Source organism: Dasypus novemcinctus, chromosome 13 (genome assembly GCF_030445035.2).
Source record: "Dasypus novemcinctus isolate mDasNov1 chromosome 13, mDasNov1.1.hap2, whole genome shotgun sequence".
NCBI lineage: Eukaryota > Metazoa > Chordata > Mammalia > Cingulata > Dasypodidae > Dasypus > Dasypus novemcinctus.
In genome coordinates, this window is record NC_080685.1 from 28,528,594 (window position 1) to 28,600,682 (window position 72,089).

Consider the following 72,089-nt stretch of genomic DNA (forward strand, 5'->3'; position numbering starts at 1 on the left):
CATGAGCTCTTTCAAAACTGTAGCCCACCTGGGCTCGACCCTCCTGGTCACAAGGTCTGAGCTCAGTCTGCTCTCAAGAGCATGCGCCCAACTTCTCCCGGAAGCTGATACTGTTGCCCATCCTCCCCGCCAGTTTGGAACAGGAGTAACAGTAACCATGACAACACCCTTAGGAACAAGGTTGACAATCTCAACTCACTTTAATGGACCAATTGTTATTTACTTAGCGTGAGTTCTAAGATCCTGTCACATATTAAAATTCATTTATTTCTAACAGCAACCCTCTGTAAGAAACAAAGATTAATTTAGTTTTCACATAAAGGAAGAAAACATTGATTAATGTAACCTGGCAGCCTACTGCCTCAGTCTCCCACTCCTGGGTTAAACAGCAACAAAGGAAACCAGCTTAAGCCAGTCCTATAGGCAATAAAAAAGATGCCCAAGAAAGAGCTAAGCCAATACCAATTCAGCACTAAATTCCTTTCCTTATTTGACAACGGGGAGCAGGTAAAAACTAAAATGGTTGGAATGTGATGGGGGAAATGGTTAATCACAAACTTTTGCACAGGAAAGTTGGGTCTTCTTGGATAGGCTGTAACCTCTGAAGTATCCAATCTATGGAGAAACAGAGGAAGGGCTTGCGTGCTAGGCTTAGGGGTATAAATTGTGTCATTTTTCTTTGTTCAGCATGCCAGCCATGTTTTCTGGTTGTATGTCCCTTCTTGCAAGATTGAGAATAAATTCTTTTCTTCTCCACAATTGAGTGAGCCTTATTTTCTTCCAAGAAGACTTCTTTCTAACAGCTTTGGGGGCTCATCCGGGATCCTGAGGCTTCAGAGAGCCTGGGGTGGACGACAGGGAGGCACACCCCCCTGTTTAAACAGTCTTGGACTCCACCAGCGGGGGCCTCATCTCTGGCAGCCAGGTGTCCCAAGAACAGATGCTTAGATGTGTTGATCGTGGATGAGAAAAAGGGAAGTGAAAATCTGCCTCTTGTTGACCAGGTGACTCCATGCATGGACCAAGGTAAGAACAAAGACTATTAAGTATTACCTTGGTGATCGGGAATTCTGATGAGTCTGAGGTTCACTGTATGTGCATGAGATGCATGACATACAGTGTGAAGTAAGTGCAGAGTCCCAATTCAGATTTCCCTTCTCCTGTGAGGGAAAGGGCTGGAAATGGACAAAGCAAAAGATTCAAAAGAAAGAGACCCAGACAAGATTCATAATGGGAAACAGAGGCAGTCAGTTGACTGGGAAAAAGGGAAGGGGGTATCTGCAGGATCCCCCAGAGACATTCCTCCAGATAATCCACTAGGGAGGGTGTTAAGGCATTGGACCGATAGTAATCGGACCAAGGGAAAAGACAAGCAGAAAATGATTAGATACTGCTGTTGTAACTGGATCAAGGAAAGTATTTTACTGCCTGATGTATTCCGGCCAAAATACAGGGCAGATGAAGATTGGCTTTGTGCTGACCTTGTACTATATGTTAATGGAAAAACACCCTTCTCCAAAGAACAGTCTGACTATGCCATGTGCTGGTTAAAGGGAAAGGGGGCCACTTTCTATCCTGCGGCGGCTTGCTCGGTCGGTAGAGGTGGGGTCTGGCTGCGGACGAGGGGTCGGTCCAGCTCTGGACGAGGGGTCGGTCCCGCTTGGGACGAGGGGTCGGTCCCACTTGGGATGAGGGGTCGGTCCGGCAGCAGACGAGGGATCGGTCTCACAAGGGGTTGCGCGGTTCGGCTGACGGGGTCGCCCGGCGAAGCCGGCGACGAAGGGGGTCGCCCGGAGAAGCAGGCGACGAAGGGGGTCGCCCGGAGAAGCCGGCGATGAAGGGGTCACCCGGAGAAGCCGGCGACGAACTGGGGACAAGGGAGGCCAGGCCCTTGTCGGGGGCTCTCAGGACTGGAGGGCGCACGGCAGAAAAACTACCGCGGAGACAAGGTAAACACGCAAGTCCCTTTATTGAGGGAGAGGCAACAGTTTTATAGGGGCTGGGGAAGGCTGATTGGTCGAAGCCACGCCCTGTTCTGATTGGTTGCCGGCGAAAGGTCAGTGGGCGGTACTGGACGGGGGAGGGGTGGTGGTTAGGGATTGGCTGTCGCTGTTGCTGGGGGAAGGGGCAGGGTTTAGGGATTGGTGGCTGCTGTTGCTGGGGTGGAGGGCAGACTTGAGTTTCCCGCCCACACCTGGCTGTTGCTGCTGTCGGGGGGAGGGAAAAGGGCAGACTGGATTTTTCCGCCCATGCCTGGCTGTTGCTGCTGTCGGGGGAGGGGAAAAGGGCAGACTGGAATTTTCCGCCCTGCGCCTGCGCAGGGAGAAAGAAGAAGAAGGGTGCCGCCCCACAGGCATCGTGTGGCGCCATCCGGAAGGAGGGGCGGCCGCAGAAGCATGGCTGCCGAGAAGGGGAGACCCGAGGGCACTCTGCGCCCATGCCGAGCTTCCTTCAGGGGTGGCGGTGAGTCCGACCAGCCACCCTATTATGGGGGCAGTGGCTTGGCCTGCCGCGGCTGCTCCCCCGCCAGGCCAGCAAACCACACTTCAGCCCGAGGGGTGACCGCACTATCCTATTAAAGCTGAAAATCCAAGCCCCAAGACTAAGCTTGCAGAAACTAAGGCTGCAGAAACAAAAGTTGTAGAAACTAAACCCTGGGACCCCCTGTCTAATCTCCCTCCTCCTTATGTTCCCCTCCCCTCCCAGGAGAAGGGCCATTAGACTTGGAGGGCCCAATAGAATCCATTGTAAACCCTGGGGAATCAGAGAATCAAGCCGGGCCAACAGCCCCACTGGTTACAACCCACCAACAGCTAAGGAAAGAACTGGAACAGTGTAAGAAAGATATACAAAATTTTCCATTCCCCGGAGCATCTGAGGAAAAGAGAGTGAAAGAACAAACCTCCACTGAGCCTTTGTATCCGCTGAGAGAAGTACCAATGGAGCCAGGGGAAATTGGCTATGTAAATGCCCCACTGACAAGTACTGAAGTAAGGAACTTCAAAAAGGAGATGAAGTCTCTAATGGAAGATCCAGTGGGGCTGGCTGAACAAGTAGATCAACTCCTAGGTCCTAGTTTATACACCTGACCTAACTTATGTCCATACTGAATATCCTCTTTATGGGAGAAGAAATAGGAATGGTGTGGAGGGCAGCTATGAAGGAGTGGAAAAGGCAGCATCCACTCGGACAGGGGGTAATGGCATCAGAACAGAAGTTCCCAAACATAGACCCTAATTGGGATAATAATCACCTGGGGGACAGAGCACAAATGAAAGATCTTAGAGACCTCATTATACAGGGGATCAAATTGGCTGTACCCAAATCTCAAAACTTGAGTAAGGCCTTTGAAGTAGCCCAGGAGAAGGATGAAACTCCCTCTGCTTACCTGCAACGATTGAGGGAACAAGTGAGGAAATAATTCAAGGATGGACCCTGATGATCCTGTGGCTCAGGGAATGTTAAACGTCAGCTATGTGAAAGGGTCTTGACTTGACATTCAGAAGAGGATTCAGAAAATAGAAGGATGGATGGATAAGCCATTGGAAGAGTTATTAAGAGAGTCCCAGAAAGTGTTTGTAAGGAGAGAGGAGGAAAACAGAAACAGAAAGCAAAGGTTATGATTAGCACAGTTGATCAAATGATTAGAAAAAGACTGGAGATGGGTCAGGGAGACAATAGGCAGAGGTGAGATAAAGATGCAAAATGGGCTTATTTAGATAAGGGGACTTGGAGAATGCTAGTCTCTGCAGGGTGCTATCACTGTGGGAGGCCTGGTCATTTCAAAAGAGAATGCTGGAGTTTAAAGAGAGTCAGGTAATTCCCCTCAGGAATTTTGAGGATTAGAGGGGTCTGAGGCACCTTACTTCTAAAGCCCACCAGGAGCCTTTAGTAAATCTAAGGGTGGGCCCATATCAGGAAGAAATTACATTTCTAGTGGACACTGGTGCAGCCCGTTCCTCTGAGACTCATCTCCCCAGAGGAAGCAAATTCTCTGGAAGTTCCCTTACAGGCTCAGCGGTAAAAGGAGAAGGATTTGAGGTCCCCATTCTTTCTCCCACTAATATTTGTTGGGCAGACAATCGAATTGTAAATCCTTTGTTGTACATCCCAGAAGCCGGGAGTAACTTGTTGGCAAGGGACTTAATAGTATTCATGGGTTTGGATTTTGAAGTAAGGGATGGGCAGATAGAAGTAGTCTTAGCCATGCTCACTGAAGAAGATGAAAAAGGTATCAGAGAGGAAGTGTGGGTAAGAGAAGGGAATAGAGGGAGTTTGCAGGTACGCCCTATTAAAATCAAATTGAAAAAGGAAGGGGAAATTATTTGTCAAAGACAATATCCCATTCCCCTTAAGGGGAGGCAGGGACTTCAACCCATCATTGAAGGCCTCCTTTGAGATGGACTCTTGGAGCCCTGCATGTTTCCCTTCAATTCTCCTATCTTGCCTGTTCAGAAATCAGACGGTAGTTGGAGGTTGGTACAGGATCTAAGGGCCATTAATCAAATCATTCAGGTTTGACACCCAGTAGTCCCAAATCCATACACTCTCCTTAGTAAGATCCCCTGCCATCATAAATGGTTTAGTGTAATAGATCTAAAAGATGACTTTTGGGCCTGTCCCCTTGACCCAGAGAGTAGAGACTTGTTTGCCTTTGAGTGGGAGGATCCCTCTACAGGAAGAAAACAGCAGTATAGGTACACAGTTTTACCCCAAAGCTTCACAGAATCCCCCAATCTCTTTGGGCAGGAACTGGAAAAAGTATAGGAGAAATTTGCAGTCCTGCCTGAAATTTCCCTTTTACAATATGTAGATGATATGCTATTATCAGGTGAAGAAAGGCAGATAGTGGTCAGAACTACAAAGAGCTTATTGAATTTCCTGGGGGATCAAGGGCTAAGAGTGTCAAAAAGTAAGCTACAATTTGTAGAAAAGGAAGTCAAATACCTGGGTCATCTCATTAGTGAGGGAAGGAGGAAGATAAGTCCAGAAAGAATTCAGGCCATTACTGAATTACCTCTTCCCAGACAAAAAGAGAACTAAGAAGATTTTTGGGATTGGTGAGATATTGTAAATTATGGATAGATTCTTATGCATCCCAAACCAAAGGGTTATACCAAAAACTGTTGGAGGAGGAGCCTGACAAGTTAGAATGGGAGCTGGAGGAAGTAAAGGCCTTAGAGGGGCTCAAGCAGGCATTGGTGCAAGCCCCTGTTCTAGCCCTCCCCTCCCTGGAGAAATCTTTCCATCTGCTTGTGACAATAGATAAGGGGACAGCATTGGGAGTCCTAACCCAGATCTGGGGAGGCCAAAGGAAGCCTGTGGCCTCCCTTTCCAGAATCCTGGACCCTGTCTCCAGGGGATTGCCAGGGTGTGTTCAGGCCATGGCAGCAACTGCTCTCTTAGTAGAAGAAAGCAGGAAACTGACCTTTGGAGGGGCCTTAGTTGTTAGCACCCCTTATCAGGTCAGGACTATTTTGTATCAGAAAGTAGGAAAATGTTTAACAGATTCCCAAATTCTGAAATATGAGGTGATTCTAATGGAAAAAGATGATTTAATACTGACAATTGATCACAGTCTGAACCCAGCTTCTTTCCTTTGGAAAGCTCCCAACCAAGTAGAAACTCCTGAACATGGTTGCTTAGACTTAATTGAATACCAAACCTGAGTTCGGCCTGACCTAGGGGATCTTCCCTTACATTTGGGGGAAAAATTGTTTATAGATGGGTCTTCTAGGGTCCTGGAAGGAAAGCATAATGGCTATGCTGTTGTTGATGGACTAACTTGTGAGGTGAAAAAAGCTGGCCGACTGTCCAATGATTGGTTAGCTCAAACTTGTGAGCTGTGTGCATTAAATCAAGCCCTTAAATTGTTAGAGAAAAAAGATGGTATAGTCTACACAGATTCTAAATATGCCTTTGGTGTGGTCCACATCTTTGGAAAAATTTGGGAAGAAAGGGGATTGATCAATAGCAGAGGGAAGGAATTAGTCCATGTGGAACTGGTAAAACAAGTGTTAGCCAGTCTGCTCTTACCAAGGAAAATATCTGTGGTACATATAAATGGGCATCAAAAGTGTCACACTTTTGAAGCAAAAGGCAACAGATTGGTGGATGAAAAGGCCAAAGAGGCTTCCCTCTGTTCCCCTCTGGAACTAATTGTCCTGATACCCTCCATCCCCAAAGAAATTGGAATCCCTGTATTCTCTGAAAAGGAAGTAAAAGAACTAGAACAACTGGGGGCAACCTTAGATAGTCAAGGGAAGTGGCTCCTCCCAGATGGCTGGCAGATGATGAATAAACAAATAATGAGGGAAGTACTAGAGGTCTTGCACCAAGGGAGTCACTGGGGAGTACAGGCCACGTGTGACCTGGTTCTCAAGCATTTGGGGTGTATGGGCCTTTATACTATAGCCAAACAAATAAGTCAATGGTGCATAATCTGTCAGAAAGTTAATAAGAAAGTTTTAAGAAAGCAAGTGCCGGGGGGGGGGGGGGCAGCCTGGCCTCAGACCATTCCAGAGCATTCAGGTTGATTATACTGAAATGCCCCCTGTAGGCTGACTAAAGTATGTTCTGGTTATTGTGGATCACCTGACAGGGTGGGTAGAAGCATACCCTCTTGCTTCAGCTACAGCATCAGGGATTTCAAAAATTATCCTTGAACAAATCATTCCCCGATATGGGTTAGTAGAAAACATAGATTCAGACAATAGTAGTCACTTTACATCCAGAGTGTTACAAAATATTATGCAGGGTCTAGGTGTCACATGGAACTTCAATACACCATGGCACCCACCATCCTCAGGAAAAGTGGAAAGAATGAACCAAACCTTAAAAAATATCTAAGTTGGTCTTAGAAACCAAATTACCATGGGTTAAATGTTTACCTAAAGCTCTGTTAAGAACCTGAACTGCCCCTAGGAGGGAACTGGGAATTTCTCCTTATGAAATGCTTTTTGCCTGCCCTTCCCTGGGAAGTCTGAAGAACTCCCCTCCTTTGAGTTGAAGGATCTCTTTCTTCAAAATTATATACTGGCCCTGTCTTCTACTTTGTCATCCCTCAGACATCGGAGTTTGCTGGCTCAGACTCTGCCTCTTGAATTTGCAGTCCACCAAAACCAACCTGGCAGCTGGGTCCTAATCAAGTCATGGAAAGAGTCCAAACCCCAACCGACCTGGGAAGGACCTTATCAAGTCTTGCTGACAACTGAAACAGCAGTCCAAATGACAGGAAAAGGCTGGACTCATTACACTCGAGTAAAGGGACCAGTACCTGAACTGGATGATAAGTACCCAACAACTTCATCTGAGTCTTGGAAAATAATTTCAGCCCCAGATCCCTTAAAGATTACACTGAAAAAAACAATAACTCGGGGGGGGGGCGGAGCGGGTTGAGCTCTGTATTGTCCTTGTCAACAATGGCCCTAGTCCTATCAGAATACCAAAGGAGAAATTCAGATCTTAAGTTACAGGTGAAAATAATCTTACTAGCCATGATGTTTCAAACCCGAGAAGCAACTAGTCCCATCAAATTAGTTATAAATGTGACTGAAGGTCTGGAGTCCCAGACTGTGCAGTTTGATGTCTGCCAAGTAATAGACTGTGGGAATTTAGAGCACCAGCGATGGCTGAGTGGGGAAAATAAATACCTATGCCCAGAGCCAGTGGGGAATGGTTACAGTCGCGCCCCTCCTTGCCCTTCCTGGGATGATGTATGGTGGACTACCCAGTATAAGGGATGAAATGTGAATATGGGATGGGTCTCACCAAGTTCAAGGCCATTAAAGAGTAAGATAACCTTTTATAAAGGTAATACCCCATCAGACTGCAAAAGTCTTCAGTGCAATCCAGTAGTAATAACTATTAAGAAAGCAGACAAATTAGAAACTAGGAGCAGTGGCAGGGACCAATTGGTCGATAAAGTATATGGAATGGGAGCAGATGTTACAGGTAAAGATCCTCTGGGGAGGTTCCGTATCCGAGTCCTTCCTCCCCCTGTAGATATGACATCAACAACACCCTCTCCAGCTAACCCTTCAAAAATACCACAGGAACACCCACCAAAGGCCAGTTCCCCAATTCAAAATGATCGCAAAGCAGTTAGGATACTTAAGGCAGAAGATTTAAAGCAAACCATAGAAATAGAGGCAGGATATGGGGACATAAATGCCTGGGTAGAATGGATCAAATATACAGTCCAAAGTCTAAACAAAAGCAACTGTTATGCTTGTGCAACAGGCTGGCCCACAGCTCATATTGTACCCTTTCCCCTTGGTATGGAAAAGCATGAAAAGGAGTTTAAGTGCATGATACTCCTCTTTCAAAGTGCTACTCCTGGTGAAAATTGTAGTACATTGTCCTCTCTCTTCCTACCAGTCAAAAACGGAAACATCAAGGCCATACCTGCCTCCAGTCTGGGCCCAGGAATCACTCTGCTTGTCTCTGTAGACAGGGGAAAGGATTCCAGGACCTTGGAACTATGGTCTCGTGTACACAAGTGTGGAATGTAAGCAGCGATCGTATTGACAATTTCTCCAGTTTGGTCAGACCTCAAGCAGACCTGTGGTAGTACTGTGGAAAGGGTGTTCTCTGACCAATACTGCCTGAGAGGTGGGGTGGAACCTGTGCTCTGGTCCAATTGGCTATCCCATTCACCTTGGCATTTGAAAAAGAAGCGAGAATATCATCCCAGGGAGGGAGAGAGAAAAGAAGTTTACTTGGTTCTTTTGATGAGTGGATCTATTTAGGAGTTCCCTGAGGAATCCCAGATGAGTTTAAGGCTAGAAATCAGGTAGCAGCTGGGTGAGTCATTCTTGTTCTGGTGGGTCACCATTAATAAAAATGTAGACTGGATTAATTATATCTATTATAACCAACAGAGATTTATTAATTACACCAGGAATGCAGTTAAAGGAATTGCAGAACAATTAGATGCTATTAGCAGAATGGCATGGGAAAATAGAATGACCTTAGATATGATGCTAGCTCAGAAAGGGGGAGTGTGTGTCATGATTGGAGGTAGTTGCTGTACTTTCATCGCCAATAACACTGCCCCTGATGAAACTATCACTAAAGCTTTACGAGGTCTAACAGCCCCACCTGAGGAATTAGCAGAGAATTCTGGCATTAGTAATTCACTCACAGGATGACTTGAAAATTGGTTTGGAAAATGGAAAGGGGTTGCACTGTCCATCTTAACTTCCCTCATTATCTCAACTGGGGTGCTTACCACAGTCGGATGCTGTATCATTCCATGTGCCGGAGGGCTAGTTCAAAGACTCATTGAAACTGCCCTAACCAAACAAATGCCCATATGGTGTAGGCAAAACAATCTGCACCCCCTTAAAGAAGGAGATTCTTATGATGAAGAGTGTGAGATAGCACTTATAAAATTTGAAGAATGGAAATGTTAAACTAAAAAGAATTTAAAAGAAAGAGGGGCAATTGTAAGAAACAAAGATTAGTTTAGTGTTCACATAAAGGAAAAAAATATTGATTAATGTAACCTGGCAGCCTACTGCCTCAGTCTCCCACTCCCAGGTTAAACAGCAACAAAGGAAACCAGCTTAAGCCAGTCCTATAGGTAAGAAAAGATGCCCAAGAAAGAGCTAAGTCAGTACCAATTCAGCACTAAATTCCATTCCTTATTTGACAACGGGGAGCAGGTAAAAACTAAAATGGTTGGAATGTGATGGGGGAAGCGATTAATCACAAACTTTTGCGCAGGAAAGTTAGATCTTCTTGGATAGGCTGTAACTTCTGAAGTATCCAATCTATGGAGGAACAGAGGAATGGTTTGCGTGCTAGGCTTAGGGGTATAAATTGTGTCGTGTTTTTTTTTTTGTTCAGTGCGCCAGCCATGTTTTCTGGTTGTGCGCCCCTTCTTGCAAGACTGAGAATAAATTCTTTTCTTCTCCACAATTGGGTGAGCCTTATTTTCTTCCAGAAGATTTCCTTCTAACACCTCTGTGGTGGATATTACTATAATGCCCACTTTAGATGGTTAAGGGAAGAATTTCTCTAATTTAAGGGCTCAGAAGAGTCAAACTACATGATTCAGAATTTGCCTTGAATTGGCACTTGCCAGCTGAGCACTCTGCTTTTACTTAGATTTTATGTGTAAGATCAGTAAATGAAGATAATTTTGGTAAAACAATAATCCAGACCATGCCACTTTATTTTTGAGGAGGTCTTGATGGGGTGTTGACGGAGATGGGGTCTACAGTCCCCTTCCAAAGCCTATCTGGGATGGGCTAACAGTCCCTGAGGACTGGAAATGGGCATTTGACTGCTCAGCTTCGGAAGAATCATAAGAAAGTCCAAGAAATCAAAGGATAGTTTTTCTTCATGAGGCCATTTCTCAGCATCTCCCTTTGGCTATGGAGGGGCATTTAAACTCACCCTTGCAGTTGTAAGGTGAGTGGAGGCATATTGCAGTAACTTCCCGCAGTGTTCCTCTGGGAAGCCTGCGCCTCAGCCTATTGCAGAGGAAGGACTAAGTGGGCAGGAGGTGCTGATAGAATAATTTCCAGATTCTTCTCCAGGAGCCCCACTCCTCACTGTGTACGTCAGGAAGGGGCACTGAGTCTCCTGGGCAATGGGAAGAACTAATCCTCCATTACTGAGGGCAAATGACGATTGGACAGTCTTCGGAAGACAAAACAAGTGTATAAATGTGAGGCTACGAAAAACAGCCTTGTCATAAATGAGAACACCCTCTAAAAACAAAATCACAGTAAGAATACCAAAAGAATTTATACGAGAAAAAAGAAGTCCATGTTTCTGGCTTCTTCCACTTATCCCTTCCCTCCTTTTTCCTTCCCTTGTTTCCAAATCAGGACCAGAGGAAACAGGAACCAGCTCTCTTCCAGGATACAACATCTCTCCCTGTCTGAAAGAATGGAACTTCCCTCTGGGCAGGGAAGGCTGCGGAGCTCCAAGGCTCTGAGTCTCGCTCAGCCCCGCGCCCAGCAGAGCCAGCCAGGGCAGGCACAGGGAGCAGGCACTGAGCAGCTCTTGTGGACATAGCCGTGGGCTGGGCCTGGAGGAGCTCTGGGTCCTGCCCTCAGGGAGGATGGGGAGATGGATCCTTGAGCCATAGCGCCCACTGCACACATGCTCCCCAAGCCAGCTCCCAACCTGGACTGGGAGGGCACAGGAATGAAGAGAAGACTGCCAGGTGCAGGGGACTATCTAGGAAGGCTTCCCCAAGGAGAGCATGATGGAATAGAATTGAAAGGTGAGCCAGGACTTAGGTCCACTCATAAAATTAGTCATTCATTTATTCAACAAGTAGCTATAGCACCTATTACATTCCAGACATGGCTGAGGTCCTGAGGATATAGAGGTGAATAAATCCAGTCCTTCCCGCAAGGCACTCCCCATCCAGGAGAGAACAGACACATATGTAAATAATTGCAGCCCTTTAAATAAGATCTGTGTCCACACATGTCCATGTGATATGTGAGCATGTGGGAGGGCACTGGGGGCATTTCCTCCAAGAGGTGACTTGGCTGTGGGTCATGTGTGAGGGTTGGGGGCTGCCAGGCAGACAACAGGGGAGGGATCCAAGGTAGAGAGAGCAGTACAGAGGGAAAGAGAAGTTAAAACGAGGACCAGAAGAGGAGCGTTGGGAGCAGAAGAGGATTAGATCACAGCACCCTCAGAAAGGAGGGGCAGAGTGAGGCTGGCAGGGAAAAGGGGACCCAGCAGATGCTGAGCCAGAGCAGAGGGCCAGGAGTGAGGAGGCCGGCATCTAGGGGAGGGGAGCAGTGTCAGAAGCAGCAGAGGCCTCCCTCAGTGTTTGAAATGAGGCCAGGTTCTGATGATGTTGTACAAAGCCTGCCCTGGTGACAGGGTGCTGCTCACATCACTGTGTCCCACCAGGAGATAGTTGGATATCAGGTACCCCTCATTCTCAGCACACTGGATCAGGTTCTGGGCAGCCTCCAGCGCTGCAGCATTTGGTGGCTTTTCTGCAAAAGACATTTACCCCATCAGTCATTAGGTTCTGGGGGCTCTTTGCTTAAGGCAGGGACAAGCTTCAAGATTCCAGTCTCTCTCTTCCTCCCACCACCACCAAGCCAGCAAATTCACATTATTTCTGGCAACCAGGCACAAAGAGAATACGAGGTCATCATGTTCTCTGATTCCTCTTTGCCAAAGCTTCTTCCAGAAAGTTAAAATCTGCTCTGGAAGAGAACTGCAGCATTGCACATCAATTCTCAATGGACACTCACAAAGCAGTTATAGCATCTCTGGGCTGACCACCACACTGTCGTAATAGGAGGTGGTGCTCCCCAATGTTGTTGCCATGGTTACCAAGGAAGAGGATGCATTTGATGAATGAGTCATAAGAGCACCAATGTTTGCAAAATCATACTTCATGCTTGCCTTGGTTGTGGCTAGAAAAGCACATGGGCCTGGCTATGGAGGTGGGTGGATTTGGGGTAAATATTCTATCTGGGAGGAACTCCTGGTTACACTCATCCTGTAATGAGAGTCAACTTTAATGCTAAAATATTCCAGACACCTCTTTAATAATGTGCCACAGACAGTGGCAGGCCCCACCATGTTGCCTCCACTTCCCTACTTTCCCAACATTCCAGGTAACATTGCATTACTTAGAACCCTTCTGCCCATGCTCACCCCTTACCTATGAAATTGCCCATGAAAGCAATTCCTAGGGCAATATCATTGTATCCATAGGTGTGAGAGCCTTGGACATGCCAGCCAACCCCTTCATATACACCTCCATCTTGACCCACCAGAAAGCTAAAATTGGGAAAAACAAAACAAAACTCAGCATAGAAAGTCATTATGGAAATCAGAATTTGCTTCATTCACCCATTCAATTTTCATTCATTCTTTCATCCATTCATTGAACTTGCACACAGAAAACAAAAACTACAGTCACTGAATCCAGAAAATAAAGACGGTGACAAACAATGATAATAGTAACTTCAGGCTACTGCAACATGGTCTTTGTCCCCATTGCACCACTGACCTGACCCTTCAAAGGGGACAGGTAACTTCCTTGACATTGAGCATGATGGATACCTTCTTTACTTCTGAGTCACACAGACCCTATTGACTTCTCTCTTCTTGAAATGGTCTCTTCTCTTGGCTTCCACAAGTCACACTCTCCTGATTTTCCTTTTTTCTGGCTGCTTCTCTTTAGGTTCCACTGCCGCCGCATGTTCCTGGACCTGGACCCCCTCCTCAATTGGGGTGCTTTTCAGGGCTCTGATTTAGGCCCTTTTCTCTTCCTGCTAGACCCATTCTCCTTGGACAACCCGTCCTTTCCTATAGTTTTAATTGCTTTCTATAAAAGTCAAAATGTCCAAACCAACCATCTACATTCCTAATTCCCCCAGGGAGAAAATTGGGCATCATCTTGAATATTTCCCTTTCCCCCACCCAGTCCCATCCAATCATTAACCATGGCTTGTCAACTGGATCTCTAATGTAGCTTTTAAATTCTCCCACTTCTCTCTATGCCAACTGCCACTACCCTGGTAGAAGTCACCATCACTTGTTGTCTGAATTACTGAAATAGCTTCCTGCCCATGCTTGGCCTCCTTCCAATCCATTCTTGAAATAGCAGTGTGGCCCCACAAAGATGTCCAGTTCTTAATCCTGAAAGCTGTGAGCATGTTAGGATGCACGGCGAGGGGGGAATTAAAGTTGCAGATGGAGTTCAGGTCCATCAGCTCACCTCAAAATAAGGAGATTATCCTGGATTATCTGGGCAGGTTCAATGTAATTGCAAGGGTCCTTATAAGAGGAAGAGAAAAGCAAAAAAAAAGAGCCAGAGGAGCGGTCTCTGCATAGACCCACTGTGGCTGGCTTTGAAGATGGAGGAATGTGATCCTGAGCCAAGGAATGCAGGCAGCCTCTAGGAGCTGGAAAAGATGAGGAAATGGACTCACCCCTAGAGCCTCAACCTTGAAGTTTAGCCCAGTGAAGCCCATTTTGGCCCTCAGAACTCCAGAACTGTAAGATAATAAGTTTGTGTTGTTTTAAGCTGCTACATCTATGGTAATCTGTTGTAGCAGCAATAGGAAACTAATACAAAGGGTTTTTAAAAAAATACAAATTCTGTAGTCTCAAAAGACCTTCTAATTAGACTCTCCCCTTTCAAATGGCATCTGTCTCTCAGGATGCATTACAAGGCCCTTCATGATATGGCTCCTAACTGCCTTTCCAGCCTTACCTCTCACTATTCTTCTCTTTAAGTAGTGGCTTTTTAGGTATGAGTTAAAATTTCCTCAAAGTTATGTGCTCTGCCTAGACCCCAGGCCTGTGCCTTTAACTATACACTGGTCCCTTTAACTATAACATTCTTCCCCTTTCTTTGCTGACAAACTCTTATGCCTTCTTCATGTCCTAAGCTAGTTGTCCCAATGGAAGCCTTCTCTGACACCAATCACTTTTGCCCAAAGCCTTGATCAGAGGCTCATCCTATGTGCATCCTATACTTCCATCACATTGTCATTAATGATTAATTATCTTCCTCTCACAACTCCACAAGGGCAGAAACCATAACTACATTATCTAATACTGGGTACATAATAGATATCATAAGTGTTGATTAAAAGATTAAACAATGATTTGTGAGTATTTTCTCCTGATTACTATCCACATCAGGATTAAAGATGACACATCACGCAGGTCGAGTGGGAGGGGAGGCCCCATAACAGGTTTCAAAGTCAAGGAAAATGGATCTAACCACTTAAGACTGAATTTTTTCATTATCCCTTAAGCTTCATTTCTTCTCCTTTAAGCTTCTGCCATTTTCCAATAAGAATTTCCAAATCTACAGTCAAATCTCTATTTTCTATGCCAGATAACCATAGCAATGCTGTGAAAAATCCTTCAAAGTGCAGCAACAATGTCCTCCTGTTTGCAAGTGCTGCTTTTAAAATGGAGTCCAGGAGGAGAGGGTCAGTGAGCCCAGAGGGACACATAATCAAAAGCAAATGCAGACAGTGGTCCCTCTGCAACCAACCAAAATCATAAAGCTATCTGAAGAGATTTGAATAATGGCAACAAATGAAAGTGTCAGCATCTTTAGTTCAGCATCCTTGGCTGCAAAGTATGTCTATTCACTTATTCTTGAGAGTCCTCTGCAAGAACCATTTAAAAATGCTTGGAATTGTATGCTGAGTAAATATACCATGTTCCAGATTGCAACATGGGGATTCCTTATAGTTCACGAAGCCCTGTATTTCTTGTTCTTTTTACCTGGATTTTTGTTTCAATTTATACCTTATATGAAAAAGTTCAAAATTCAAAAAAAAATAGCAGAAACATGGGAAGGCCAATGGAAATGTTTTAAAGTGCTTCTTTTTAATCATGTTTGTATCCAGCTGCCTTTGATTTGTGGAACCTATTATTTTACAGAGTATTTCAGTATTCTTTGTGATTGGGAAAGAATGCCAAAATGGTATATGCTTTTGGCAAGATGTTTTTGTTGTGTGTAATTGAGGACATCTTGGCACTATTTCCTGCATAGGCTCTTGTACCACAAAAGAATATATAAATATTTTCATAAAATTCATCATGAATTTCAGGTTCCAATTGGGATGGAAGTGGAATATGTACATCCTCTGGAAATGCTAACTCTTGGGCCTGGATTTTTCATTGGAATCATGCATTTATGTGATCATGTAATTCTTCTTTGGGCATGGGTAACCATGCATTTGATAAAAACTATTGATGTCCATAGTGGTTATGATATTCCTCTCAACCCTTTAAATCTCATCCATTTCTATGTTGGTTCTCAGCATCATGATTTCCATCACATGAACTTCATCAGAAACTATGCTTCGACATTTACATGGTGGGACAGAATTTTTGGAACAGACTCTCAATTGATAGCCTACACTGAAAAATGAAGAAGTTTGAGAAAAAGACTAAGCATTTTTCATAGACCTTCCTGAACATATGCATTTTCCTGAATTGAAACTAATAGCTAATATTGCTTTTGGGAATCAGAAATAAGCATGTGTCATGGCTGTTAAGTGATAAAAAAAATATTAACACCTTTAGTTATCTTTCTAGTGAGAACTTTTTTCTACTTAAGGTCTGTATATGTAGAAAAAATAAATATATATTTAAGTACAATTATTTTTTAGGCAGTTTTAAAGGTCACATTACTGGAAAAAGTATTAATTTATCTCTTTTCTGCTGTTAATATCATAGGCCTGAAATTGGAATTGGTCTTTAAATCTTTTAAATACATAGAGTACATTTCAAAGTGTTCTTAGTAGTGGTGGCATTAGCCTCATGTTGAACTTCAAACATTTTTTAGAGTATGCTTAACGATCAAAATATCATAGGTTGGACCATACAAGTTGATGAAGGAACTGAGGTTGCTGAGTCAGAAACAACCAACGCTGTGCACTTCCACTTTTGTCTCGGGAGTTGACCAATTTCAGGCGATTCTCCCTTTCCTTGAGGAGTCCCTTTTGATTGCAAAGCACCATTGGCATAGTAATTAAAGCATGGCAGGGCACTCCTTGTGCGCATCAGCACTGCACATGGGCCAGCTCCACATGGGTCAAGGAGGCCCGGGGTTTGAACCACGAACCTCCCATGTGGTAGACAGATGCCCTAACCACTGGGCCAAGTCCGCTGCCCCTAAATCTGTGTCTTGAAACTTTGTAAACTGACTTGCTGTATTTGTACTTTGAACTTTTGAGGTAAATGTGATTTTTGTCTGGGAAAAAAAAGCAAATCCACTCAAGAATTTGTAAGTCATTGTGATTAAGACAGATGAATAATTGCAATTTATCATACTCCAATCCTGGATCTTTTCTATAAAAATTCCAACCAAAGGCATCTTCCAAGTACTTTCTGCCATTCCATTAGTTTCATGGATTTCCTTATTATAGACTTGGCATTAAAGGAACCAAAAGAGAATATTTTTATCTAGCTCGTTGCCATAAACAGATAAAGTCTGTTCCCCCTGTTAGACATCAGGCAGTTGAGGCTCAGAGAAGTTAAGAGTTCCTGGATTTATAACATGAAGTAAATATTACCAAAAGTATAACAGGATACTAAGAGAAGAGAGAGCAAATTTGAGGTTGGACCAGACTAAGATAGAGGGTGTGCAGGGTCTCAGTCTTTGGTTGGTTGGAAGAGATTGCAAGAAAAAGGCACAACCCTTTGGTCGCCTTCCTAAGGGTCTCACAGTCTTGCTTTATCACCAATGCTTCCCACAGCCTTCTTTTTCGTCTTCCCCACCACTTGTGGAAGGATAATGAACCCTTCACTGTGCTCAGAAAGATACTCAACCCAGACTCTTGCAAGGATAGAACATGATGCCGTATGTAAAGGCCCTGATGCAAAAGTACTTAGCAAATACCTGTTACCTCCTTCAGCCTTCCTTTCTCCAGCTTAGTTTCTGCCCCTGAAGAAAAAGTGGTTCATGTTTCCACCAATTCCACTTACTGATATCCAATGTCACAGAAGTTCTGTGTGTCCATGTGAAAGGACTGTAGATCTCGGACATGAATCTGGCAGTCCATGGATACATTGCAGCTTATCCCAGCAGTGTGGATGATAATGGCATATCTGGCTGGGAGGTTCATTTTAGGGCAGTGTGTCTCTCTGGCTCCCCAAGCAGACCGCGTGATGATGTTGGGACAAGCTGTAGTGAGGTGAACAAACAAGGAAATGGGAATTCACCTTTGGCCACATGTAGACAATCTCACAGCTGCAGGCAGGGCTGTCCCTTAGTCTCTCCCCAGCCTCCAGCACCCACTGGCACTTCCTAATGTGAGCTCGGCTGTGGGATTCTAGGATCATCCAGCTGAGGACTGGATAGTTCAGGTGACTGGCACCAAGTGGCAGGGGCAAAAACCCACAGGTTCTGATAACCACTATAGAAACCATTGCATGGGCAGAAGGAAAGAGACATACTGGCACACTCATTTTATTCAAAGGACAAGGTATACCTACATGTTTGAATACTCATTCCAAATACGTGCAGGTGTGTGTTCTTATGTCATAGAGGCAATAGGCAGAACTCAGCTGACTCCTGACTCTGAACCAATTGCATGTATATGGAAACAATGTGAAGTCTATAAAGAACTCTACAAATGTTAAGGAATTACCATTATTGGAGATGGTACCTGTTTAAAAGCAGGAAACCCTTTATTTAGAGATTTACAATATTTTCAAAAAGCTAATTTAAAAAATCAGTACATTCAAGAAAAGAATCACTTTAGCAGAGAGATTTGAATCACTGGAGATGGTTATTAATTTTACTGGTTTTAAGTTGCTTCATGTTCACTCAAAATTAGTGCATGATTTTTATTACCCAACCTCTTAGAATATTCACTCTGACTTCAATGTAATCTGTAAACACTTTTTCTCAGGGTGTGGTTATATTGCAGATTGACTGATTTTTGCATTTAGAACGGGGAATGTGTGTGTGAGTGTGTACTCACATATTATATATAAATATGTATATATGTGTTCCCAATCCAATTTTCATACTTTATATATCTCCAAAGGCTTTACAACTTTTGGCATCATATATGCTTTACTTGTTAATTAACTCATTTTCTATCTTTCCTTACTGGAATGTAAGCTTGTGAAGATAGAGAGCTTTGTTGATTTTATTCATGGAGGTATCTCCAGTACCTAGAAGAGGCCTGGCACTTAGGCACCATTCAATAAATATTAGTTGAGTGGGTAAAAATGTGTATAAAAATATATTTATGTTAAAGATAATGCCAAGGCTATATCCTTCTAGCGGGATGGAGAGGAGGCCAGGAAGTTACCTTCTCAAATCTTTCCAGATCTCAAAGTTATGATAGGTATGAGATAGGTTCTCGCCTGAAAGAAACCATGAAAGCCCAAAAGGAAGTGGTAATGAGAAGGAGAACAAAGTGGGATTGAGGGTATTACTTTTCCTTGGGTATCACTGGCTATTGAGGAACCAGACAGATCTCACCTTTCAAAAGAAGTGGCTGAATGTACCTCGGTGACAGATGAATCTTCTGGATGGCAGAGGAGATCAGGCCTTCTGCAGCTGACATGGCAGCAGGACTGGGATCACTACCTAAAAGAGGATGGCATGGAACACAGAGTTGTCAGTAAGCAAATCTGGCCTAGTACAGACACCTGGAGAGAGAATAGGATGTTATGCCTGACCCTGACTAACTGATGGATGGGAAGAGAAGAAACTAGTCCAGCAGCCAATAGTACGAGGGCTTCGTAGGGCACAGAGCCTACAAAGCAAGGAACTACTTGGACAGAGTTCATGGCAGCCAAGGTTGATAACCTCTTACAAGTGCCAAACTAAGTCTTTATTTATCCACTGCATCTCTAGATGGAAGGGCTGGCAAACAATAAAGGCTACATGCAAAGGGAGGCCCACCTAAACAAGTGGGCATGGCATGGAGAAGACAATGGTGTTGTTTACTAAGTAGCTCCCATAGATGTAGGTATGTGGGAAGCTCTTTTAATCCATTAACTTATTTAACTCTCACAGAAAACCTCTGAGATAAAAATACTATTACTAGTTCCAATTGACAAATGAGGATAGAGAGTATGGCAATCATTTTATCTATTAGCTTTCAACGCCTGCTTCTGTGCTTTTCCATGTTTTGCGGGGGGCTGAAAGCCTGCAAACTACACTTCCCCACCTCCCCAGCCTTCTGGCTTCTGGTTGGGTTCTACCAATGGAAGACTCTGGAAGAAGGCAGAAGCTATGCTTTTCTGCTTCTGGTGGCTGCAGCTGCAATGTCACACAACTATGAGTGATGGCAATAACCAGCAGCTCAAGCAGCATCAGTGGTGGTTTTGGCAACATCACAGGAGTGGGGACCAGAAAGGAGCAGGCAGGCAAAAAGAATGGGATGTCCTAGAAGTCAAGGGAGAAAAGAAACTTCGTGAAGCAATTATCAGAGAAGATAAGTATAATGGGCTGAAAAGGCAAGAATGTTAAGATGAGGTAGTAGAGGAAGAATAAAGACAAATCCCTGGCAAAAAGTCAGCAGGGCATGATCATTACCTAACATATTGCCAAAGAAAGCGATGCCCAGGGAGACATTGTTGTAGCCTTGGGTATGCATGCCTTGGACCTTCCAGCCGACACCTTCGTACACCCTGCCGTCATTCCCAACCAGGAAGCTGCAGGGCAAAGCGAGAAGGTTTCAGTGACTGGCCCCACAGCTCATCCCTGTCCCAAGAAATCCCTCACCCCTCCTCAGAGGGGAGAACAGCTCCAAAGGCTCTTAAACACTGTGCTTCAGTAACACCATAGTGGGGAAACATTGATCTGAAGTAGATCTCCAAGAAAAGTAGGAATTTACTTTAGGTTTTGTTGTTACTTAGCTTACATGTGTTTCTCGGCACCTGACTCGGAAAATACTCATTTGGTTCAAAATGGAAATCGAATGTGTGACTTTCAAGGACCTGGGAACATTCATTAGTTCAACATTTTTCAAGAGCTTTAACATTAATTCAACATGTTTTTTTAAATTATAGTATCAAGTACTTGAACATGCTTTAAAGCAATCCACCAGAATTTAGAAATTCCTTTAATATTAATTTTTTCTTCAGCTTTCCCTTAAGAACTTCCTTAGTCTCTTCTCTATTGCAGGAAATCTGTTTGGAGTCTTCATTTTCTTCAGTTTTTTTTTTTTTTATTAAAATTTATCTTTTCTTTTACTCTACCTCTTCCTTTATGTTTGCTTCCTTATAACTTCCTTGTCCTCTACTTTCCAACAGAGTCTTCACCATTGATGTCTTCACAACTCTTGCCATAATCAGTTTTTAACAGATTGTGAGTTTTCGCAGCAAACTGAAGATAGAGTGAACAATTCCCTGGGGTCACTCAAAGACCATGAATTGAGTCCGGGCCCTGACATAGGAGCCTCAGTAAGTCCACCATTTCCTTGGCTTTGCCGCCAGTACTTTGGGCAGGCTCCTCTGTGGCTTCTGCAGCAGCCTTTGGCTGATTCGGTGTGAAGAGTTCCTTACAATTACAAGCAGCCACAGTGTACAACGTTGTCACTCAATATTCAGAGACCTGACTTAGAGACACAGTGGCTGAAGCAACTTGGAAATCCTGCCGCTGAAGAGACAATAGCAAGTGGCAGAAGCAGGGCTGAGGTAAGGAATTCCCAGAGGCAGGACAGGGAAGCCCTGTCCCCCACCCCCAAGGCACTGGTAGCTACAACAAGGGCCTCCAGCTGCTCGCACAGTTTTGTGGTGTTTTTTTTTTTTTAAATAAAGCCATGGATTCTCTTGCCAAAATGGAAATAGAAACCATTTATAATTGTCTTTAGAATTTGGGGATAAATTCCATTCCATTCTGTGTGTGTGTGTGTGTGTGTGTGTGTGTCTATCTGTGTGTATCCTCCTTATATCCTATATATTTTCATCGTTCCTGAAGGAAGAAGAGATTCTGGGCCTCCAACAACAATCTTCAGAGTAGATACTCAGACTCAACGACCCAGTGGAAGGACCCTCTGATGCTCACACTTGTTTACACGTGGCGGTCTCCTCCCCCTCCAATCTCAGTCAAGACGGCCCTTAAGATAACCAGTGGGAAACTACCTCACAGGGTGAAAGCTTTGTTCATGCAGGGAAGTGAACGAGCGTGGAACTAACAGGCATCCTGGAAACAGCTCTGGGTCCACCACTGCCTAGCTGTGGGACTCTGAGCAAATGCACTACCTTTCTCAGACCATGGCTCTCTCCCCTGTGTAACGGGGGTATAATATGTCTATCTCCCGCCCATTCTCCATGTAGATGGAGGACCTAATTGGGAGGTGTTTGTGAAGACCTTTGTAAACTGTGCCTTCCTTGCTTCTTTTCAGGAGCTTGCAAGGTCCAAGAGCACATCTGAATAAATGACTCAGAGCTGTCCTTCCTAATGACCTCCTGAGGATTTTTGGTTTTGTTTCTTTCTTATTCTTTAACATTTTATATTCATTAGAAAAGTTAAAGCCATAAAAATGGGAGAAACAGAAAAACACCCTAAGAGGAGTGAGTACCCGACCAGCCCCTTACTTGTATGCCACATCGCACCGGCCTTCTGTGTAAACAGAATGGGACCGCAGGTCCCGCAGCCTCTGCTTGCAAACGTTCTCCTCCCGGCACTCCATCCCGGTGAGCTGCTCTGTGATGATGTAGACCACAGGCAGGGTCAGCTGGGCCCTGCAGGTGAGCGGTCCTGCCCCCCACTCCTTGCGGGAGACAATGGTGGGAGCAACTGCAGGAGGACAGAGGATGGCATGCAGCAGGTCTTACCACTTCCTCCCCCGCCAGCTGTCCATGCTGCCCTGGGCCTTCTCTCCCCAGGGCCCCTGCCTCTCCACTGAGGAGGCAGAGGCCCAGAAGGAGGCCTTCACCACCCACACCCTCCCCTTCTCATTTCCACAATCCCTTTTTTGGCTAAACGATCCCCGACATGGACTCTGCAGTCAGCCTGGGAATCGAGATGCCTTGTCCCCAGACTATTTCTCCAGAGGACAAATCCTATCCTCAAGCCCTCTCTGGCCTGCTTTATGCTTCCTTCCTTTAGAGCGTATGTCCAGCTGACCTGCCACACCGACCCCCAGGTGCTCTGAGCAGCATCTCTTGAAGCACCTTAGCACAAATGCCTTAGTAATAATTTTTCTTGTTGGCATTTGTCCCTGGGTCTCTGACTGTGTCCTTTGTCCTGCCCTACCCTCGGAACAGGAACTCTCTGAGGGAAGCAGCTCTGCTGTCTTCCTGAAGCTAGGGGTTCCCAAGGTCCAGAGCCCCAGAAAGCTCCATGAATACAGGATGCATGTCTCTCTCATCTAGATTAAAAAATCACAAAGGCCAGGGCTGTGAGATCCCACACAGGACTGCAGCCTCCCTGAGGGCAGGGCTGCCTTTTTCCCTGAGATCACGGGTGTCTCCACTCTCAGACTAGGGGACATGTCTTTTCACCCTTACTCTCTCACCTTCTTGGAATCCAACTTTGGCTAAGGACTCAGAACAATCCAGAAGAAGAGTTAGCCAATGTACCTCTCAGGATTCCACCCACTCACTCCCAGCCAAGCCATAATGAAGTCCTGAGAAACATTTCTGGCCACCTAAGAAACACCAGCCTGTGCCCAAACTGCCTCACCATTGTGACTCTTTTGAGAGAGCTGGGAGCTGCTGACAGGCAGATCCAGAAGCATCTCTGACAAGTCCCTGGCTTGGGTTTCATTCCAGGAGACCTGTGGGAAATCTGCAAAGGAACATCCATCCTTCTAAGTGCTGGTCCTCAGAGAACACCCATCCCAGCATTCGCCAGGTCTCTGGTTGGACATCCCTTCCCCAAAACCCATGGCTTCTCTGCTCCCCAAGTCCCCTAACTTCCTCTCGGACGCAACACAGAGAACCACAGAAGGCTCTGGCCTCCACCTCCTCTGTTTCCCTCTCCTCCCATCCTCCCCCATCCTCTGCCTATTCCAGGTGCATTACAGTCTCACCTGCCCTCTGATCTGAGGAGCTCTACCTTTCCTGAATCACCGGTGTACCTATTAATAGACATTCTCAATGGGTACCCTTCAGAGTGTCACATGCCAAGATGATCATTGTCACTTTGAGCACTTACACGTATTAAGCACCTGTTGATGCCAAGCAAGTTTCTTGAAATAGAGCAATAAGGAAATCTGTGACTGCCCTTGCAAAGCCAACACTAGAAACTTTATACAGTTATTGAGGACTACTCATCACTGGCATGACCTCATCTCCTGCTGCTCCTGAGGTCATGGGACTAATGAACAGCAGCAGCACCATCTTCCCCAGGCCAGCGCTACTGTTTACAAAGCACTTTCAAGGGTGCTAACATATTCGTGGTTGAGAACAATTTTATGAGATAAGCAAAACAAAATAACAACCCCCTCTCTCTAGATAGAAATGGAGGCTCAGAGACATTGTCATTTGTGTAAGATGACACAGGTTTTAAGCAGTGGAGCTGGATTGCAACCCAAGGTCTGACCACTACACCCTGCAGCCTCTCCAGGATGGTCAGATGGCCTCGGACAAGACACTGCCATGACCTGACCTGTTTCTCAGACTATGACACAAGATCACCAAGGGTCTCTGCCATGGTTCTGTGAGCCTGTTCCATCACGTGAAATGAGCAAAACCAAGTACATGACCGTGACATTGAGCCCGAGTGTGCTGGGCAGACCAGGGAGACTGCTGAGGACTGGAACCCAACTCAGGGGAGGGGGCCTGAGCTGGGCTGTGAAGGGCAAACACAGCTTGGGGATGAGGAACGGTGAGACTGGAGAGGAAGATTTAAAATTAAATTCCTAAGAACTTTGAAGACTGAAGGAACAGCCGCCAGTGGGGCAGGACAGAGGCACTGCAGAGGGAGCCACGAGCAGGGACAGGGCAGGAGACAGAAGACAAGGTGATGGGCAAGTCACTTCACCTGTCGGGGCCTTGGTTTCCCCACTTGCAAAATGAAGGCCAAACTACCATGTGTCCCTGATATGTGAGTTCTCCAACACCAACCCTAGGAAATTCAGTGGAATTAGGTGTCTAAGTAGCAGAGGGCAGAGAAAAGTTTGTATTATGTTATCTTTCAAAACAATGTCTATACATGGAAAACAACTCAAGAAACAGGTCCAGTATTTAAGAATATTTTAAAAAGCCAATTCAACAGCATTCATTAATTGAGCATTTACTATGTGCCCAATCCTACATAAGGAACTATAAGAAATAGATGGTGAGGAGAAAATACATCCCCGCTCTCAAGGAATTTGCTCTTATTTACAAATGTAGGCCCAGGTACAGGGCTTAACTTTGATTGGTATTTCTACTAATGATAATGATAATTACATGTAGCTACAATTTTCCTAGCACTTCTTATCCAGGCACTGAGCTAAACACCTCACACTGGCTGCCTAGTTCAATCCTCAAGAACAATACTAGGAGGGGAGGGGGAGGGAGGAATAGAGTAGATGGAAGAGGGGTATTTAGCGGGCAATGGAAATTGTTCTGCACAATCTTGCAGTGATGGATACAGGCCATGTTGAATCTCATCAAAAATTTATAAAAGCATATGGTCTGTGTAAACCCTTGACCATGGTTGGTGGCTATGTTTCAATATTTGTATATCAGTTGTAACAAATGTACCATCCTCATATAAAAAGGTTATTGATGTGGGGCATTTTCGGGACTTGGAGTTGTCCTAAATGATATTGCAGGGACAGATGCTGGACGTTATATATCCTGCCATAACCCACTGAAAGTACTGGGGGAGAGTGTAAACTACTATGTAAACTATTATCCATGTGGTGCAGCAGTGTTCCAAAATGTATTCACCAAATGCAATGAATGTGCCACAATGATGAAAGAAGTTGTTGATGTGGGAGGAGTGAGGGGGCTGGGGAGTGGAAGTATATGGGAACCTCTTATATTTTTTTAATGTAACGTCTTTTGTGATCTGTGTATCTTCAAAAAGCTACAATTTAAAAAATTGGTGGGGGTAGGGGGTGGGGAGTGGAGTATATGAGAACCTCTTATTTTTTTTAATGTAACATTTTGTGTGGTCTATTAATGTTAAAATAGATAATTAAAAAATAAAATAAAATAAATATTTTAAAAAGGTTATTGAAATGGTAGAGGGTAAAAGGGGAAAGATGTTGGGTCTCTGGGAGTCCCCTGTGTTCTGTATGTGAATTTACTGTGATCTAAAACTTCTTTGAAGACAAAATGAAAAAAAAGTAAGACACTGGGAAAATAAATGGAATAAAATGTCACTGTACATACAAGACAACAGATCTTACCATGATGAAAGGCAAATTGTCCAAAAAAATTTAATATTTTTCATTATTTTTTAATATCCCAATTTTTTATTTTATTTTAGTTTTAGTTTTTCTAAATTATTATGTATTTTATTTCTTATGTTTAAACTTACCATTGTCATTTCATTTTCCTATTAATTCTTTTTGGCATTCTTGGCTTCATTTTGAAGTTTAGACCACAGAAGTGTTACAACTGTGGCAGGGGAGGATCATTGGTGTGGGTTGTCAGTGATGGGGGATACATGGGAGGAAGTTCACCTGGGCATACATGTAAGGTATATAAATGTGTCCAAATGTTCATAGGGCATTGTCACTGTGGGTGGAAATTCACACAATAACTGAAAAAATATTGAATTCTCATCCTGGGGAGTTCTGCCACATTCTCTAATGGAACAGCAACAATCCCTGAAGTGCAGGGCAATAACTAGTGAAGAAGGACGGTCCATTGATGGGCCCTAAATATTGACAATTATGCTTATGAGCTTTTGCTCTTGAAATTGCAATTTAGCCTAGTGCTGTAGGGTGTCTATGAGTTACCTCCTGAGATCCTCCTTGTTGCTCAAATGTGGCCTCTCTCTAAGCCAAACTCAGCATATAAATGCATTACCTTCCCCCCAGCATGGGACATGACTCCCAGGGATGAACTTTCCTGGCCAGGGATTCCTACCAAGTACCAACTAGCAATGCAACTGGAAAAAGACCTTAAATAAAAGGGTCAAAAGGTAAAGACAAATGAGTTTATATGGCTAAGAGACTTCAATTGAGTCAGGAGGTCATCCTTGAAGTAACACTTAGGCACATCTCAGCAGGATCTATCTCATAGACTGCCAAAGTAGATATTACCCCCAAAGAGTGGGGTTTCTGAAGGCTCTGGAGACACCCAGGTCCTACAGTTATGACAGACAGCTCTGGAGTCTGGTGCCTGCCAGTGGGCCCTACTTTGGAATTGTGCTCTCTAGTGTGACAGAGTTGGACTCAGTTGTGGCTTTGCTACACATGCCTTTTCTGTCCCTCCTATTTGAATCTATAGTTGGTGCTGGAGTTTGTAGGTGTATGTTCAAAAGATTTGAATCTCTGGGCTATCCACATGCCAACTGGGCTCTGAGCTTAGCAGAGTTGCAACACTTACTCTCTAGTTCATTGGACTCACCCAGGACAACTAACAAGGAGGTGAGGATGGATGACCACTATACCAAGGAACTGAGAGAGTCTACACCCACAAGCGAGAGAATTCCATCCATCAACCACATGGGATTGAAACTGCCTCTCAATTAGAGATGAAGTGAGCATCACCATCCCAGAATCCTCAGGATTCGGGAATAAAATATGGACTAGAGTGGACTTACTGGTATTCTACTATAGACTTATTGTGATTCTGACAATGGAAGAAATTATATCATTGATGTGGAGACAGTGGCCACTGGAGATGCTGAAGACAGGGAGAGGGAAAAAGAGGTGTAATATGAGAGCATTTTTGGAACTTGGAATTGTCCTGAATGTCATTGCAATGGCAGATACAGGCTATCATATAACCTGCCATAACCTACAGAATTGAGTGGGAGAGAGTGTAAACTACAATGTAAACTCTAATCCATGCTTAGTCACAATGCTACAAAGGTGTTCATCAATTGCAATGAATATACACACTAATGAAAGAAGTTGTTAATGTGGGGAAGGGTGGGAGGTGTGGGGTGTAGGGGATAAAGGAATCTCTTATATTTTTTGTGTGTAACATTTTGTGTAATCTAAGTATCTTTAAAAAAAAATGAAAATACATTTTTTTAAAAAGTAAGTAAACAGCACAGTGTTTTCACAGTTCACCAGATGAATCCTGCCTTTAACATTGTTTTAGTCAATATCATAACACAGATACGAATACAGCATGTATTTTTGTTTTACAAAGTGAAAAAAAAGAACAATACTAGGAAATGAGCAATGTTATCCTCACATTCTGGAGGCAAACAAGATAAAGAAATTTAATAGCTCACCGAGAATCATAGCAGATGGCAAGGGAAGGATTTGAACCCAGATATCTAACGTTCAAAACAGTGCTCCAAATAGCAAAGCCACCCTAGCCTCTAACAAAAGGTGGGCACTGGGGGAATTTCTGTTACCAGTTTGAGGACAGTTTTCTGTTGCTCACCAAAAGTATTTTTGATATACAATGAAAGAAAACTCACCCCGGGCCCCAAGACCCAGAGCAGAGAAGACAAGAAGCCACGGCAGCATCTTCACACCACATCAGGACACCAACAAGGAGAGTGTGGATGGCGGACCTGGAGAGACACTGATGGTTAACACAAGTGCGCTCGCTCTTCCATTGGGGCACCCACCCCACTGCAAGGCTCATACTTATCAGCAGGAAACGGGGCCTCAGAGAGTTGAAGTCACTTGCCGAAGTGACCCAACTAGGAGGGGTAGAGCAGGCTTCACACCCAGGTCTGTCTGACTCCAGAGCCTCTGCCTGGAACTGCTCCACAACCTGCTTGAGTTTCTAATGGGGGAGATTCTCGGCGAGGGCCCAAGAAGCTGAATTCAAGGATGTCTATGGTCCTTTCAATTCCAAGAATCTTTGCTGCAAATGAAATGTTTCTTCATGCTCAGTCAAAACAAAATATCAGCTCACTGCGATATCAACCAAATTATCAGCCACCACACACCCACCCCCTCTATAATCCCACTGAGGAACTATGGGGAGGGGGGGATGGAGAATAAAATGGGGCAGACAGTCCTCCTGGGGGGTTTATGCTACAACCAGTAGTCTCTAAATGAAAAAAATGTTTAGAACCGCAGCTTAAGACTTGAGCATTTAGAAGTTTGAGCAATACAAACCATGTCTTATCAAATAATACCCAGAATTCTATTCATTCAGAAAAACTGTCCACCAAAGATAAATGAGGGCAGGCACCTAATAAGCACATGGGAAAATGTTCAGCCACCACTTTTAGCCAAACAAGAGCTAGGACTACCTTATCAAGACAGAAACCCTGAAGGCTGGCCTTGCAGAAAAGAAACCAGTTCCCTGGAAAGCTGTGCAGAAACTAGCAATCAACCGAGTCACCCTGAGCTTTGGCTCTTGGTCATCTGAACCCAACCATGATGTGGTCACAGCTGAAGTTGCAAGGCTTAGACCCAGCCCCTGATCATGCCACGAAGGGACTGGTGGTATGGCCCACTCCCAACCCCCACTGCAAACATTGAGCTGGTTGGATAGGGCTCTAGCCAAGGATGCACCCTTTGGTTCACATTGCTACTTTGCTGTGCCTCCTGTATTCATCAAATAAAGGGCAAAGCATAAGAATAGGAGACAAGCAAGACATAAGACACAGGGATTCAGGGATAGACAGAAATAGAAATTGGAGAATGGTAACCCCAGAACGCCATAGCCTCGGCAAGAAATATCCAAGAGTGGTAGAAACAAACATTTGGAAGAATTTAAAAAGAGAAAGTTTTCTTATTTGGAGGAAGGGCTCAGGAGAAAGGAAGGGGGGGGGGGGTGGGGGAACGGATATTTTTCCACCATGTTAACACTTAATCTGATAGCGTCCAGTCCCTGAGACGGGAGAGCACACACTCACACTCAACCGCAGACACACCCCTAGATCCTGCGCCATCCCAGCCCACAGGTCAGGGGGCGCTGCTCACCCCTCATGGGCTGGTCCTCTCCTCCCTGCCCTCCTTCTCCAACCCGCGCCTTCGCTCCCTCGCGCACTAGAGGGCACTCCCGCCCTGGGAATAGTTGCTCTCAGGCTCTGGCTTCCAGGAGAGAAGAGGAAAGCTCAGATCCCACCTGACAGGGGAGGGGAGGAGGAAGCAGAGTTCCGAGGCTCCAAGCGGGCTCCTCAGCACCAGGAAGAGCTCAAGTGAGAACAGACTCGGGCTGAGTGCGCCTGGCGCCCCGCCCTGTGAATAAGCCCGGTACCTCCTCCCTGGGAAAGGACACGATTGCCCCACACGCCCAGAGCTCCTTCCTCCTCTCCAGCCCTCAAAACCCAGGCCAATCTGGGGGTGCGTGTGGGCCCTCAGGGCCGCGTCCCTGACATCTGGGAACGTTGCTACCTCCGGAGACAAATCTGCTCCACACTCTGGTCGAGGTCACTCATCAACATCGCCACCCATCTCCCAGCCCCTTCCAAGGTCGACAGCAGGAACCAATGGAGGGAGAGAAGAGAAAGGTACATTCCACGGAGGCAGCTCTCAGCGCCCCATTGACCCTGTACCCTACATGTCCATCACCCTCCCTCCCACCTCACCCCAGCCCCAGCATCAAAACGTCACCCACCTAAGGAAGCCCCCCCACAAACCAAGACTCCCCAGCCCTCACCCCCTCCAGCCTCAAAGCTGTATAACAGTGAACACCTCACCTTGTTTCACAATCCTCAGCTCCAGGAACCCTTGAATCTTCATGGAGGAAACTCACCATGACACCTTCCAAGAATGCGATGGAGACTATCTCCAGGGGCACCAGCAAGGCCTCTCACCTTCCAGCGGTCAATGCACTCTTTGTGAGGAAATGCCCCAGAAAAGCAGTAAAGCCCCTTGAATGCCAGCTGCCCACCTAGCTGTCCTCAATTGATCCACCCAGACCTGGGACTAGGAAGAAAAGGCCCTGGAGCGGTTTTGGGGTGAGGGTGCAGGTGGGGGCAGACCCAGAGACACAGAAGAAGGTGATCAGGAGCTGGGGCCTGTGGACCATCCTAGAGGGTCACCATGGGCTTCCCTCAACCGTGACGTCCTCAAGCTTATCAGGTTTGCCCATGCCCCTAGCTGTCTCCCATCATGACCAGTAATAAAACTCTTCAAGAGAAGAGCCTATGGGCTTGCCTTTGGGGGCATCAAGTTAGCCAGCTAAGGAGACTAGGCTCCCCAGGCAGCCAGGAGAGGGGTGGACGTCCTGAACAAAGTAGTGGTAGCTGCCTGAAAAAGGGAGGGAAGCAGGCAGGTCCTGGGGCCCTGTCCAGAGACCACCAAATTCTTGGGGATTAACAGGCTAAGGGGTTCCCAGGTGAAAACATCTCTTCTGGACAAGGGCATTAGGAATGGGGAATCCGTGGTGTGTGTTCACTCTCTGGTTCTGTGTATTGGGGACTAAAATCCCAACAGGTCCCATGGTCAAGCTCCCCACCCCATCTCACCTTGTTCTGCCAGAGAGGCCCCTTTGCAGACCACCAGCCTTCACAGGCTTCCCTGCTGCAGGGCCTTGGCACTTACTCTCCTTTTCTGAGCAGCCTCCTCCTCATTCTTTCCCTTGGTCTGGAGCCTCCACATCAGCCTGGCTTCCCAAACAGTCCTCTGTGATGAATGGAGCCTCTGAGACATCTCTTATCCCTCATCTAACTCCTTCTAAGTTGTACTGCTGTGACGATCATCGCTGTGAGGGCAACTTCCAAGTCTGTATTTTCTCTTATGCCTGACCCAGTGCTTGGCTAGCAGAGCATGCTGAAAAAGGGGTGGAAAGGAAGAAAGAAAACTGTCAGGCAGGCAGGTGCACTTGTAGTAATGCATAAACTAAGGCAGTGGTTCTCTAAGAGTGATTGGGGAAAACTGGGGGTCCCCAAGAGTAATATACCCTGGACCATCTCCCACTTGAAGCCTCCCATAAACCAAGAGTCTCCTCAGCTTCCCCACTGTGCTGATATTTCCACTGATCACATGAAAACAATGGCAGGTAAAACTGCAGGTGACTTAGCATGAATCAAGACAGTGGCATGAATGGTGGCTGCTGGGTGCGGGGAATGGGAGGAAGAGATGAGACCTGGAGGCATTTTCGGGACTTGGAGTTGTCGTGGGTGGTGCTTCATGGACAATTACGGGACATTGTAGATCCCCCCAGGGCCCACTGGAGGGAACGTGGGAGAGTGTGGGCTATGATGTGGACCATTAACTATGAGATGCAGCGATGCCCAGAGATGTACTTACCAAATGCAGTGGATGTGTCATGATGATGGGAGAGAGTGTTGCTGTGGAGAGAGTGGGGGGTGGGGGCAGTGGGGTTGAATGGGACTTCATATTTTTTGAATGTAATATATTTTTTTAAAATGAATAAAAATTAAAAAAAAAGACAGTGGCATGAATCTGCCCAAGGGTCATAGTGCTCTTCCCATCTTCCGTCCCCACAAAAAAATTTCAATGAAGAATATTCTTGATTAAACAGTGACCATTGTTAACTTCATTCTACTTCAGTCCTGATCATTTCAAGGAAAAGCTCCCGTGTGATTGAGTTGTAAGCTGAACTACTTTTTTCATGGAACACTATTTTTACTTGAAAGAACAAATAAGAGAAAACTGTGGATAGGCAGACTTGGGTGCATGGCAGACATATTCATGAAAGTGAGGAGAGCCTTTTACTTCAAGAAAAACAACTGATAGGATTTGCTACCATCATAAAATTGGCACTTTGAAGCAAAAATTAGAATTTTGGAAAATTTATGTCTGTCACCATGAGTTTGACAGCTTCTCAACACTTATAAATTTTTCTGATAAGAGATTGGTGATATTAGCAAATATCAGCAATATTAGCAAAAATTTTTAATATACACTGGATAATGAAATGTGTCAATATTTATAGGATCTGTATAGCTCAGTAAACCAATATTTTCCAAATAGCCAAGCTATGAAGTTGCAAAATCATGTTTCAGTTAAAAAAAAAAAAACAAGAAAATTTCAACATAGACCAATCAATTGAAATGTAGCAGAGTACAGGGAATTCATCAATATGGGTTTAGATTTCACATTGCAACCAACCTTTAAGAAACTGCCACTTGTTGTGTTTGTGTGTACCTACCAGAAAATATCCAAAATTCTTTTTAAAGGTTATTTCTCTATGCTCCCCTTTCCAACTACCAGATTTTCTTCTTAACTTCAACCAAAACAACATATAACAACACTTTGAGTGCAGAAGTAGCTATAAGAATCCAGCTGTCATTTAAGCTATATATTAAAGAGATTTGGAAAAAATGTAGAAAAGATGACTCCTCACTACGTTTTTTTGTTTTTTGGGAAAATATATTTATTTTTCATGATATGTTAATATGTAACGGATTTATCATTGCTATTTTAATAAAGTTGTTACTACTATAAATTTTTACCTTAATTCATAACATGGAAAATAATGATAGATTTAACCCACATTATAAAAAGCTCTTTGGAATACTCAAAAATTTCTGAGTGCAAAGGGGTCTTAAGAACAAAAAGCTCAAGATGAATCAAAGACCTAATTATAAGAGCCAAGACCATAAAGACCTTGGAAATCAGCATAGGGAAACATCTACAAGACCTTGTAATAGGAAATGGCTTCATGAATATCACACCAAAAGCACGAGCAGCAAAAGAACAAATAGATAAATGGGACTTCCTCAAAATTAAAGCCTTCTGCACCTCAAAAGAGTTTGTCAAGAAAGTAAAAAGGGAACCTATACAATGGGAGAAAATATTTGGCAACCATACATCTGATAAGAGACTTATAACTTGCATATATAAAGAACTCCTATATCTTGAAAATAAAAAGATAAACAACCCATTTAAAAAATGAGAAAAAGATTTAAACAGACACGTCTCCAAAGAAGAAATACAAATGGCTAAAAAGCACATGAAAAAATGCTCCAAATCTCTAGCTATCAGGGAAATGCAAATCAAAACTACAATGAGATACCATCTTACTCCCATAAGATTGGCAGCTATGAAAAAAACAGAAGACCACAAATGCTGGAGAGGATGTGGAGGAATGGGAACACTCATCCACTGCTGGTGGGAATGCAGAAGGATCCAGCCATTCTGGAGGACAGTTTGGCGGTTTCTTAAAATCTAGCCATAGATTTGTCATATGACCCAGCAATTCCACTGCTGGGTATATACCCAGCAGAACTGAAAACAAGGACACAAACCGACATATATGCACACCAATGTTCATAGCAGCATTGTTCACTATCGCCAAAAGTTGGAATCAACCCAAATGCCCATCAACAGATGAGTGGATCAATGAAATGCGGCATATACATACAATGGAATACTACTCGGCTTTAAGATCAAATACACTACAAACACACGTGATAACATGGATGAATCTTGAGAACCTTATGCTGAGTGAAGCAACCCAGGCATTGAAGGACAAATACTACAAGACCTCAATGATATGAAATAAGCAAGCTGCCTCAGAGAGCTAGAGACTGGAAGATAGGTTTACAGGAAATCGGGGGGTGGAGGAAGGATGTGAACTGACGTCTGCAGGGGTGGAATCTATGATGAGCTGGCGGTAAGTATGAGCACAAAGAAGAGATAAAATGGGGGCAAGGAGTTGCCTTTGGGTGGGGCTTTCCGGGTTTGAGGGGGGCTGGGGATGGGCGGATGGGTAATATTGCCCAAAAAATTAGGGGAAGGGAGGGGCAACATACGAACATAGGAGATTGTCAGGTGTTGGTTGAGAGTAAAATGCTGAGAAAACCGTATCAAAATATAATTAGGAGGGTTACCTGTTTAGGATGCTCGGAGGGGATGGTCTGATGCGGGACGGGCTCCTAGGGAATATGTGAATGCTCATTTTGCCAGGGTGGGTTGTACCATTGGGTAGAGACCCAAGTAGTGAGAGTGGGGGTGGACCCACATCCTGGGGAGGACTAATGCCATCAAATAGAGGGAACTGTGAAAGGGTGGCTCCCAGGGCATTAGGGCAGTTGAACAAGTCAGGCCCTGAACACTGTTGCAAGTATCTCTGGACGTGGCTCCTCAGGAAATGGAGATTGGCTGTCGCTGTGGGCCCCAACGGGAGGGGAAAATGGATGTTGAATGGATGGAACCAAGGTAAATGTGGGGGCAAGAGAGGAGTTTCATGAGAGTACACGAGGATGAATATAAAGCATGTAATATTACACCAAAAACATATAGGGGATGACAGACTAATAATGTAAACCATAATGTAAAGCATAGGATAACTAAAAAATTTAGAAAACTGTATATCCTAAAGTATGGACCACAATGTAAGCACAGATGTCACCTTGTTTGAAAGCTATTGTCTCGGAGTCTGTACATCAGTTTCAGTAAATATGATATGAATAAATTAAAAGATTATCGCTGTGGAAGGGAAAAGGTTTTATGGTGGATGTGTGGGAGTACTGTATATTGTATATATGAATTACTATGATGTAGGACTCTTGCAAAGAGAAGCTCAATAATTAGGAAAAAAGAAAAGAAAAAGATAGGATGTAGAATTTTTCCAAATCAATATGTATTCTATATCTAACCTTTAAACTCATCGCTATACTCCATTTTACTAGTAAGGGAACCTGACATTATATTGGGCTTCACTTATCAGGAAGTTTTGGATCACAGAGTGGTTCAATAATGGCAGCGGAGGAATACTGGTATGGGATGTTATTGACAGGTGATATATGGTTGACAGGGAGTTATACAGGGCATGTGTCCAGGGTGCATGGAAATGTTTGGATATACTCATAGTGGAAACTATTAAAAACAACAGCTGGGGGGGTACTGGGTTACTGGCCAGGGGGGGTTCTGTTGTGGTCCCTAGGGGAGCAGTGGCAGTCCCCCAGGTGCAATGGTAAGGACCAGGAAGGAATGAAGGTCCAACAGTGAGCCCCTGATACTAATGACTATGCTTGTGAGCCTATACACCTGAAATAAGAACAAGGCCTAGAGAAGCACTGTGCCTAAGAGTTCTCTACTGACAGCCTCCGTGTTACTGAAATGTGGCCAGTCTCGAAGCCAAACTCAGCATGTAAATGCAATGCCTTTCCCCCAGCGTGGGACATGACACCCGGGGATGAGCCTCTCTGGCACCAAGGGATCACTACCAAGTACCAGCTGATGACGTAACTAGAAAATGACCTTAAATTAAAGGTTCAATGCAGACCAGCAGAATATCTCTGTCTACATATAATAACAGGAGTTAAAAATGCTGTTTGACCTAAAGTAAGGGGGAAATGGAAAAGACAAATGAGTTCATATGGCTATGAGTTTCTAAAAAAAGAGTCTGGAGGTTGTCAGAAGGATTGCCCTTATGCACACCTGAGCAGAGTCTCAGAGACAGATAAAGTAGATACAGCCCCAGATATTGGTCCTTTTGAGGGCTAAAGAGACCCTCAGTTTCTATAGTCACGACAGATAGGGTTCACTGCCATGCCAGTTGGCCCTTCTTTGGTGCTGGTGTTTCTGCGTGATGGAGCTGGACTCAGATGGGATCTCTTTTCACAAGACTTTCATGCTACTTTACTGGAATTGTAGTTGGTGCTGGGGTTTAAGATATATCTAGGGGATTTGAATCTCTGGACTGACAATAGGATAGCCAGGCCCTGACCTCAACAGACTTCAGCTCCTACACTCTGATTTATTGGACTTACTCCACTCAGCTAACATGGAGTTGAAGAATGTCAACCACCACACCATGGAGCCTAGAGTGCCTACAACTGAAAGCAGGAGGATTGCATCCAATATCCATGTGGAATCTAAACCCCCTCTTGACATAGATGTGGAATGGACACAACCAAGCCAAGGTCCACAGGAAGGAGGAATACAGTAAGGATCAGAGTGGACTTAATGATATTCTATTCATGAACTATTGTGGTTAATAATCGAGAAAATGTGGCATTGATGTGAAAAAAGTGGCCATGGTGGCTGCTGGGTGCAGGGAATGGGAGGAAGAGAAGAGATGTGGAGGCATTCTCGGGACTTGGAGTTGTCCTGGGTGGTGCCCCAGGGACAATTGCCGGATGCTGTATGTCCTCCTATGGCCCACTGGATGGAACGTGGGAAAGTGTGGGCTATGGTGTGGAACACGGGACATGGGATGCTGCGATGCCTGGAGATGTACTCACCAGATGCAATGAATGTGACATGATGATGGGGGAGAGTGTTACTGTGGTGGGAGTGGTGGGGTGGGGGTGGTGGGGGCGAATGGAGACCTCATATTTTTTTTAATGTAATATCTTTTAAAAAAATGAATAAATTGAGTAGAATTTGGGGGAAAAAAAAAAAGAACAAAAGGGCTTAGGACCTGGGAAAATGTGCCACAGGCTGTCCTGAGAGAGATAGGCCACAAGGGGGCAGCATGCACTTTTCGTTAATCCCAAAGTCCCAGTCACCCTCTAGAATAATCCCCCTTCTCCCAATTTCTCCTTAACTCCTCTCCACTCCTTTTCGACATTCTCTGCAGTCTCTCATGTTGCACAATTTCTTAATAACAGGAAATAATTAGAAGATCTGATTGTTATTACATTCTGTTATTTCATGTAATCAGATGTCTGCCATATGCAAAGTTTATCATCTAGGGATGAGTAAAAACAGAAACCAGCTATGAAGGAGTTAATAAGACACTGAGGAAGATAGACCCAAAGGCCGGTAATTACAACTCCAACACAGCTGTGTATGTGAAAACCCTCAGTTTCCTGTAAAGAGCTGTACACATCAAAGGGCTTGCTGAGGCAGAGGAAGCCAAGACTGAGATACTGAGATTCTGTAAGAATCTGCGATCTAGAGTTTCTGGAAGACCTGGGAACCAGAGGGCTTAATGAGGATAAACAGCAGGTTCAGCAATAGATGGGCAGGGAGGATGGTTGGAGAAAGAGAAACCTGGGGACAGAGAAAGGAGTTCCAGAATTGCTGATTTAGAAGGTAAAGTTTCACAGAAATTATGAGGATTATGACTGAAGGCAACCAAAGTAGAGTCAGGAGGAGGGGTCCAAACTCAGGAAAGCTGAGGGTTGAGGGGCCAGGAAGGGGGGTTGCCAGAAGGGCGTCACTGAGGATGCCAAAGCTGGTTGGAGGGAGGGCAGGGAAGGGGGCTGCTGCTAGCAGTGTGCCTCAGAGCCCTCCAGGAGGGTCCTCAATAAAGTCCATGAGAATGCAAGGGGGTGGGCAAGACTTGGAGTGGGCTGAGCCCAAAGGCAACAGGACCATGGTCTGACGATACCCGTGGGCCTGAGGAGAAGCTGAGTCCTCCTAATGCACCAGACATAGAAGGAGCAATGGACGTGGGTGAAGAAATGGGGGTGTCAACATGCCTCCTGACAGGAGGTCCAGATCCACAAATCTCCAGGGAAGAGCATCTGGAGGACATAGGCCGGGACTGAAGGAAAGAGGGAAGAAAGTAGGAAGGGAGAATGTGGGCGAGAGACGTCAGTTTCTTTGTAGACTGGAATGCACTGGACCCAAGCTGCAGCTTCCCTATAGGAAGGGGAATCGAGGCTTCACCTGCTGGAGAGCAGCAGGTAAGCTTGGAGTCAGATAGGGCCCCAGAGCCAGGAAGCTTATGGTATTCCTGAGGTCCACTGAGACCCTCCAGAAAGGTGAAGCCAGCTCTAGAAATGACTAAAAGGCCACCCAATCCACCCTACTCACGTTATGGATAAGAATGTTGTTAGCACAGCTAGAGGAAATGACTTCCAAAGTCCGCCAGCATGTCTGGCAAAGCTAGGACCAGAACCCAGCTCTCAGTCCCTTGGACCACTTTAAACTTTAAAGCAGGGACACAGATCCTAGGAAATGTGTCACTGTGTGTTTGCAGGAGCACCCCTCTTAGAACACCAGGTTTCTAGTCTTCTAGGGTGCTGAAATGCAGATACCATGAAAAGTCAGCTTTTACCAAGGGGAATTTATTAAATTTCAAGCTTAAAGTTCTGAAGTTGAGAACAGTATCCAAATCAAAGCATAATCAGGCAAAGCTTTCCTCCTTAAGGACTGGCTGCCAGCAATCCTAGACACCTCAGTCACATGACAAGGCACATGGCAGCATCTGCTGGGCTCTGCCTTTTCTTCCATATTTCCTTCCTTTTAGCTTCTTGCTTCTATGGTTTTCTCTTTAACTGAATTTCATTCTCCTATAAAGAAATAGAATAGGAGGATTAAGACCCACCCTGGGCCATGTCTTAACTAAGCAATCTAATCGAAAGTTCCTACTTACAGGGGGTTTACACCCACAGGAATGGATTAAGTTTAAGAACATACTTTTCTGGGTCCATACAGCTCCTTCAAACCACCATACTTTACCCACTGGACCCCAAAAAGACATATTATTTCCAAACTCAAAATACATTCATTACATTACAAATCCCCAAAGCCTTAAATCACTTCAGTAACAATATTAAGGACAAAGTTTCATCAAAATTGTTAATAAGTATGGTCTGTCCTAGGGCACAATTCCTCTCTGGCTCTTGGCCTGAGAAACTTAGAGAATGGGTTGTTGGCGTCCAATAGCCAATGGAGGGAAGTCATAAGATAAACATTCCCATTCCCATAGGGAGAAATTGGAAGGAAAACAGGGATCACTGATCTGAAACAGTTTTGAAACCCTGTAGGGCATACTCCACTAGGTTTCAAGGTCTGAACGTCATCTATAGAACAATGCTTTCTCCTCAGGGTCTGATGGAGAGCAGCCCCACACGTCCCACATGCTTGCGCAGTGGCCATATTCTCCCCAAACACTGGGGTGAAGGCTCCAACATCTTCAAGCATCAGGTGACAGCCAGGTTCTCTGCACCACCCTCTTCAAGCCTCCGGGTGGCAGGCAGACTCTACACAATCCCCCGGGCATCTGAGAAATGTGGGGTGCTAGCAATCGTCCTGAACAGCGGGGCGGAAGGTACAACCTCTCCTAGCTCCTGGGCATGCTCTCCCTTCCCACGTACGTGGGTGGGTCTGCTCTCTTGCCCCAAGATGACTTCAGTCCAGACCTCAGCTTCCGTGGTTCTGCCAGCGAAGTCATCGTTAGGTCATTCTATTCCTTTTGGTCCAGGTTGGCAGTGGTTCTGTTCAGATAGATCTCACACACACAAAAAAATCAGATTTGCATGTACTACACAGGGGTCCAAACCATGAAACAATAGGACTTTCCACAGATCTTTCCTGAATAACTGCCTTTCCAATCCTGACTTACGTGGAAATGGCTAAGTGCCTCCATGTTCAGTGAAATCCTCACATTCATTTTCTGGAAGCTCGGACTTGGAATTTTCCAAACCATCAGTTTCTGGTTTCTTTGTACCCAGGGGTTCAGTTCTCAGCTTATCCCTTTCCACTCACATGTTACTATAAGTTGCAAAGAGAAGCCAGGCTGCAGTTTTCATATTTAGTTTGGAAGTTTCCTCAGCTAAATATCCAAGCTTGGCACTTTGATATTCTGCCTTCCATTTGACACCAGTCCTCAATTCTCAATTTTGCTAAATTCTCTGCCACATTAGAACAAGAGTTGCCTTTCTTCCAGTTTGAAATGACACATTCATCATTTCTGCCAAAGGCCTCATTGGAAGCCATGTTAGTATCAATATTCCTAACAACAATCCTTTCAAATCCATCTAGGTCTTTCCTACCATTTATAAAGCTGTTCCCCCATTTTTGGTATTTGCAATAGCAGCACCTCATTTCCCTGATACCCAAACTCTGTTCTAGTATTCCAGGGTGGCAAAATGCAAATAGTGTGGAATGAGTTGGCTTTTAATGATGGAATTTCACTACTTAAAACCTTCCAGTTTTCAGGATGAGAAAAATGTCCAAATCAAGGCATCATCAGGCAATGCTTTTTTCCTGAAGACTGGCTGCCAGTCATCCTGAACTCCATTATGACACAGCAAGGCACATTGTGGCATCTGCTGGGCTCTCCCTTCTCTTCAGGGTTTCTATGCTTTCAGCTTCTTGCCTCTGTGTCTTTCTCTCTTTCTCTCAGAATTTTATTCTCTTGTAAATGAGTCCAGTAAGATAATTAAGACCCATGCTGAGCCAGCCCTAATTGAAGTAGCCTAATTAAAATGTCCTCCTTTCAAAAGGTTTATAACCTCAGGGATGGGTTAGCTTTCAAAACATGCTTTCTGGGTCCATACAGCTTCAAACCATCAAACCAGGTATAACTATAACCACTTAGGAGAACTAAAATTCCTTAAAGGGTAACAGCAAAGAGAAGGAAAGAGACACAGACTCGCGCCAGTCGTGGGGGAAAAGCGTGATGACTCCGTTGCAGCTGGAGCAACCTCTGCTTATTTGTGTTTTCCTCCATTTGTTTTTTTTTTTTTTTTTGCCATACAACAACATTTATTTCCATTCAGAGGTTTTTGAGATGACTGTGACTCTGCTGGTCTTGGCTAGGTGTAGCTTCTGGCTGTGGGTTGGGTTCAGGTCTGTTTTATTTTTATTTTTATTTTTATTTTATTGACTTTGTAATAATATTACATTAAAAATATATATGTGCGGTCCCATTCAACCCCACCCCCCCCACCCCCCCCCTCTCCCCCCCCAACAACACTCGTTCCCATCATCATGTTTTAATGCAAGTGAGGACTCCATGCCCGTTCTCCAAGTGACAACCTGCCTGAGTCCACAGTCAGGACAATGGCCCACCTCCCATGACCCCTCTTTCCAATCTCTGGCCTTGGTTGGTGGTGTGGAGGCTGGGTAGGGCTTGGGCCACCTGTGTGTCAAGCCAGGAATAACCTGCCCACTGAGAAGCTTTAGGGCTTGACCCTGGCCTCACCTGGGCCTGGGACTAGCGTGCTCACCTGAGCCACAACAGCCCTGAGACAAAGGGCCCACTGTGAACATGGGGTGCCACAGACGTATGGAAGCCCTCGTTGGCTGCTCCTTCTGGCCAACTGCTGGTCCTTCTCCCCTCTACCCTATGCCCCTATTTAACTTTCATCCTGAAACAACAATATGTCATCACAGTCAGTGACTCTGCAGTAGTCTCATGGCAAAAGGCAACAGAACTAGTGTTCATTTTCATGCTCGTTTGTTCCTTCTTAATCCATTAACTCCATCATTTATTGACTTAATAAATGTCAATCCAACACCACCCCAGCCGGGCCCTTGTTCAGTACTAGGAATACGGGGGTGAATCGGGTGGTGTCCCTGCCCTTGAGGAATCACAGAAGAGCAGAGGAGACAGCCCTGAAAGTAAAGAGCAGAGGTTGCACAGTGACTCCCTGCAGTCACACTTTCTTCAGCACACACCATGCTTCTCTAAGGTTTCCCTTTGTCTTTAAATTTAGTTGACAACTTTTAAAACTGAAGGTTTCACATTAAAAAATTCCAATTCTGGAGATCCACCACCACCTGGTCCACTTTCCAGATAGTAGCTGTCCCTTCAGGTTATGAACTTGCCCATTTGCCACAGGCTCCACCACTCCCTGCTGTCTCCAAAATACCAAGTAGACCCCACGTGAGTTCCTGAATCGCCCACTGGTGCTGTTGATGTCTTATGCCCAGCCACTTCACTCATTTATTCTGTGTATCCTCCTCCTGCAAGTGCTTTCACGTAGATCCTTGGTGTGGAGTGAAAAGGGCTTTGATGGAGGCAGCAGATGGAGGTGTGGGTGCACACAGGAGGGGCACACCGTGCACCAGCCAGGATTGCCTAAGATGAGTTTTCACAATGGTCTGAGGAGGAAGGACAAATCTGAGCTGCTGCAGGCTGATCGTTCTTCCTCCAATAGCATGCAGACTTTCAGGGATGGACCACAGACAGGTCACTCATGGATTCAATCATGCAGCAACATGCAGTCACGGAATCCTTGTTGTGTGCTTGGGAGGGGGCCGAAAACTGTCATGTGATTAGGAAGATAAGACATAAGAGACTATCTCTTCGTAAACTGTGACTCATTCACCAAGTTTTGCCCAGTATCTAGCCTTACCATCTGGCACATAGTAGGTGCTCAATCAATATTTATGCTGAGTGAATGAAGTGGGAACTACTACTAATAACACTTATTATAACTGCACTATTGTAGGGTCTGGCACTGTCACAATCCTCATAATATAACAAGGTGAGGTCTATTATTATCCTGTTATGTAGATAAGGAAAGTGAAGCACAGAGAGGTCAAGTCAATTACCTAAGGTCACACAGCTACTCTGAGCCCTTAGGCACTACTTCATATGCCATTCTTGCAATGCAAGGCAGGATGAGCCCAGGGTCACGGTGTGGTGCACAGGGGCTACTGCGGGCCAGCAGTGGGCAGAGAGGGCAGGAGGAGCTGGGCAGTGAGAAAGGCTTCAGGAAGGAGACTGGGCAAAAGGATGTGCAGAAGTGGAAGAGGGAAAACATCTGTGGTGGAGGCCAGGTGCCTGGGAGGAGCGAGGGGGTGAGGGAAGCTCCCATGGAAGGGCAGTGTAGGGGGTGCCTGTAAGGACACATCATCGCGCATGAACACAGGTGTCCCTCACCTGCCGAGCCTCAAATAGGAACCTTCCTTGGGGGCTACAGCCAATTACTAGACTTGGGCAAAATATGATAATACCTTTACTCCAGGAAAGGAAGTGTGAAGAGTGAGAATGACAGAGAGAAAAAAATAAATGGCAGGGAGTGGAGAAGAGGACGGGATTGTTTCCCAGTGGGAAAACCGAGGTGAGGTAGCAGGAGGGGCTCGGGGACTTCACCCTGGGGAGCTGGGGAAGGGCTCCGTGGGGTGAGAGCACCAAGCGCAAAGGCCAGGAGGTGACAAGGTGGGAGGGGGCTGTGTGCCCAGAGTGGGGACCACACAGTGCCCATCGTCAGAGGCCCTGTGCACCTGCTGAGCACCTCAGGTTCCTGGGAGGGACATGGCTGCCCCTGGAGGCTTGTAGCAGGGAGGGGCAGAGATCGCCCACTAGGGGGCAGCAGAGTGCCGTCTCCTAATCAGGTTCTACATTCCTGCAGGGCAGGCCCCCACCTCAGCAGCAGGGATTAGAAGATGATGAGGATTGCTAGAAACACATTCACTCTGAGAATCTCTCACTCCGACTGCAAGAGGGTGCTTTAGTCAGAATCACCCTCTCCCGGGTACCAGGGTCTAGGCCGCTCCTGCTAGGTCTCCAAGTAGCCACGTGCCCTTGGTCAGGTCCCTCTCTAGGTGTCAGGTGCCACACCTGCATGGCATGGGGACTGACCCTCTGAGGGCCACCTAACCCGGGCATCTATGAATCTAAGACCCTACACGCACCCCCACCTCCCAAGAGCGCTCAGCGCAGTGTCAGGCAAATAGAAGGGAAGGCTCAGACCACACTAGTGAGCTCAGAGGGACGCACAGGCTGCCCACGTGCGGGAGACAGAGTGACGTGGGGCTCCCGGGAGTCGCCAGCTACCAGCAGCCCTGATGGGACAGTGCCTGAAACGTGGGGCTCGATGGGGGCTCCTGCAGAGCGAAGGGTGCCAGAGGAGAGGCACAGAGACCCATGACCACTGGCTCGGGCAGCGCAGGAGGTTGGGCGAGGGGGAAGTGAAGTAGCTAAGCTGCTTCCTGCCAAGTCAGCTCTGGGCCTATGGCTGGGAATTTCACAAAAGGGAAAGAAGAGCTGTGAACACTCCCTGTCCCACCCCATGCCCGATCCGGCTTCCTGGCAGTGACAGCCCAGCTCAGGGTTACCACACTGCTCACCTGTGAAGCAATCATCCCCAAGGGAACGACGGGCACCCCCGCCAGGCTGCTATAAATGTCTGCCCTGCGCTGCTCTGTCAAAGCCCTTCTGTTTGGCTCCTTGGCTTTGGTAAGTGCACGGCCAGCTCCCTGGGCCAGGACCTCCTGCGAGTTCTTTCTTTTCTCCCTTGCTTTTCTCCCCCCACTCAACTTCCTTGCAAGCCCTCCTCCTGGAAGCCCTCCTTGATTGACCCCACCCACTTTAAAGGTTCCCTCACATTTTCTTTACATCATGTTCTGCCAGGGCCTCCTGTCCTCAAATGTTTTGCTTTTTGGCATTTTCCAGATATTCTAAAAGCAATTTATCACACATGTGTGACAAATGGAAACAGGATTTTCTCCCAGTTAAGTCGCAGCCCTTGCTTTCTTTTTGCTTTGTATGCTTTTCCCCTTCCTTCTTGCAAGCACCCAGTCAAGGAAGCTGATAGAATTTTCTTCTAAGCACATCAACCCTTGCCTTTGCATTCCTCAGACAGTGCGTGAAGAGGTCGGGAAAAATGACTCAGATGGAATGTTACGTGGACACCATCATCAACGTCTTCCACCAGTACTCTGTACGACTGGGGCATCCAGACACCCTCAACCAGAAAGAATTCAAGCAGCTGGTGGAAAAGGAGCTGCCCAACTTCCTCAAGGTAGGACTGAACTCCTGGAGGCCGGGCCCAGCCCCCCGCTTTGGGCTGGAAGGGGGTGCTCTGCAGCTGGAGGGGCTCAGAGTCCACCCGAGTGAGAAAGACCGACACATTGCCGTCCTTCCGAGTGCGAGGCCCTGTCCCGGGCGGGGATGTGGTGGTGAAGGGAGAGGCCCTGCCCCTGCCCCAGGGAGCCTCAACCCCAGCCGGGAGGACACACAGCAAAGATGCTGACAAACAGCAAGGACAAGCCAGGCCAAGTGTGAGGCCTGGAGGGAAAGGCCTTCGCTGGGTGGGTCATCTGGGCGGGGTGGGCAAGGGGGCCTTGGGGAGACAGGAAAGTCCACTTTGAAGTGGGTGGGGCTTGAGCGGAGGCCTGAGTGTTGAGAAGGGTGGGGATAGAGGATGACCTTGGCTGGAAGCTGAGGGGACTCAGCCTCAGGGGGGGGCTTGCAGCAGCAGAGCTTTCCTAATGCACGTGGGAAGCGCCAGCCCACACTGGCACGCAGGACGCACTTAGCAAATGTTTTTCTTTCTTGTTCCCAAAATAATCAACAGTCCATGTGATAAGGAGTATTTCCACAAACCCTTTTCTTTCCTTTCACATTCGGGGAGTTTGGGGAAACAGAGGCCTGGCCTAAGAGGGATGGGACACCTGGGTCCTCAGTCACGTTCTAGCTGCAGAGCAGAAGCTGTTAGGGAGCCTCACGGCCTGAGAAGCGCAGCTCTCAGGGAGGCAGGGTGCTGGGTCAGGGCGGATGAGAGAGGGCACAGCCAGGGGGTCGTGCGCCCCTCAGCTTCTCTGGGCAGGTCCTCCTCCATGCGCCCCCCCACTCACTGCCCCCCACCCTGGTTCCTGTCAGAAGCAGGGTAATGGGCTAGGGGTGGGGGGCAGAGACTTCTCTGGCCTGCTGAGGGTGAACGTACAGGAAAGCAGAGCGTGCTGAAGTGCTGCTGGAGCTAGAAGGTGCTGACCTGGGACGTCAGCTCAGCCCCCACCCAAGTGCCTACCATTTTGTTTCCCTAAGATGCTTCCCTGCCGAGTAGGTAGAAATGAGGTAGAAACGAGTTCCCTAATTAATTACCTAATAAATGTCAGGGCCTGGAGGGGTCTCTGCTCACCTTAGGGAGATCAACTTGTCCTCAAGGACAGGTTTGTGGAGAAGTAATGGGGCAATACCAGGTTCTAGGGACAGATCTGAGTTTCCACTCTTCTGCTTCTGACCCCTGTCAATCTGAAGAAAAGGTAATGAACTTTTATAAGACTCGGTCTCCTCAAATCTTCCTCCAGGAAGATACCAAGCTTTGGGTAAAGCACTTGACCTGTGTTTCCTTCTATTACATTGAGATCATAACAGTCCCTAGGTCATAGGGCTCCATGGGGAATAAACTGGGAAGTGCCCAGCGCATGCCCGGCATCTGCTACCTCCAGTACTCAGTTCATGGTTGTTTTTAACTTGTACATGGCCCCCATGGGGCCAGGTGTCCCTGGGCTCTTGCCCCCTGGTCATCTCCAGGGCCCCCAAGTGCCCCCCATGGCCTCACCCTGCCCTGACAGCCCTCTCTATCTACCCACAGAACGAGAATAAGGATGACGAGGTCTTAGACCACATCATGGAAGACCTGGACACAAACTCAGACAAGACTCTGTCCTTTGAGGAGTATGCCATATTGATTGCAAGGGTGATCCATGCGACCCACGAGGAGATGCACAAGGATGGCCATGGTCACGGCCACAGCCACGGGCCAGTCCCTGGGGGGGAGGGTGGCAAGGGCCATTGTCATAGCCATGGGGGTCATGGCCACGGCCACAGCCACTGAGCAGGAGGCCAAGGCCCCCTTCCCAGGCCCCAAGCAGGGCTCCACCTCAAGGAAAAGGGGAGGTGACTGCAGCCCCACAGAGCTCAGGAGCTGTGTTGCCGTCATGTGTGCCTGGGGGCTGGGGTGAACAATAAAGTCTTTCTCCACACCAGCACTCCTCATGCTTCTTCCACTGCCCTTCTTCCCACCCTTCCTGCTCCTGCATCTGTGTGCTGGGCAGCCCTGCCCTTAACCTTGGCTCAGCCCTTTCATTTGGTAATGACAGCATGAGAATCAGCGGTGTGTGGGTTAACTGGAGCTCTCCTCTGACCATTTCCTCACCTCCGACTTCAGGCCCTCCACACAGTACCAGTCACCCCACCCAGCCCAGGACCTCCCTGATCCAGCCTATCTAATCAGCCCTTGTCACCTCAGGAAGCAAGAGAGTGGGGGTCTGCCCCACCCCCTCAGCTTGCCTGCTATCCCCCAGCAACTGCCTTCACCCATCTACACAGTCAACCCTCTCTTAATTGAACTCATAAACTCTCCAGAAATGGAGCTAGGCAGGACTGGGTCTGGGCCCGGGTTCTGTGACTAGCTTTGCCATGACTAGGTGCTTCAGGCAGGGCAGGGATTCCCCCACCCTCCACTCATCACTACTATCTAGACTGTGAACTCCATGAGGGCAGAATTCAGGGAATCCTTCTTGTTCTTGCTTTTTTCCCAGCACCTAGGAAAATGTCTAATATATACTAAGTACTCAACAAATATTGACTATGGAAATGTTCTAGAATTTCCTGCATGCTCCATGCTTTCTTCTCAGTAGAAGGTGGGGGGGGGGGGGGGGAGCGGGGAGGTGAAGGGAGCAGGAAAGTAGAGTTAAAACCAGCAAATGGAAAGCTCCTGAATTATCATCATAGAAGCACAAGCCAGGAGATAAGAAACAGCAATTTCTTGGGAATCTGAAGTCCCTTTCCCTGCTTTGTTCAGTTGGACCAGTTCTGCCTTCATCTCTCTCCCACTGGAAGTCTCCATTTGAAGAAATGGATCTGTCTCAAAAATGTTTGTAAATTACTGACCTAACCCAGCCTGCCCCTCTCCCCATGCTTGAGGCACTCTCCCCAACATCCCTGCCCAGTGATTGACCCCCCCTTGCTTGAACTCCTCCAGGTAAGGGGAGCTTCCCCCTTGGCACCAATGCTTAGGAAGTCCATCATTATCCTGAACCAAAATCTGTCTCTTGTGTCTTCCATGTATAAATTATAGTTTCCCTCCCATCCCCTTGGGACATAGAATTAATATAGTCCCTTATCATCCTTCCTTCCATCCATCCATCTACCCATCTACCCATCCACTTATCCAAATATTTTCCCTAAATTACATGCAGGTTTTGTCCAGCTTTTGCACATCCTGTTTTCTCTAGTGGGTCCTTGATCCAGGGAGGCTCAGAGCCAGTTCATGCCCTTATGAAGACTTCTCCAATCACCCTTCCTCCTCAAGGATATAGGGGCTCCCTTCTCCAAGCTCCATAAAAATTTCCCTTTTTTTTTTTTTTTGCTCTGGGCTGTGCGCGCGGGAGAGATCCCCGCCTGAGCTTGCCCTGAGTTCGCCGGTCACCGAGGTGCCTCCAGGAGCTGGCACAGGGCCACGTGGTGCCGCCTCTGGGAAAGGAGAGCCATTCTCTTCCCCAGAGGCTTCTGGAAGAGGCTCCTCGCTGAGGGCATGTGAGGGAGCAGTTTTGCCAAAATTTGCCTGCAAAATCGTCTGGGCTGGTATTTTTGTGTATGAATTTTTAACAGCCTTTGGACAGTGCTGCAATTTTTAGTTTTCACAAATTTGTTTCACAAATTGGCAAAGAAGTGGCTGGGCAGCATTAGAAATCCTTCAGGACCAGGCTGTTTCGGGATTTTGCAGGGCAGGTGTCTGGACATCGATTTGGTGGGAAGGTAAGAGAAAATTCATGTAAAAGATAAAATTGAGGCTCTCTTACACAGAGTTAGGGCCTGCACACCGGACACTCCCCCCTGGAGCAGGCGGAACTGAGGCACCGGCACTGCAGTGGCAATTCCTGGAGGCTCTGCGGTACTGGGGAATTCATAAGCCCTGAGCGTGCTATTAAGGGACTGACAGGGCAGGAGGCCTTCTCAAACCGATTGGGTGAGACAGACGGGAGTTATTTGGGAGGAGGGGAATTTTTTATTTCTGACACGAATAATAGCGCTTCCGGCTAGAGCCCCGCCCCCAAGGCCGGCTGCTGAGCTGCAGCGGCCTTAAATCGCTGGCAGTAAAGAGACGTCACCAGGAGGCTATTTCGGGGGATTGCAGGGTGGGAGGCTTCTCGAAGCCGATTAGGGGAATCTTTTGGGAGGAGTGGGATTTTCGGGTTTCGGATTCTCACAGAGCGGTTCTGGCTAAAGCCCCACCCTCTAGGCCTGGCTGCAGATCTGCAGCGTCCTTAAATTGGCTGCAATATAGAGGCGCCCCCAACTGGCTGTTTCGGGGCTTGCAGGGCGGGAGGTGTCCTGAAGTCGAATTGGTGATACAGCCACAGAAGAGACCATAGAGAGAGGGGGAATTGCGGGTTTCAGACACATAGGTCAGAGTTTGTGGGTGTGACCTCTCCCATAGGGCTAGCACCAAGCTGCGGGGATCCCTGAAAGCTGTGTTGCACTGCGGTGCTCCCAGGCTCCCTGTTAACCAATTTGAGGTTGCCAGGTCTGTGACCCCTAAACCCTGGTGGCCCACACCCAAGAGACTCACACCTCTTGAGTCTGCAATATCACAGACTTTCCATTCCTGAATCCACCACGCCCAGAGGCCCATCTGAGGTCCTTGATTGTCCTAGCCCTCAACGCTTGCATTTATTTTTTTTTTAATTTTTATTTTTTATTTTTTATTTTTTATTGTCCTGGTTGCTACTATTGCATTATTTCCTAGTCTTTACTCCCATTGTATCCCCCAAGGTCTTTTTTTTTTTCATTTATTTAGGGGTTCTTTGTTGTTGCTGTTGTTGGTGTTCTATATCTTCTTTTCTTTTCCTTACTTGTTCCCCTCCGTTTTCTTTACCCATCCCCCTTTTTCTTTCTTTCTTTCTTCTCTCTTTTTTTCTCTCTTTTCTCTTGTCCCTCATATTCTTCTAATTTTATTTTCTCTTAATTGTACAATGGGGGCTGCAGGGAACACCTCACATTTGATGGGTTTCCTCATCCTCCGGTATCTCATTTCTGTGTGAATTGATTTTGACTACCTACACTATACCCTTTCCCCCACATCTTGATATCCTCCATCATCTGCTGTCTCTCTATATTCCACCTCCCTTTCTTTGATCCCCAAATTGTCTAACTCTTAATTTTTAATACCTTTGTTTTGTTTTCTGTCTTTTATCCACTCTTGAAACTATTGCCTTTCTTTTCTCTTTCCCTCTCTGACGAAAACACTAGCTTTTTAATTCATACCATATTCCTCCCATATTCAGTTGACTACCTCATTATAGGTCCTCTACATACTGCTATAACTCTACACAACTTACATGAATCTAATATCCATCCTTCCAGATCTTATATTGTTGCTCTGTTAACATTTATTACCAATACTACTTTACACATTTTCCTTTATTACACAATTGCCTTTCCCTGGCCCTAATACTTTCCTTCAAAGTGAACTCAGCCAGCAATAAGAAATTAGAATAAGAAGAACAAAGTGACAAAGAGAATGTATAACACTTACACAAAAACAACAGCTAATTAATCCCCAAGACTAGACAAAAAAGCTAAGGAACTGATTAAACCTGTCAAGATAAAATGATGACCAGACGGCAACAAAAATCTACAAACCAAACCAGTAATCAGGAAAACATGGCTAAATCCAATGAACAAACTAAAAACCAGGAAGGGGAGCAGAACTTCACACAGGTAATTAAAGATCTCAGAACATTTATCACCGACAAATTTAATGAAGTAAAGGAAGAGGTTAACAACATGAAGACAACACTAGGAGGGGAAATTGCAGACATATGCAAAAAGATAACAGGTATGATGGGAATGAACACCACAGTTCAAGAAATCATAAATACACACTTGCAGCAAATATCAACAGACTAGAAGAGGCAGAGCAGAGAATTAGTGATGTGGAAGACATTACATCGGAAATCAAACAGATAGTCGAATAGATCGATAAAAAGATAGAAAAAATCGAGCTAGGACATAGGGACCTGAATGACAATGCAAAACGCTCAAGCATACATATTATAGGCATCCCAGAAGGAGAAGAGAAGGGAAAGGGGTCAGAAGGAGTGTTGCAGGAAATAATGGCTGAAAACTTCCCAAATCTACTGAAAGAGACAGATATACATATCCAAGAAGCACAGCACACCCCAATCATCATAAACCCCAACAGGCCCTCCCCAAGACATATACTTGTCAAATTATCCAATGTTCAAGACGAAGAGAAAATTCTAAAAGCAGCAAGAGAAAAGAAAACCATCACATACAAGGGAAGCTCCATAAGATTAAGTGCTGATTTCTCATCTGAAACCATGGAGGCAAGAAGGCAGTGGTATGATATAGTCAAGGTACTAAAAGAAAAAAATTTCCAACCAATAATACTCTATCCAGCTAAACTAGCATTCAAAAATGATGGAGAGTTCAAAATATTCACAGACAAACAGAAACTGAAAGAGTATGCCAACAAGAAATCTCCCCTTTAAGAAATTCTAAAGGGAGTTCTGCAGGAAGAAAGGAAAAAACAGGACAGGCAGAGTTGGAGGAGAGTGTAAGAGCAACAAAAAAGAAAAAAAGAGAAGGGAAAACAAAAAAACAAACAAAACATGACAAACACAAGTCCAATCAAAATATGGCTAACATAAATAATTCCTTGAAAGTAATAACACTGAATGTCAACAGATTAAACTCACCTATCAAAAGATTCAGACTGGGACATTGGATAAGGAAATATGACCCATCTATATGCTGTCTACAAGAGACACATCTTAGACTCAGAAACTCATGGAGGCTGAAAGTGAATGGTTGGAAAACAATCATACAAGCAAACAATAACCAAAAAAAGGCAGGAGTAGCTATATTAATATCAGACAAAATAGACTTTAAATGTGAAACAATAGTGAGAGACAAAGAAGGATACTACATTTTAGTGAAAGGGACAATCTGTCAAGAAGATCGAACAATCATAAATATTGATGCTCCTAACAAGGGCGCCTCTAAATACGTGAGGTAAACACTGGAAAAACTAAGTGTAAAGAATAGATGCAATTACAATTGTAGTGGGGGATTTTAATACACCACTATCAACTCTGGACAGAACATCTCAAAAGAGAATCACTGAAGAAACAAAATATTTGAACAGTATATTACATGAGCTGGATCTAATAGACATATACAGATCATTACACCCAAACACAGCAGGATATACATTTTTCTCAAGTGCACATGGATCATTCTCCAAGATAGACCATATGCTAGGCCACCAAGAAAGGCTTAATAAATTCAGAAAGATCAAAATCATACAAAATAATATCTCTGACCACAGTGGAGTGAAGGTGAAAGTTTGCAAGGGCCAGAGGCCCAGATTTCACACCATGATTTGGAAATTAAACAGCACAATCTTAGAAAAACAGTGGGTCAAAGAGGAAATCTCAAAAGAAATCAATGACTACCTTGAAACAAATGATAATGATAACACAACGTACCAAAATTTATGGGATGCAGCAAAAGCAGTACTGAAAGGGAAATTTATAGCCATAAATTCATATATCAAAAAAGAAGAAAGAGCAAAAATTGAAGAACTAACTGCACATTTGGAGGAATTAGAAAAAAAACAACAAAGTAATCCAACAGGCAGAAGAAGGAAGGAAAAAACAAAGATAAGAGCAGAACTAAATGTAATAGAAAATAAGAAAGCACTTGAAAAGATAAACAAGACCAAGAGCTGGTTTTTTTAGAAGATCAACAAAATTGACAAACCTTTAGCGAGACTAATAAAGAAAAAAAGAGAAAAGATGCAAATACACAAAATAAGAAATGAGAAAGGCGATATCACCACTGACCCCACAGAAATAAAGACTATCATAAGAGGATACTTTGAAAAACTATATTCCAACAAAAATGACAATTCAGAGGAAATGGACAAATTCCTAGAAACACATAAGCAGCCCATATTGACAAAAGAAGAAATTGATGATCTCAACAAACCAATCACAAGTAAAGAGATAGAATCAGTCATTAAAAACCTCTCAACTAAGAAGAGCCCAGGGCCAGATGGCTTCACAGGTGAATTCTACAAAACATTCCGGAAAAAACTAACACCAATCCTGCCGAAACTATTCCAAAAAATCAAAACAGAAGGAACATTGCCTAACTCCTTCTATGATGCCGACATTACCCTAGTACCAAAGCCAAACAAAGACACCACAAGAAAGGAAAATTACAGACCAATTTCTCTAATGAACCTAGATGCAAAAATACTTAACAAAATACTTGCTAATCGTATTCAACAACACATTAAATGAATTATACACCACGACCAAGTGGGATTCATTCCAGGTATGCAAGGATGGTTCAACATAAGAAAAGCAAGCAATGTAATACACCATATAAACAGATTGAAGGAAAAAAACCACATGATTATATCTATAGATGCAGAAAAAGCATTTGACAAAATACAGCACCCTTTCTTGATAAAAACACTCCAAAAGATCGGAATACAAGGAAATCTTTTGAACATGATAAAGAGTATACACGGAAAACCTACAGACAACATCGTTTACAATGGAGAAATCCTAAAATCCTTCCCTCTAAAGTCAGGAACAAGACAAGGATGCCCATTGTCTCCCCTTCTATTTAACATTGTCTTAGAAGTACTTGCTCAAGCACTGAGGCAAGAACCAGATATAAAAGGCATTCAAATTGGAAAGGAAGAAGTCAAAATTTCATTATTTGCAGATGACATGATCCTATACATAGAAAACCCTGAGAGGTCTACAACAGAGCTTCTAGAACTCATAAATGAGTTTAGTAAAGTCGCAGGTTATAAGATCAATGCGCAAAAATCAGTAGCATTTCTGTACACCAATAATGAGCAAGATCAGGAGGAAATCAAGAAACAAATACCATTCACAATAGTAAATTAAAAAATCAAATATTTAGGAATAAATTTAACTAAAGATGTAAAGAACTTATACACCAAGAACTATACAAGACTGTTCAAGGAAATCAAAGAAGACCTAAATAAATGGAAGAATATTCCCTGTTCATGGATAGGAACACTAAATATTATTAAGATGTCTATCCTACAAAAGCTGATCTACACATTCAATGCAATCCCAATAAAAATCAACACAGCCTTCTTTAAGGAACTATAAAAACTAACTATGAAATTTGTTTGGAAAGGAAAGAGGCCCCGAATAGCCAAAGACATATTGAAACAGAAAAACGAAATTGGAGGAATCACACTACCTGACTTCAAAACATACTACAAAGCTACAGTAGTGAAAACAGCATGGTATTAGCATAAGGAGAGACACACAGACCAATGGAATCTAATTGAAAGTTCTGATATAGAACCTCATATATATAGCCATATAATATTTGATAAAGCCACCAAACCCTCTCAACCTGGAGAGAATGGCCTATTCAACAAATGGTGCCTGGAGAACTGGATAGCCATATGTAGAAGAATGAAAGAGGATTACCATCTCACACCTTATACAAAGATCAAGTCAAGATGGATCAAAGACCTAAATATAAGAGCCAAGACCATAAAGACCTTGGAAAGCAGTGTAGGGAAACAGCTACAAGACCTTGTAATAGGAAATGGCTTCATGAACATCACACCAAAAGCATGAGCAGCAAAAGAACAAATAGATGAATGGGACTTCCTCAAAATTAAAGCCTTCTGCACCTCAAAGGAGTTTGTCAAGAAAGTAAAAAGGGAGCCTACACAATGGGAGAAAATATTTGGCAAACATATATCTGATAAGAGACTTATAAATTGCATATGTAAAGAACTCCTATATCTTGAAAATAAAAAGATAAACAACCCATTTTAAAATGGGGAAAAGATTTAAACAGACAATTCTCCAAAGAAGAAATACAAATGGCTAAAAAGCACATGAAAAAAATGATCCAAATCTTTAGCTATCAGGGAAATGCAAATCAAAACTACAATGAGATACCATCTTACTCCCATAAGATTGGCAGCTATGAAAAAAACAGAAGACCACAAATGCTGGAGAGGATGTGGAGGAATGGGAACACTCATTCACTGCTGGTAGGAATGCAGAAGGATCCATCCATTCTGGAGGACAGTTTGGCAGTTTCTCAAAAAACTAACCATAGATTTGCCATATGACCCAGCAATACCACTGTTGGGAATATACCCAGCAGAACTGAAAACAAGGACACAAACCGATATATGCACACCAATGTTCATAGCAGCATTGTTCACTATTGCCAAAAGTTGGAATCAACCCAAATGCCCATCAACAGATGAGTGGATCAATAAAATGTGGTATATACATACAATGGAATACTACTTGGCTTTAAGAACAAATACACTACAAACACACGTGATAACATGGATGAATCTTGAGAACCTTATGTTGAGTGAAGCAACCCAGGCATTGAAGGACAAATACTACATGACCTCAATGATATGAAGTAAGCAAGCTGCCTCAGAGAGCTAGAGACTGGAAGATAGGCTTACAGGAAATCGGGGGGTAGAGGAAGGATGTAAGCTGACATCTACATGGGTGAAATCTATGATAACTGGAGGTAAGTATGTGTACAAGGAAGGGATAAAATGGGGGCATAGGGTTACCTTTGGGTGGGGCTTTGCGAGTTTGAGGGGGGCTAGGGATGGGCGGATGGGTAATATTGCCCAAGAAATTGGGGGGAGTGTCAGGCAACACATGAATATAGGAGATTTTCAGGTGTTGGTTGAGAGTATAATGCGATAAAATCTTTTCAAAATACGATTAGGAAAGTTACCTGTTTAAGATACTCAAAGGGGATAATCTGACACAGGACAGACTCCTACAGAATATCTGAATGCTCATTTTGCCAGAGTGGGTTATACCATTGAGTAGAGACAAATATAATGAGAGTGAAGGTAGACCCACATCCTGGGAAGGACTAATGCCATCAAATAGAGGGAACTGTATCTCTCAAGAGAAATGGTGGCTCCCAGGGCATTAGGGCAGTTGAGCAAGTCAAGCCCTCAACAATGTTGCAAGTATCTCTGAACATGGCTCCTTAAGAAATGAAGATTGACTGTCACTGTGGGGCCCAAGGGGAGGGGGAAATAGATATTGAATAGATGGAACCAAAGTAAATGTGAGGGCAAAAGAAGTGTTTCACAAGAGTACACAAGGATGGATATAAAACATGTAATATTACACCAAAAACATATAAGGGACGACAGTCTAATAATGTAAACCATAATGTAAAACATAGGATAACTAAAAAATTTAGAAAACTGCATAGCCTAAAGTAGAAACCACAATGTAAACACAAATGTTACCTTGTTTGAAAGCTATTGTCTCAATATCTGTACATCAGTTTCAGTAAATATGATATGAATAAGTTAAAAGATTATCGCTGTGGAAGGAAAAAGGTTTTATAATGGATATGTGGGAGTACTATATATTGTATATATGAATTACTGTGATCTAAGGCTCTTGTGAAGAGAAGCTCAATAATTAGGAAAAAAGAAAAGAAAAAGATAGGAAGTAGAATTTTTCCAAATCAATATGTACTCTAGATCTAACCTTTCAACTCATCGCTATATTCCATTTTACTAGTAAGGGAACCTGACATTATATTGGGCTTCACTTTTCAGGAAGTTTTGGATCACAGAGTGGTTCAACAATGACAGCGGAAAATACTGGTATGGGATGTTATTGACAGGGGACATATGGTTGACAGGGAGTTATACAGGGCATGTGTCCAGGGTGCATGGAAATGTTTGGATATACTCATAGTGGAAACAATTAAAAACAACAGCTGGGGGGGGTACTGGGTTCCTGGCCAGGGGAGGGGCTCTGTTGTGGTCCCTAGGGGAGCAGCGGCAGTCCCCTAGGTGCAACGGCAAGGACCAGGAAGGAATGAGGGTCCAACAGTGAGCCCCTGATACTAATGACTATGCTTGTGAGCCTATACACCTGAAATAAGAACAAGGCCTAGAGCAGCACTGTGCCTAAGAGTTCTCTCCTGACAGCCTCCATGTTACTCAAATGTGGCCAGTCTCGAAGCCAAACTCAGCATGTAAATGCAATGCCTTCCCCCCAGTGTGGGACATGACACCCAGGGATGAGCCTCCCTGGCACCGAGGGATCACTACCAAGTACCAGCTGCTGACGTAACTAGAAAATGACCTTCAATTAAAGGTTCAATGCAGACCAGCAGAATATCCCTGTCAACATATAATAACAGGAGTTAAAAATGCTGTTTGACCTAAAGTAAGGGGGAAATGGAAAGGACAAATGAGTTTATATCGTTATAAGTCTCTAAAAACGAGTCTGGAGGTTGTCAGAAGGATTGCCCTTATGCACACCTGAGCAGAGTCTCAGAGACAGATAAAGTAGATACAACCCCAGGTATTGGTCCTTTTGAGGGATAAAGAGACCCACAGGTTCTATGGTCATGGCCGATGGAGTTCACTGCCATGTCAGTTGGCCCTTCTTTGGAGCTGGTGTTTCTGCATGATGGAGTTGGACTCAGATGGGATCTCTTTTCACAAGGCTTTCATGCTACTTTACTGGAATTGTAGTTGGTGTTGGGGTTTAAGATATATCTAGGGGATTTGAATCTCTGGACTGACAATATGATAGTCAGGCCCTGAGCCTCAACAGACTTCAGCTCCTACACTCTGATTTATTGGACTTACCCCACCCAGCTAACATGGAGTTGAAGAATGTCAACCACCACACCATGGAGCCTAGAGTGCCTACAACTGAAAGCAGGAGGAGTGCATCCAGTATCCATGTGGAATCTAAGCCCCCTCTTGACATAGATGTGGAATGGACACAACCAAGCCAAGGTCCACAGGAAGGAGGAATACAGTAAGGATTAGAGTGGACTTAATGATATTCTATTCATGAACTATTGTGGTTAATAATCGAGAAAATGTGGCATTGATGTGGAAGAAATGGCCATGGTGGCTGCTGGATGCAGGGAATGGGAGGAAGAGATGAGATGTGGAGGCATTTTCGGGACTTGGAGTTGTCCTGAGTGGTGCTGCAGGGACAATTGCCGGACATCGTATGTCCTCCCATGGCCCATTTGATGGAACGTGGGAGAGTGTGGGCTATGGTGTGGACCACAGGCCATGGGGTGCAGCAATGCCCAGAGATGTACTCACCAGATGCAATGGATGTGTCATGATGATGGGGGAGAGTGTTACTGTGGGGGGAGTGGTGGGGTGGGGGCAGTGGGGGTGAATGGGGACCTCATATTTTTTTAATGTAGTATTTTTTAAAAAATGAATAAATAAAATAAAATTTTTTAAAAATTTTCCCATCCTTCTACTATTGTTTTTTACTTTTATTACAGAAAAATCTTGCATAAAATACAGATTCCCATACACCACCCTATAATTAACACTGTGCATTCGTGTGTTACGTTTATTACAATTCATGAAAGAACATCTTTATTGTATTAGTCTGCCAAAGTAGTTTCAATTTAAAGTACCAGAAATAGGCTGGTTTTTTATAAAGGGTATTTATTTGGGGTAAAAGCTTACAGTTACAAGGCCCTAAAGAATCCAACACAAGATTGCTTTCTCATCAAAGACAATTGCCACCTGTTGAAGCACAATGTCACTGATCTCTGCCTGGTTTCTCCTTCCTGGGCTTCTTCTTCCTCTTGAGGTTCCATGTGCCCAACTTCTTCCCAATCTCAGCTGTAAACTATCAGGCAAATGGTTCTTCTCTCCCCAGAGCCCCAGGATCAAAAATGACAGAGCTCGCTCTCTTCCTATGTGTTTTCTTGAGTGAGTGTTCATATATATAGGCCCACAGAGAGGGTGGGGATTCAACTGGAGTAAAGCCTTGCTGATGTGGTTCAAGCAAAACCATAATCTTCACAAGTAATTTAATCAAGGGCCCCTCAAATGTATCCAATATAATCAACCCAGAATAATCTTTCTTTTTTGGGGATTCATAAAATAATCTCAAACTGCCACCACACTCCACCTTCTGAATTCCAAAAAGACATTACAATATTAATAATAAACTTAAATCCTTTCAGTAGAAATGCTAAATACAAAATGACATCGCAATCAGTTATAGGAATACAGTTTTCTTTGGGCAAAGTCACCTCTGGCTGTAGAACTGTGAAACCTATTAAACTATTTATTGGCTTCCAATATACAGAGGGACCAACACAGCATGGACATTTACATTACCGCAAAGAGAATTTGGGAGGGAAACATATCTCAAAGGTCCCCAATAGTTCCAAAAACCTACAGGGCAAACTTCATTAGATTTCAAGTCTGAACGTCATTCTTTTTTTTTTTTTTTTTTATTGATTTTGTAATAATATTACATTAAAAATATATATGTGAGGTCCCATTCAACCCCACCCCCCCACCCCACCTCTCCCCCCCCCCCCCCCCCCCCCCCCCAGCAACACTCGTTCCCATCATCATGACACATCCATTGGATTTGGTAAGTACATCTTTGGGCACCTCTGCACCTCATAGTCAATGGTCCACATCATGGCCCATACTCTCCTCCATTCCATCCAGTGGGCCCTGTGAGGATTTACAATGTCCGGTGATTGCCTCTGAAGCACCATCCATGGCAGCTCCATGTCCCAAAGACGCCTCCACCTCTCATCTCTTCCTGCCTTTCCCCATACCCATCAGCCACCATGTCCACTTTTCCCAATCCAATGCCACCTCTTCTATGTGGACATCGGATTGGTTGTGTCCATTGCACCTCTATGTCAAGAGGAGGCTCAGATTCCACATGGATGTTGGATGCAATCCTCCCACTTTCAGTTGTAATCACTCTAGGCTCCATGGTGTGGTGGTTGTCCTTCTTCAACTCCATCTTAGCTGAGTGTGGTGAGTCCAATACATCATATTGTAGGTGCTGGAGTCTGTTGAGGCTCAGGACCTGGCTATCACATTGTCAGTCCAGAGATTCAAATCCCCTAAATATATCTTAAACCCCAACATTAACTGCACCTCCAGCACATTAGCATGAAAGTCTTATGAAGGAAGATCCCATCTGAGTCCAGATTCATCACACATAAGCACCAGTTCCAAAAAGGGGCCATCTGCCCTGGTAGTTAACCCCATCGGCCATGACCATAATTCCCATGGGTCTCTTTAGCCCTCGAAGGAACCGATATCTGGGGGTTGTATCTGCTTTATCTGTCTCTCTGACTCTGCTCAGTTGTGCATGAGGGCAATCCTTCTGCCAGCCTCCAGACTCTTTTTTAGAAACTCGTAGCCATATAAACTCATTTCTCTTTTCCATTTCCCCCTTACTTTAGGTCAAACAGCATTTTAAAGTCATGTTATTTTATTTGAACGTCATTCTTGAGGTTATGGTTTCTTCTTCTCCTTGGGGTCTCATGGGGGCACATCCTTTTCAAAGGATTGCCCAATGGCCATTTTCTTGGTTCTACCCACATCAAGCATCTGGGTGGAGACCAATTGCCAGATCTCACCCTTCAAGAACACTGGGATGATGAACACACTTTCTCCAATTTCTAGGGTATAGTCTCAAATCTCTTAGTACAGTGAGGTAGAGGCAACATTCTCCCTAATCTCTGGCATACAGGCCCAACCTCCTCAGAACAGTGAAGTGGCAACCTGGCCTTTCCTAATCTATGGGGAGCAAGTGCACCCCTCTCACAGCAATCCTATGGGGAATAGGCCCACTCTCTTCAGAGAAGTGGGGTGGCAACCTAACTCTCCCCAACCATTGTGCAATGTGCTTCACCCTCTCTGTAGCCTGGAGTTGTCAAACTCTTCTTGAACAGCACACTGGCACATCTTCAAATGCAGAGGCAAACTCACCCTTTCTGTACACATGGTTGGGGTCCCTCTCTTGGCCCAAGAAAAGGTCTTAATTCCAGGCCTCAGCTTCCACAATTTTCTTCTTAAAGTCATTTTCCCTTCCATATCTCTTTTCCATGTCCCTTTTAGTCCAGGCTGATGGTGATTTTGTTCATGCAGCTCCCACAAAAAGCTGTAGGTTTAGCATGGGAAGCAGGGGTCCAAACCATCAGAAAGTTAGACCTTCCACAAGCCTTTCCTGGAAAACTGTATTTTCAACCCTGACTTAAAAGCTCCAAGTTTAGTTAATTCCTAAGATGGGGACCTACAGTCTGGGGAATTGATTTCCAGAAAATTTGGAATTGTAAGAATAGTCTTTGGATTCTTTGTGCCCAACAATTCAGTTCTCAGTTTAACTCTTTCACCTTGCATTTTTCTATAAGCTGCAAGGACCTTATAATTTATAATTGTACTCTTAACTTTGTCCTTCATTTACAATAGGGTTTACTCTTTGTGTTCTACAGGACTATGGGCTTTTTTGTTTTTTATTTTTATTCTAGTAACATGCTTTTTTTTTAGTTTGCTGAAGTTGCCAAAATGCAGATACCATAAAATGGGTTGGCTTTTACAATGGGAATTTTTTAGTTTACGAGCTTACAGTTCTGAAGCCGTAAGACTGTCCAAATCAGGGCACCATCAAGGTAATGCTTTCTTCCTGAAGACTGCCTACCAGAGATCCTGGACTCCTCTGTCACATAACAAGGCACATGGCAGCACCTGCTCATCTCTCTATTCTCTTCCAAGTTTCATTGCTTTCAGCTTCTTGCTCTCATAGCTTTCTCATTTTTTCCTCTCAATTTTATTCTCTTATAAGGGACTCCAGTAAAAGGATTAAGACCTACCCTGGTCCATGCCTTACTTGAAGTACCTTATCAAAATGCTCTAATACAATAGTTTTACACCCACAAGAAAGGAGTAGCTTTAAGAAAATGATTTTATGGGGTTGATACAAATTGAAACCATCACACTTCACCCTCTGAACCCCAAAAAGACATGTTCTTTCCATATGCAAAATACACTCGTTCTGTCATAATATCCTCAAGTTCATAAATTATTTCAGTAACAATATTAAGTACAAAGTCTCATCAAAATCAGTTACAGGTGTGGTCTTCCTGGAGAACAATGCCCGCACTGTGAGCCTGTGAAACATAGGACAACTTATCTGCTGCCAATATGCAAAGGAGGAAGAGTCATAAGATAAATACTTCCATCGCCGTAAGGAGAAACGCTGCAGAGCATACTTCATCAGATTTCAAGGTCTGAGAGTCATCTATGGAACGATGTCCTCAGAGCCTGTTGGAGTGGCAGCCCCACACTTTCCAGGGGCTTGCACAGCAGCCATGCTCACAGCTCCACCCTCCTAAAGCATTAAGGTGGCATTCGGTGTCTTTGCTATCCCCCAGGCATTAGAGAAACCTGGGATGGCAACACTCTTCCTGAACAATGGAGTGGAAGGCCTGCTCTTTCCAAACTCCAGAGCATGCTCACCCTTCCCATGTGCATGGCTGGATCTGCTCTCTTGGCCCAACTGTGTTCAATCCAGACCTCAGCTTCCATAGTTCTGCCTAGGAAGTTATTTTTCCCTGACTCTTTCCTTTTTCTGTCCCTTTTGGTACAGGCTGGCAGTGGTTCCATTCATACAGATCTCATAAAAATGAAAAAATAAAAACTGGTTGTTTAGGCATGCAGCACACAGGGGCCCCAACCATCAGGCAGTAGGACTTTCCACAGATCCTTCCTGGATAACTGCATTTCCAATCCTAACTTGCACTGAAAGGGCTAACTGCCTCCATTTTCAGTGAAATCCTCCCACGAAGCACTGTTCTCTGGGGACTTGTTTTCTGAAACAAAACTCAAAATTATCCAAACCATCAATTTCTGGTTTCTTTGTGCCTAGGAGATCAGTTCTTAGCTTATCCTTTTCCTCTCATCTTTTATTATAAGCTGCAAAGAGAAGCCAGGCCACACTTTCCACTTTTAGTTTGGAAATCTTCTCAGCTAAATATTCAAGCTTGTCACTTTCAAACTCTGCCATCCATCTAACTTCAGGAGTCAATTTTGTTAAGTTCTCTGACCCTTTAAAACAAGTTAATTTCTTCCAGTGTGGTCTGTCTAAGACCTCTTCTGAAGTAACTTTAGCATCTGTATTTCTACCAAAAGTTTCTTCAAAGCAGTCTAGGCCTTTTCTATCAAGCATCTCACAATAATCCCCATCTCTACCTATTAATCAATTAAAAAATCTTTCTGACATTTTTGGTATTTCCAATACCAGCACCCCATTTTCCTAGTACTCAAATGGGTTTTAGCCATCTAGGCTGTCCAAATAAAATATACCAGAAATGGGCTGGCTTTTAACCATGGGAATTTATTAGTTTACAAGTTTACAGTTCTAAGGCCATTAAAAATGTCCAAATAAAGGTATTATCAAAACAATGCTTTCTTCTTACCCTCTTCTGCTGGTGGGATAGCAGATAATCCTGGATTCAGGAAAGGACCCTGGAGCCTCGAGGCTCATGATAACACAGAACCTGAAAACCACAATCAGCTCTAGAAATGTTCCAAATTCTTCATTTTAAAGGAAAGATACTAAAGCACAAGGAGAAAAAGACTTTCTCAAGGACACAGAGAAAGGCAGACAAGGCCAATCAAGAAATCAGCTCTCTCCCCACAACCTATTGGATATTTTTAGCAAGGACTTTGATCCTCCGCAGCTTAAGGAACTAAACTACCACATCACCAAACGAACCTGACTATCACTATCCTGAGTGTCCAATCTGCCAAGAGCAGAGGCCAAGGATGAAGACTCAGCCACCATCTCACAACAAGTTGCTTACTTGGACAGGACAAGGATTTGTCCTCCCTAAAACAGATGCTGGATGTGAATAAGCTCTCCCTGTGCGCAATAATTCTGCCAGCGCCATAGCCACATGAGGACTACTGGAACTCCTTATTCCCCATCACTGTGTCCTACACAGCATTGTTTCTGCAAAAATACACTTCTGACAGCAAGAGTAAGGATAATGGAAAATAATAACAGCCATCCATTTTTTTTTATTTTATTTTTTTTACTATTTGTAACCACAATTTACTGAAGTAATACATGACTTTGCTTTTGGAACTTTGTTAAGTTGTACCAATAACCTTTATATTTGGAGATGAAGCTGTTCCAACATTTTTACTCTTACAGTATTACAAAGCAAGAATAATTGCCGGAAATAAGAAACCTAAAAGTAATTGATTTCCCCATAAAACTTTAAAATTTGAATCTATAATTTTAAAATGGGTAACGGGTTGTAAACCACATCATGGTACATTCAGATTACTACTATTTTAAAAGCCAGTGGTTGTGGATAGTAATTTTTTAAATTGTCAGAATTGACCAACTTGCTGTCTACTGAATTGCTTTTAAATTGTATGCCACCACTCCTCTGGAGGATCTCAGAACTTCTCACGATAAAACGTGTAAAGCAACCAAAAGAGCAAAACAAAAAATATATAGGCAAAATCAATAGAACTAAATGATGAAGTGTCCCCACAAACCCCCAAAAATAAACAGGTGGGACAAACCACCAAGAGCCCTAAGACCTACATGGAAAGCACTTGCACATGAACCACAGCAATTTCAATCCAGCCACACCTTGGTTCCTGCAAGTAGAGTCTTGATTGAGGCAGTCCTGTCATCCAGAACCTAATGAAAAAATAGTTTTAGTGGCTTAATTGATGAACGAAAGGGCACAGCTTGTTTGGAAGAGAAAATGAAGCCTGAAACCCAAGAGTTAAGAATTTACAAATGGTTATGATTATGAAACACTAAATAATGCTTTTTCTTACCTTCCCAGTATATTAAGAATAGACAAAGGTTAATACCTGAAATTACTGAAACTCACTAGACTGACCACATCCTTGTTTATGGTTATTTCAAAACTAGGCTCACCCTTGCGTAGACTTCCTATTGTGACGGAACCACTCCAGCCTCTCCTGTTTGAATCCATAAAAAAAAAAACCAACTCCCCTTGTTGGGGGAAGGCAGATTTGAGACAGCCCAGTCTCCTGTCCTTCCGCCTGCATTAATAAAGCTGTTTTATCTCAAGATCATCCTGGTGTAGACTCCAACTCATCTGCCCCAGGCAAGTGTTTCTTTCTCACAGACAGAGTGTGAAGGGGGCAGGGCTATAGGATTTACCATTACTGAGAATGGGCTGGGGCATTAATAACGATGCTGGGAGAAGAGGCATACACTGGACCAGCCAGAACGAAGATGGCCCCTGCTTAGAGGCCACTGGGTCCTTGCAAAGATAAGGAAACAGAAACCCAGAGCACGGAACTCCTCTTACAAGGTCACCCAGCAAGTTTGGCAAAACCAGAACTACTGGTTTTGAACCCCAACTTTCAGCCTCCTCATACTTCCAGCCACACCCCAAGAGACCTGAAGATATCAACAACCACAAAACAAAGTGAAAAGCACCACCTGTCCTTGAAAGAGTGTGTATGGGTGTGCGTGGGGATGTGCAAGGAAAACCAGAGAAGGGACTATGCCAGGGTTTAGGGCCAGTGAGAGAAGCACAGGAGGTAACAGAGCCAGGGAAATCACCTCACCACGGGTGATATTTGAAAGGTCTCCAGTGATGACAAACACTTACTGGTCAAGTACAATGCAGCAGGCACTAGCCAGGTGTGAGAAATGCCGGGATAAAGAAGACAAGCCCTACCCACAGGAGCTCATGGTCAAGAGGAGGCAACCCCTGAAAACTACCAACTACCACACAGTGCAGCCACGGGCAATGGCCACCCACGACTTCTCTTGTCTCTTCTCCATGCCCACACCCTATCCTCAAGCACACCAGCCTGCTCCTGGCCCAGAGCTGCAGTCATCTGCCACGCTTACTCCCTCGCTGTCTTTCACTTTGGCCACAGGGGTCACCTTTGAGTGGGGACCACCCTGACCAGCCTCCTCCAGATTACAATCGCACCCTTGAATTCCTGGCTTTCTGCTTTTCTCAGGTTAAGTTTCATACCCACTGTCTCAGCGTGATAATTAATAGTGCCACCGTTCACTCTCAAACCTGAAAAAGGCCTGCCTTAGAGGACACGCTTAGCACATTTTAGCCTAAGATCATTTGCTCCTTATCATGATTGTTGCCTGTCTTATTGCTAGCATGTAGGCTCCATGTGTGCAGAGATTTTTACCTCTTTTATTTCAATGATGTGTCCAAGTTTTTAAAATACTGGGTGAAGTAATCAATATTATGAACAGGAGCTTTTTGTAAATAAACTTATACTTTTTCATCTGGCTTCCTTAGCCATTCGCCTTCCTTCCTGCCCTTCTACCAGCTGAGCGGCCCCTCCTCACCCAAGACCAGTTGCCCCCAGCTCCCCCTTTATACCCACCAGGAGCTGCTCAGCCTCAGCCCCAGACACAGGGATCGAGGCACCTGCGCCACCTACTAGCCAAGTGAGGGAGGACTCCAGCTCCCCTATCTTTCCTTCCGCTGCTGTTCCTGAACTGCCTTCTACCAATACCACTGGGGACAAGGACCCATGCTTGGACCCTGAGAGCATCTCAGGGATGGAAAACTCCCAAAATGCCACTTGGACATTCATTCATTCATCAAACACTTATTGGTCTACTGTAAAATACTAATAAGCTGTGACATCGCGGTAGTTGCTGGGGATACACTGGGGAGCAAAACATACCAGTACCTGCCCTCAAGAATATTACAGTCTATCTGGAACCACAGCCAAGAAACAAATAATAACACAAACTGCTGTCCAGTGACCATCAATGATGAGTGTTGCATAGGAAAGAAAAGGGCTGGGCACTGAGCGAGTGTAGGAGAGTGGGGAACTGCATTGCAGGCAGAAGGAACAGCATGTGAGAAGACCCTGAGGGCCACAGCATACTACTATTACCCATCAAAGCAGGGGGTTCTCTGCCTGATGTGTTCAAATGACCAATTCCTGAGATTCTGGGATTTCAAAGGAAGAAAGAGTTTAATCCTAAGTGGCAAGCTGAGGAGATGAAACCCTAGATCTCTATCCTAGCGTCTAAGGGGTTTAGGCTTTCTATGGTTTCAAACATGGGGAAGCAGAGTTGAATGGAGTGGAGCTAAGCTAAATTAAGCATTTCTATAGCAAGTATAAACAAAGACTGGGACCAGGCTAAAATAACCATTACTGTAGCAAGTTTAAACACTGCAGTCAGTGGTTACAATCCCCCCTTTATTTTGTTCATTTCTCAATTCCAGAGATTTGGGAAAATGACTCACTCTGGCTGTTTTAGTCTGAGGAGGGAAGTATATATTATGGGGCAAGTAAGGAACTGTTTTGCTTGGAGCACCTAGTTGTCACTCTTGGAGTGATGGTCACCGCTGGGTCTTAGCACTCAACTGGCATAGCAATAATGAGGAGGCCTAGTCTCTGAAAAATAACTTAACAAGTAAATGGAAAATTATAAGTTCAAACAAAAGAAGTAGAAGGATCATGATTAGGGGATTTGTAAGTGAAATAGCTTCATAGGTTTCCACATAGAGCCCAGGATGTTAATTTTATGTATCTGGCTGAGACCTGTATGAGAATAACCTTCAGAATTACCTCCTGACTCTTATTTGAAAATCTCTCTTGCTTTATTTCTTTTTCCCCTTTTGATCAAGCATTGCTAATCTCACAGTGCCAGGGCTCACCCCTGGGAGTTATGTCCCACGTTGCCAGGGAAATAACCCTGGGAATCATGTCCCATGTATGGAGTAAGGTAGTAAGTTTATTTGCAGAGTTTAGCTTACAGAGATGCCACATCTGAGCAACAGAGGCTTTCAGGGGGTGACTCTTAGGCTTCAATTATAGTTAGGATTACCTTCATTATTATAGAAATAAACTTCATAAGTTTATTATGTGCAAGCCTCAAAATTGAGGGCTCGGCTTACTTAGTATATTTCTTTATGAGGCAGGTTTTATATATTTCTGAGTTTATATCTACAGGTATCCCTGTTAAAAGTTTAACTAGAAATAATTTATGTTTTCCAAAAAGGAGTAGATTTTAGATTTAGACTTGGCCAAGTTCCTTGATTACAGTTTCAGTAAATTCAGAGCCCCTACTGCTTGAGAGAATAGCAGGAATTCCCCAGGTAGGAAAGTGTAATAGATCGATATTTTCTTTCCTCAGTCCTTCAAGGGACCTTGCAAACACCTTTTCATTTTATTCCTGAAACACACTGAAATGCAACAGGGTATTACATCATCCTGTACAGAATACCAAGGTCTCATTTCCTATCCTTGGCTCTATGTCAAATAAAATGGAATTAGATTGTCCAAATAAACTACCAGACAGGTTAAAACAGATAGTGTGCCACAGAAAATTTAAATTTTAGACAAAATAAATCTCTCCACCTTTCGTCTCATGCAGAAATTAAAGTCCTAAGATACAGAAATATCACCCTCCACTTCTGATTCACCCTAGTCCTAACAGATCAGCCTCATTCACATCCCTAGGTGAAGTCTGATCCCTGTTTTGGTTTCTTAAAGATTTATTTTTTATTTATTTATCTCCCCTTCCCCGCCCATACCTCCTCCTACTCTAGTTGTCTGTTCTCTTGTGTCCATTCTCCACATGTTCTTTGTGTTCGCTTATATTCTTGTCAGTGGCACGCGGAATCTGTGTCTCTTTTTGTTGCGTCATCTCTCCGTGTGTGCGACGCCATTCCTGGGCAGGCTGCACAACAATTACCACGGAAATCATAATATATTAAATGAAACTATTTTCAGCTCTTCATTTTTTACAAGGTGAAATAACAAATCCTTTGCAACAGTTTGAATGAAATAAAAAGATATTCTTTAGAGTTTGATTTGGAGAAGGTAAAATGTCAAAAGTGGTCAAGTTTGAATATTATGTAACTCCAGTTTTATGTGAATACACAATTTGAAAATAAAGTTCTTTAAAATATTGTACACAAGCTTATCAAATGTTAGTCAGAATTGACAATGACAAAAGCAATTCATTTCCACAAACCCTTCACAATTTTCCTTTTCTGTTTAGGTCTTGTCCTACATTTTTCTGCCTCTCATTCTGTGAAAACCAGCCATTTCACTTTAGGACAAAACTACACACTTTTCTTAAACAAGTATACCCTGCATACTGCTTTCCTATATCCTACAAAACACAATTAATTTGAAAATAACTTTTGTCAAAACAATAACTTAATTTTGTTAGACACAAACATATTTTTCATCTTAAAGATCTAATAGAAATGCTGCAGTAGAATAATATTGAAATACTGATAGTTTACACAAGAAATTGCTTTTTTTTACTCCATAAGTGGTTAAAAATCTCTGTCTCCATAATAACCTAAAATTATGGACTTTAAACACATACTAACAGGCTATGGAAAATATACTACAACTGTTTATTTTGTCCCAAACATAATCCAGGGAAACCTTTCCCATAGTTCCCAAGGACATTTTTGTTTACTTACTGAAATTTGGCAACTAGATTTTATTTAATTACCCTTATATGGCCATCTTTTAGATGTTACATTAAAAAATATGAAGTCCCCATATACCCCCCACCCCACCCACCCCACCCCTCCCACATCAACAAAATCTTCCATCATTGCAGCACATCCACTGTACCTGGCGAATACATTCTGCACCACACGGACTGTGGTCCACAATGTAGTCCAAACTCTCCCCCAGTCCACCCCCTGGGCCACGACAGGGCACATAATGTCCAGCATCCATCCCTGCAGCACCATCTAGGTCAACTCCTAATCCTGAAAATGCCCCACACCATATCTCCTCTTCCGTCTCCCTACCATCAGCAGCCACCGTGACCACCCTCCACATCACTACTACAATTTCTTCCCTTACTAATCACAATAGTTCCCCAGCAGAACACCAGTAAGTCCACTCTAATCCACACTCTATTCCTCCATCCTGTGGACCCTGGGATGGTTATGTCCAGTCACCCTCTACATCAAGAGGGAGCTTAGATACCACATGGATGATGGTTGCAATTGTCCTGCTCGTAGCTATAGGCACTCTTGGATCCCTGGTGTGTTGGTTGACCCTCTTGACCTTCCTGTCAGCTGGCCAAGGTAAGTCCAAGAAACCAGAGGATAGGAGCTGCAAGTCTGCTGAGGCCCAGGACCTGGCCATCACATGGACAGTTCAGAAATTCAGGTCTCCTGAGTATACACCAAACCAAACGCCAACCACAGGTCCGGTAAAAGTAACAGAAGAGGCATGTGTAGAAAGGTCATATCTGAGTCCAACTCCATCACACTCAGGAACACAAACTCCAAAGTAGGGCCAACTGACATGGCCCTGAACTCCAGAGCCATCTGCCATGACCATAGAACCTGTGGATCTTTGCAGCCCTCAGGAGAACCAGCACCTGGGTTTCCATCTACCTTGGCTGTCTCTGGTACCCTGCTGAGGTATGCATAAGCATCACCCCTCTGATGACCTCCCAACTCTTCTTTGGAGACTCATAGCCATATAGACGCACTTGTCCTTTCCATTTCCCCCTTTGATTCAGGTCAAAAAGCATTTTTAACTCCTGGTATTATATGTAGATTGAGATACTCTGCTGGTCCGAGTTGACCCTTTTATTCAAGGTCATTTTCTGGTTACATCATCAGCTGGTACTTGGTAGTAATCCCTCAGTGCCAGGGAGGCTCATCCCTGGGAGTCATGTCCCACACTGGGGGGAATGCATTGCATTTACATGTTGAGTTTGGCTTCGAGACTGGCCACATTTGAGCAACACGGAGGCTCTCAGAAAGTAACTGTTAGGCACCCTGCAGCTCTAGGCCTTGTTCTTATTTCAGGTGCACAGGCTCACAAGCATAGTCATTAGTATCAAGGGCTCATTGTTGGACCTTCCTTCTTTTATGGTCTTCGCTGTTGCACTTGGGAGATTGTTGCTGTTTCTTTAGGGACCGTGATAGAGCTCCCCTGGTTAGGAACTCAGCACTCCCTCAGTTGTTGTTTTTACTTGTAACCACTATGAAAATATCCAAACATTTTTATGTGCCTTGGATATATGCCCTGTAGAACACCCTGCCAACCATGTGTCCAGTCAATAACATCCCACACCAGTATTCCTCCCCTGTCATTGTTGAACCTCTCTGTGATCCAAAACTTCCTCAAAAGTGAAGCCCAAAATATTGCCAGGTTCCATTAATAATAAAATGGAATATAGTGATGAAATAGAGATGTGGAGTGGACACAACCATTCTAACGTCCACAGGATGGAGAAATAGAGTATGGATTAGAGTGGACTTACTGATATTCTGTTCATGAACTATTGTGATTAGTAATTGAAGAAAATGTGGCATTGGTGTGGAGAAAGTGGCTATGGTGGATGCTGGGGGTAGGGAGTGGGAGGAATAGATGTGATGTGAGGGCATTTTTGGGACTTGGAGTTGTCCTCTGTGGTGCTGCAGGGACAGTTACCAGACATTGTATGTCTTCCCATGGCCCACTGGGTGGACTGTGGGAGAGTGTGGGCTATAATGTGGACCATTGACCATGAGGTGCAGCGGTGCTCAGAGATGTATTCACCAAATTCAATGAATGTCTCATGATGATGGAGGAGGTTGTTGTTATGGGGGGAGGAGTGGGGTAAGGGGGGTAGATACGGGGACCTCATATTTTTTTAATGTAACATTAAAAAAATAAAGAAAAAAGAAAAAAAAGATGTCAGGTCTGCTGATCTCTCTCTACTTTCTCCTGGAGCTCAGCTCTGAGCAATCAGGCATCTCTCCCTGAGTCTCATCTCCTTGAGCTTCTTGTGGCTTCTCTTTCTACAGTCATAGGTAAACCTAGAGTCCTCTTTCTCACATGGCTGTATTAAAATGGCAGAGCTCCCTTTTCCTCTGTATGCCTCTCTCTCTGTGTCTGCATTTTATATCAGACCCAGCAAGAAGACAGAGACTCAACCTAAGGCAGGCCTCATTGATATAGTTTAATCAAAAGGGCCTCACACTCACAGGAATGGATTAGCTCAAAAACATAATTTCTTTTCTTTTTGGGATTTGTATTAGTTTTCCAAACGGCTGCCAATGCAAAGTACCAGAAATGTGTTGGCTTTTATAATGGGAATTTATTTGGAGTAAAAAGCATATAGTTCCAAGACGATGAAATGTCGAAATTAAAGTATTAGCAGAAAAGCTTTCTTACCAAAGTCAGATGGCAGGTGATCTCTGCCTGGTCTCTGCCTTCCCCTCTGGATTGTACTGTCTTCTGGAGCTCAGCTGAGGGCAACCAGGCATAGGGCTTGTCTCTGACCAGCCCTTGTCTCTCATGCTCAGGTGCTCCACCTTCTTCCTGAACTCACCTGCAAGCTCTCAGGCATATGGCTCATCTCTCCCTGGGCCTCAGCTCTTGAGCC

General features: G+C 44.6%; 2 protein-coding genes and 1 pseudogene across 2 annotated transcripts; 2 read left to right on the forward strand and 1 right to left on the reverse strand.

Moving 5' to 3' along the window:
• Positions 1-11,267: 11,267 nt before the first annotated feature.
• Positions 11,268-22,213, reverse strand: LOC101442720 (peptidoglycan recognition protein 3). The gene is made up of 6 exons (XM_058309292.2): positions 22,039-22,213; positions 20,033-20,151; positions 18,971-19,078; positions 17,461-17,659; positions 12,659-12,777; positions 11,268-11,978 (listed from the first exon to the last, which is right to left on the reverse strand). The coding sequence occupies exons 1-6, from the start codon at positions 22,131-22,133 to the stop codon at positions 11,800-11,802; spliced, it is 819 nt and encodes a 272-aa protein (XP_058165275.2). The 5' UTR covers positions 22,134-22,213; the 3' UTR covers positions 11,268-11,799.
• Positions 15,048-15,937, forward strand: LOC139436335 (methylsterol monooxygenase 1 pseudogene; annotated as a pseudogene).
• A 21,895-nt stretch (positions 22,214-44,108) lies between the features above and the next one.
• LOC101443173 (protein S100-A9-like) lies at positions 44,109-46,793 on the forward strand. Its single transcript, XM_004454016.4, has 3 exons — positions 44,109-44,259; positions 44,662-44,824; positions 46,400-46,793. The coding sequence occupies exons 2-3, from the start codon at positions 44,687-44,689 to the stop codon at positions 46,640-46,642; spliced, it is 381 nt and encodes a 126-aa protein (XP_004454073.1). The 5' UTR covers positions 44,109-44,259; positions 44,662-44,686; the 3' UTR covers positions 46,643-46,793.
• The last annotated feature ends 25,296 nt before the right edge of the window (positions 46,794-72,089 follow it).

Excerpts from the sequence above, each read along its gene's own strand:
- LOC101442720 (XM_058309292.2), bottom strand. The coding sequence starts at position 22,133 with ATGGAGTGCCGGGAGGAGAACGTTTGCAAGCAGAGGCTGCGGGACCTG. Across the intron at positions 12,778-17,460 it reads TTCTGTGACATTGGATATCA|CTTTCTGGTGGGTCAAGATG; the intron begins GTAAGTGGAATT and ends TCCCAATTTTAG. Across the intron at positions 11,979-12,658 it reads TTTCATGGGCAATTTCATAG|AAAAGCCACCAAATGCTGCA; the intron begins GTAAGGGGTGAG and ends TGTCTTTTGCAG.
- LOC101443173 (XM_004454016.4), top strand. The coding sequence starts at position 44,687 with ATGACTCAGATGGAATGTTACGTGGACACCATCATCAACGTCTTCCAC. Across the intron at positions 44,825-46,399 it reads AGCTGCCCAACTTCCTCAAG|AACGAGAATAAGGATGACGA; the intron begins GTAGGACTGAAC and ends ATCTACCCACAG.